Genomic DNA, 72089 nt, shown 5'->3' on the forward strand with positions numbered 1-72089 from the left:
CAAATCCTATACAGATCAACCATATCCCTCTACATAGATTGTGGTATATCCAATATCAGCCTTTATAGAACAACTAGTTACGGTGGACGTTTGACTGTATCAAAATATATGACTCACGGTGTTGGGATAATGATGATCTCAAGTCTAAGGATCATATACATAGTAATCACTATGAGTAATGTTGTGACTATTACATAATAATCTAAGAAACATACTCATAACGGGTCATTCCAATATGTTGTTCTTTAACACACATACTCATGTATTGACTTTCACATCCCATGTTAATGACAACACTTTATCATCAATAAAATACACGTTAGTCTTAATGCATTATTGTTGTCCAAGCCCACAATAATATTCAACTAAGGACCTTTTAAGAATAATCATATTATTCTCAGGACATTATTATAAAAAAATTATTTATATACACAGAAAAGAAAATGAAATAATAATGGCAATGCCTTATATTAATAAACGAGGTACAACAAGTATGTTACTATAATCATCTTATGATTGGTCATTGGGCATACTCTAACAGATACATACCTTTAGGTACCAGTACATAGCTCCTGGACAGTGCCACTGCACTGCTTTGAGTTTTTACGTTATCCAAAGCTTACACCTCCAATTACCCATGAAATTTTTCTTAATGATATTAGGATGATTATAAATCCTTCAAAGTGATTTTATCTCAATTTTATAATTTTATTAAATTGTTTCAAACTTTGAATTCCTAAATATTTTTTAGATTTGTATATGTATGTGCTCAGGTCGCATCTCTCATCTATATTAAATGTTGTGATAGGAGAGGAGTGTTACATTTAGTGCTAATAAAGCTTACATATATTCAATTCTAGGACTAAATTGGGTCTTACATTGAGCCTAGAAGCATATGCCAAATAGGGGATATGATAATGTGATGAGATTCTATCTTAAGCTAACTTCAATTTCCATTTAGATTTATGTTGTCAATAGATTCGAGACAAATGGTTTTCATAGAGGTAGAAAACAATGCTTCTACCCCCAATTCGAGTTCCTTCTTCGTAACTACTTCTCAAGCTCCCCAACCCCAAGCATCAACTCCACCATCTATTGCACCCTCTGCTCTTGTAGCTGTTCATCGGCCTCTACTCAGGAAACTCTATATGTATCGATTAAAGGAATTAAAAGGTAAAAAAAACAAAGTGATGATCCATCTTTAGGGAGTATTTGTTGGAAAATACCAAAGGGTGTTAGAGGAAACATAGTGCACACTAGAGGACAGTTTGAGGTGTTCAATCTCATTGTTAAAGGAAGAGGCATGCCAATGGTGGGCTATCATGAATAGTGTAACTCCACGGGACCATGTGAACTAGGTTCCTTTTTGAACGAGGTCCAGAAAAAGTATGTGAGTCGCCCCTATCTGAAGAAGAAAAAGTGAGAGTTTGTCCAATTGAAACAACACAACATGTCCTTAGTAAAATATGAAAAGGTGTAACACCCTAAAAATTTTGATATTGTTCTGAGATTGGATATAGTGAAGTTTCGAGAAAAATGTAAAATGAGTCAAATAGAGAATATTCATGGAAGTAAAATTTATATTGGAGATAGAAATCTACGAAAGATATTGTGGATGTGAAAATGTGTCAAAAATGATTAAAATGTAAATTTTGAAACGTTGGAAGACTAAATTACTAATTTTAACAAAAATAAATATGAATTATAATTAATTATTTGACATGATATATAAATTGAAAGATGAATTGGTGTGATGAAAACACTTCGGACCAAATTTGAAAATATTTAAAAGTACAAGGACTAAATTATAATTTTTCCCATTCTTACTAAGAAAAGGACATGAGTATAATTTTCACCACTTAAGGAATAATATTAAGATTCAAATGTGATTTTATGAGGTTTGAATTCGATAAATGCCTATTTATTGTTAAGAAATTATGTTAAGACGTAAAAGGGGTAATATGATAATTTTGTCCCATAAAGGCATTATGATCAATTCTCAAGTATTTTTTATTGGAAATATTATTTTGAAGAATTATTTGATATATGGAGTAAATGCACCATTGGATATGACCAAATTAAGGTGATTAAATGTTGGTCACGTAGTATCTTTTACTTGGACTTTTAACCAAACATTGACTTAGTCCTTTTAACTGCTTTAAAAATTGAAAAAAATAAGAAGGAAATATTTTCCCAACCCTGTTGTCGTTGGAACGACAAAAATGTGCAAGTGCGCAATTGCAACAAGTAATAAAGTGACAAGTAAATATCGAGTTATTGTACCCACAAGAACTATGAAAGAAAAATATTTATGAAATGTAAATCAAACACTTTGGTGATTAAAAATATTTTGATTTTGAGGAAGTGATTAAAAACTAAAATTTAACTAAGTAAACTAAAGTAAAATAAAAATTTTAATGCACGATTTTAAAAGATGGTTTTAATAAAGATGACATAATTGTGTTAGATCAATTACATTCCTTAACTTAGAATTACTAAACTTATGTTCATGTTGTTACGGATATTTTCACAGCAACTTGGTAATTTGCTAACTACAGCTCATACGTACTTACTAAATCAACTCACCAATGCCTATAACAACACAAACATTATTTTAATAATTCAAGTGGACAAAATGCAATCAATCTAACACGATTTAATTTAAGTCATTTTAATTAGAACAATAACAACAACAAAAAATTATTCATGTTCATAATCACAACATAAACATGAAAATTAAAGAGAATGGAACTAGAAAGCAAATCTTGTGTTTTCTTTGAAGCCAAACTAGTGCACTCCTCTTCTTCTCTACTCAAGCTGTTGAACCAAGGCCTTTACAAACAACTGAATGACATTATTCCAAGGTGGAAGAAGGATCATTTTCAAGAGGGAAATAAATAAGGGAAATGGACAAAAAAAATGAAAAAAAAACAAAGAAGAGAAAGTGAGTGAAAGAGAGAGAGATGTGTGGGAATGAAGGTGTGTAGAATGAAGTAGCAAAATGGGGGTATTTATAGGTGGCAATGGAATCTAAAAATATCAAATAATTAGCAGTCATACACTCCCCTTGGCCTGCCACACAAGGAGAAAAGTTTGAATGTTCCAAACTTTGCTAAATTTAGCTTGGGGCAAATCTTCAAAGGCATAAAAAGTGGAGAGGTTTGAATGGAGTTTAAGGAAAATTTGAGGGCTGTTTTGCAAGCATAAAAATCATAAAAAATTATCTGATTGGGTCAGCTTGTTGGACGATTTTGGGCTGCCATTTCTCTTGTTGGATCAATCTTCTTTTATTAGCACAATTAGGCCACTTTCTCCTTCAGGCTTTATATTAATTTTTAACCCAATTAACTTTAGATAAAAATTAAATATAAAGTGCATAAAATAATCATCATTTGGACCTACCTTGGCTGGAAAAAATATTCAGCCTTGCTCTTGGTTCACTTGAAGCAAAAATTTCTCCAACGGTTCAAGCATTTCGAGGTGTCTGCCGAGCTAATTTTCACATTTTGTGCAAAACTGCCGAAAATAAACCAAATTTGTGAAAATTTATTATAAAAATAATTAAAATTCAATATGTTAATAATTTAAGTGTAAATTAATTATTTTATAATTAAAGTATGAATTTCGACAAAATTTACTATTAAACTGCATGAATTAGGGCTCAAAAGGTACTGAAAAAGTCTATTTTTGTGTTTCCAGTCCTTCACCTCCCTTCACATTAGAGAAGATTCTCTTTTCTCTTCTCACCATTTTTCTCCAAATATCTTGAAAAATCTCAACACTCACCTTGAGCTTTTATCATAAGCACTCGAAAAACTTCTCCAAAACTCATTCCACCCTTAACTCTCTCCCTTTTCAGCAAGGGTTTCATGGTTCTTGAAATAGAAAGTTGAAGTTAAAGAGAGAGCTTTAATAAAGTAAGTAATCATGTTTTTCTCCTCTCTTAACTTGATATTTGATTTTGTTTGTTATGAAAACACTTAGAAAGCTTAGATACTAATTTTTTTGTTATGTTCTTATGTATGAGAAAATGATGGTAGATGGAAAATCCAAGCTAGTTGAGGATGGATTCATGTAATGGGAGGATTGATTTTGTGTATATGTACATCCAAGAGGCAAGTATCCTTGGATACCCATATTTTCTTATGCTAATATGTCTTGAATTTAGTGAAAATGATGTGTTACATATGAAATTGATTGCAAAATTTTGAATATCTGGTGTCTTAGCATGTACCTAAGTTAATAGGTAGTTGTTGAAATTTGTTAGGCTATGTTAGATATTTTTGGTGTTTTGGATAATTTATATGTAGAGCTAAATTATGTTTTGATGCGATCTTGTACTCGTAGGGCGAATCTGGCCACTTGTGTTCCAGATCGTAAAATTAAGAAGTATAGGCTTAGTTCTTGGAAGAGTTGTAAATGAACAAAGTTGACTTGAAACAAAGGGATTTTTAGTGGATAGAGATAGCAAAGATAGGTTAGGCTTAACGCTAAAGAGAGAACCAATATTATATGGTAATATTGACCCATTTCTTATAGTAGCTCTAAAGTTGAAAATGGAGTTGATAAATTAACCGTGACCCACTATCTATAAGAGATAGGAACCAATCGGTATAGGTTGAACGCCACACTTCAAAGAAGTGATAAGTTTAAGAAGAATCAGATTGACGCCACAAGATAAACTTGATAAGTCAATTTGAGTCAAGAGAGAACAAAGAGAGTTCAACACTCACAATAGTTATAAAATTCATCAAAGGTTCAAAAGTTCTTTCTACATGATTTCAGCCTAGTATTTATAGGTTGTACAAGGTCTAGCTGAATGGACATGTTTCAATCAGCATAATTGAGCTGATGGCTATTTAATTATCCAACAAGTCCCTTGGAGACTCCTACGTGTGGAAGACGCCAACAGTCTTGTCATTTGTAATTCCCAATCAGCCAAACCATGTGGGCTTTAAAGTTGAGATGAATGTGCAAGTAGCTGATCGGTTAGGGAGGTGTGAACACGGATTGATGCCTTCTTGGGAAGCTGAATGTACACCTATCACTTAATGACTGCTTGTGGCACATAGAGAGTCTTGAAGTGTGGACAGCAAGATTTTGACAGTCACTTTGGTGTGAACTTAGCATCCAGTTGATTAGTCAAGTGTGAAAACACTTGTGTCCATTGCCTTCCACAAAGAGTTGCTTGGAAGAAAGCAATCAACAGCTCCTTCATGCATGCACATCCAAATGCAAGTCTCTCCATAAATGCCGTCCATTGAATATGCTTGTTGGGCAACCAATGTGAATTACCTGCAAGACACATTTAAACTCAACTTAAATTCAATAATAATACATGATTTAAACATAATTTAATTTGTATAAACATTAGACAGAATTATGATGTCTGAACTAAGACCAAAATAAAAACATATATTAATGTTGTACAAAATAAGATGTAATTAATAGACTTAAAACATATTAAAGATGCTCAGATTATGACATATTTAAAACTTAAATTAATGATGTTCAAATTATGACACAATTTAAAGACTCAAACTATAATAACTAAAATGACTTAATGTTCTTATTCTAGCAACCAAAAATAGCAAGCTGAAAATTAAAGATTCGCTTAGAGCAAGCTGCATGGAACGCATGAGGTGCTTGTCTAAGATTGATCAATGAGTCCCGCAATAGCTTCTCCCCAAATTCGATCAATGATCCCCAAAATAGCTTCCTTGAACCTTTTGGCTCGAGCACAAGTGATCGGCCCCATTGGTAGCTCAATTGGTTGCAGCCTTGGCTGAGTCCTTGCCCATGATCACATCATCCCTTCCCCCTTCGAAGCGATTTGTCCTCAAATTGTCACCTACATTGTAAGGAGAAAGATTAGAAACATTAAAGCTAGGACTGACGCTATACTCACCTAGAAAGTCTAGTTTGTATGAGCTGTCATTGATCCTTTCCAACACTTGAAAAGGACCATTGCCCCGTGGCAGCAACTTGGACCTTCTTTGTGCGGGGAACCTCTCCTTTTGCATATGTATCCAGACCCAATCTCGGGGTTCGAAGATTACTCGTTCGCGTCCCTTGTTCGCTTTGTACGCATACTATTCAGACCTCTTCTCTATATTTTCCCTTACTTTTTGATGTAGCTACTTCACGTACTCAGCCTTCCGTTTGCCATCTACACCCACAAATTAATTAGTAGGTAAGGGAATTAAATCTAGAGGAGTTAGAGGATTGAACTAGTAAACAACTTCAAATGGGGAATGCTTAGTGGCTGAATCGACAGATCGATTGTAGGCAAATTCAATGTGCGGCAAGCATTCTTCCCATGACTTTAAATTCTTCCTAATAATCGCCCTCAATAAGGTTGAGAAGTCTCGGTTCACCACTTTGGTTTAACCATCCGTTTATGGGTGGCATGTTGTAGAAAATAATAGTTTTGTACCAAGCTTTCCCCACAAAGTTCTCCAAAAAAGGCTAAGGAACTAGCATTCTTACCCGACACAATAGTCCTTGGGTGTCCATGTAACCACACTACTTCCATGAAAAAAATTTACTATATTCAAGGCATCATCAGTTTTATGACAAGCAATAAAATGAGCCATTTTAGAAAATCGATCAACCACTACAAAGATCGAGTCCTTTCCACCCTTGGTTCTAGGAAGACCTAGGATAAAATCCATAGAAATATCAACCCAAGGTTCTTCGAGAATGGGAAAAGGTGTGTACAGTCCATGAGGCTTTATGCTTGATTTGGCCTTCTTATAGGCAACACAACAATCACAAACTCTCTCCACATCAGTTTTCATCTTTGGCCAAAAGAAATACTCTTGGAGCATGGCTAAGGTCTTGATTACTCCAAAGTGTCCCATGAGGCCTCCACTATGCACCTCATTCACAAGCACCTCCCGAACAGACCCTTGAGGTATGCACAACTTACCTTCTCAAAATAGTTAACCATCATGCCTATAAAACTTTTCAAAGAGCCCTTGCTCACATGCTTTATACAATTCACCAAAATTAACATCATTTCATAAAGTTCTCTTAGATGCGCAAACCCGAGCAATTTTGAGTTCAAATGATTAAGAAGAGCGTACCTCCTTGACAACGCATCTGCTACGACAATCTCTTCACCTTTTTTATATTTGATCACATAAGGGGATGACTCAAGAAACTCCACCCACTTGGCATGTCTTTGGTTCAGCTTATTTTTCCCCTTGAGGTGTTTCAACACCTCGTGATCAGTATGGATGAAAAGTTCCATGGGCCATAGGTAGTGTTGCCATGTTTCCAATGCTCGGATCAATGAGAACATTTCCTTGTCATACGTTGGGTATTTGAGGGTGGCACCATTTACCTTCTCACTGAAAAAGGCTATAAGGTGCTCATTTTGAGTTAGCATGGCTCCAATCCCTATTCCTGAGGCATCACACTCAATCTCAAAAGTTTTATTAAAATCGAGTAAGGAAAGTAAGGAGCATTTGTCAAACAATCTTTAATTAACATAAAGGACTTCTCTTGTTCCTCACCCCAATAAAAATTAGAATTTTTCTTAATGATTCCCGTCAAAAGAGCAGCCAAAGTACTAAAATTAGGAACAAACCTTCTATAAAAGCTTGCTAAGCCATAGAAACTTCTTACTTGGCTAATACTTGTAGGTCGTGGCCATTCTCGAATTGCCTTGACCTTCTCTTGGTTAACTTCGAGTCCTTCCTCACTAACCACAAATCCTAAGAAAATAAGTTTATTAGTACAGAAAGAACACTCTTTAATATTAGCAAACAAAGTTTCCTTACACAACACTTCCAATACCAATCTCAAATGATGAATATGGTCTTCCAGAGACTTACTATAGATCAATATATCATCAAAATAAACCACACAAAATTTACCAATGACAGCATGAAGTACATGATTCATTAAACGCATAAAAGTACTCGATGCGTTAGTTAAGCCGAAAGGCATAACCAACCACTCATACAAACCATGCTTGGTCTTGAACGTTGTTTTCCACTCAGCTCCTTCTCTCATTTAGATCTGATGATAGCCACTTTTGAGGTCTATTTTGGAGAAGAGTGGAGCTCCACTTAGCTCATTCAACATGTCGTCAAGGCGCGGAATCAGATGTCTATATTTGATGGTAATTTTGTTGATTGCTCGATAATCAACACACATGCACCAGGAACCATCCTTTTTAGGCACCAAGAGTACGGGTACGACACAAGAACTTAAACTCTCTATATGTACCCCTTTTCTATCAATTCAGTCACTTGCCTTTGTAGTTCGTTGGTTTCTTTGGGGTTACTTCGATAGGCTAGACAGTTTGGAATTGTGGCTCCGGGTATGAAATTGATTTGATGTTCGATGCCTCTAATAGGCGGTAAACCACTTGGAGCATCTTCCAGAAACACATCTTTGAATTCCTGCAATAAAGTCACAATCGAAAAAGGTATAGTGACATCTAGTTCGTTAATTCCAAATAAACCTTCCTTTTACATGAGTACAAGCAAGGGCTGTTTCAACACAATGATTTTTGCACTTCTCTTTCTTTTGCATAGACACTCAACTCTTCAGTTACACTTTCTTCTTTTCTTTCTTTTTCCCCTCAAGCTTTTAACTCGATTTCTTTTTTTTCCTCTTATTTTTACCTTAATTTTTCCTTTTTTTTATTCTCTCTTCTTTTTCCTTCACACATTTTCGCTCTTGATCTTTTGCTCTCGATTTTTCAATAGAGTTTTTCAATTTGAGCTGGTCTTTATACACTTGTTTAGAGGTAAGTAGTGCTAGGGTTACATTTTTCCCTAGATATATGAACGTGTATCTATTGGTGTAACCATCATGGATCACTCGTCGGTCGAATTGCCACGATCTCCCCAACAACAAATGGCCAGCATGCATCGGCACCACATCACACACAACTTCATCACTATACTTGCCAATGGAGAAGGCAACAATGGCTTGGTTGGTGACTTTGAGTTCTCCTGCATCTTTAAGCCATTGCAACTTGTAAGGATGTGGATGTTTGGTTGTTGCTAGGCCAAGTTTTTCCACCAACATGTTGCTAGCAACATTCGTGTAGCTACCTCCATCAATTATCATGCTACACATCTTACCTTGGACATGGCATCGAGTGTGGAAAATGTTTTCTCGTTGCTACTCATTTTCAGCACTTTGAAGACTCAAACTCCACTTGATAACGAGAATTTCCCCTTCCACGGCATATTCTAAATCTTCCTTCTCTTCAGTGAGTGCTTCAGGTTCTTATTCTTTTTCTTCTTCGGATTCAATCTCGCCATTGGCTCTAACCACCATCACACTTTGATTGGGGCATTGGCTAGCAATATGGCCCCTCCCAAGGCATTTGAAGCATTTCACATCCCGGGAGCGGTTAGGCACAACTTTATTTTTGCCTTTGCTTGATTCTCCACTTGGCTTGATAGGCTTTGTGGTTCCAACGAATTCCTTGGATTGAAAGGGGGCATCCTTTTTTATGACTCCTTGTCCCCACCTTGATTTAGAAGTGGAGTTAGGAAAGGTTCGGATGGCTCCCTTTCACTTCAATTGCTTCTCCACTTTGATTGTCATATGAACCATGTCAAAGATTACGACATAGTGTTACAATTCCACCATATTGGCAATATCTCAATTGAGACCAGCAAGGAACCTTGCAATGGTAGCCTCTCAATCCTCTTCTACGTCAGCTCGAATCATGGCTACCTCCATCTCTTTGTAGTAGTCTTCTACACTCCAGTTTCCTTGAGTGAGGTTTTGCAACTTTTGGTACAATTCACGATGATAATAAGCAGGAATAAATCTCTTTCACATGATTGCTTTCATTTCGGCCCATGTAGACACAGGTCATTCTCCATTCCTCCTCCGGCTCATGGTAAGCTGGTCCCACCAAATGAATCATAATTGGAGAATTCTATGGTGGCAAGTTTAACTTTCTTGCTCTTCGAGTAGTTGTGACACTTGAAGACAAGTTCGATTTTCTTTTCCCACTCCAAATATGCTTCGAGATCGATTTTCCCTTGGCATAGGTGAATCGCTATCTTGATATTTTTGAGGTCATCGTCCACTCATTTTTGTTCTCACGGTCCTCAGTTCCTTTGACCTCGTCACCTCTCGCTACGATCTAAGGCTTGATCACTTTCCATATCACTAGGCTCGTAGAAATCATCTCGGCTTAGCCTTGAATGACTCTCCTCCCTCCTAGGATTTTGTAAAGTCCTTTCAAGTTGGGATCGTTCTTCCAACTGTTCCAAATGCTCTTGTACGAGTTCTAGACATCGTTGGAGCATTCGATCCATCTCGCGGATGAGGGCTTGATATGTTAAGTTGGGTACACCACCACCAACAGCAATGTTTCTTACGGGGCGTACACCACCACCTTCCACAACATTTCTTTCAGGACTACAAGACATGGTGTTTCCTTATAGCAAGCCTCACTAATTCACTCAAAAGAAAAGAATACACTCTACTCGTGTTTCACTCAATTTTTGGCTTTTGTCACTCTAATGCCCTCATACTCTCTTGCCTTTTTCCACTCTTGTTCGCTTCTCTAAGTTTTTTGATGCCTACTGTAGACTTAGCAACAAATCCTTATGGAGTCGGCTTTAAAAGTAAGGTAACAGTGGGAGTTAATGTTGGGAAATAGGGTAGGCTAAACTAAAATAATTGAAGTGTGGCCGAGGGTGAAAGGGATAAAATGGAATCGGGTAGTAAATAGCACTTCTAAGCTAGCTTCTTCTTTTTTTAATTAAATTTTGAAACTCCCTCTAGTACTTTTGGACATGAATCTTGCAATGATGCTATAATTTTTTTGTTCGAATTTTTTTCTATTTACAACCCGGGAGTGATAAAACGTCAATACTTACTTAATTTTAACTAACTCTAATATCAAATGATGTGATCTCATACTCGTTGGGTAACAGCTTGTGTGAGCAGGTTCAGTTATGTCTCGAGAGAGAACATTGATATGAGATATGAGATTGTACTGGTTTCAACCACGTGTTGGCACATAATGTGCGAGATACCCGCGTATCCGATAGTATTCCAAATGGTTCAATGGGCACAGTGTTGTTATGAGGTTATACGAGTTCGATACGAACTAGTACAGGTATGTGCGCGAAATACGTGGAAATGGTATACATTTATGACATATGAATACGTGGCATGGCTAACTTAGTTAATGATTATGTGTTAGGCTTTTGGGCCAAATTGAGTTGTGATATTCCTTGTTTTACTTACTTAAATTGTGGTTAAACATGTGTGAGAATAAGGAAAGATCAAAAAATGCTTCAATTAGAATTGCTTTGAAAGCATGGGAAGGTATGAGTTATTAGATGATCGACATATGCTTAGACACATGCTTGAAAAGGTGAATGTACTTAAGTAGTGTGTACTTATGCTATGATGTTTTGATATGATTTGCTAGTTTATGTAATAATTAAAATTGAGAGGCTAATGTTGTTTAGGCTAAGGCCAAGATATGTTGGATTGAAAAAAGTAGATTATGCTTATAAATTGAAGTGGTAAGCTTTATTTTTGAATTACGAACTTACTAAGCATTACATGCTTACTTTGTGTTAATTTCTTTGCGTACTTAGATATTGGAAGCTCATTCGGGTTGGAAGTTGGCGGAGATTTCATCTCAGTATCTATCGGCTATTTTGGTATTTGTCGTTATATAATTTTGGTTATAATGGCATGTATAGGTCATTTTGGCTAATTATAGCCTACATGTTTTGTTATGTTTTTAGCCATTTGATTTGGCTTGTATTTGAGGTATATTGTGTATGTATGTATGTGTAAATGGCCTTATTATAGGTGGTGTATGGTTGCCATGTAAATGCCTTGTTTGTGAATTGGTGTTTTGAGTATCAAATGGTTGAATTTGATAAGTAACTTACATGTTAAGCTTTAGGCACAATGAGGCATATATGTATTTGACCATTTAGGTATTTTGAGATGCATAGCTTGCTTGATTATAAGTGGTCAATTGGGGTGCTTATGGGCATCATGTTGTTATGTGTGGATATTACATGTTATAAGCTTGATGTTGGTTGATTTTGCATGCTTATTTATATCATGGTTATATGCAACTTGTTGTGTTTAGGTTGGTACCTATTTGGGTGGGAAATGTGGCTTGGAAAATGGCCTACTTTTGTCCATACGGGCAGACACATGGGCGTGTGTCTCAGCCGTGTGTGACACACGACCAGATGACACAGTCGTGTGTCCCCTATAACTTCTATAGAAAACAAGTCAGTAGCTTCACACGGTCTGGCACACGGGCATGTGAGGCCATTTCAAAGGGTACACAACCTGGCACACGGGCATGTGGTCTGGCCGTGTGCCCCAAGTCAGTATGCTCACTAATTTGCATAAGGGTAAGGACACAAGCGTGTGGCCCCATTCGAATGCCCACATGGCCTGGCCACACGAGCGTGTCCCTTGGTCGTGTGTATGTGTGTCCTCTGCACTTTTGAAAATTTTTCTATGTTTTTCGAAAAATTCCTTAAGTACTCGATTTAGTCCTAAACCATTTTTAATGTCTATTTTGAACCTCGAGGGCTCGTATTAGGGACTATATGAATATTTATGAATGGTTTTTGTTTTGAATGAGAAATGAACATGAAATGTTTGATTGTTTGATCTGTAAATTCGGTAATGCCCCGTAACACTGTTTCAGCGTCGGATACGGGTTAAGGGTGTTACATTTATTATTATGAAAGCTATGGTTTAGTCAATTCTCGAACTAAACGTAGCGTATGTGAGTCTATCTATACATGTCATTATATAACCTGTGATAGTGTGATATCTTCCGACTCTGATGAGATTTATTTTACTTAGACAGAGATGCTTTCCAACCAAGCTAATTGGGATAGTGTTGAAAGTGATACTCAAGTATTTGAGTAAAAATGTGTTATGATGAGTCAAAACTCATAAAGGTATGAATTAAAGTTTATAATATTATGTTGACGATAACTGTTATGTTATATGCATGTATATATGAGAGTCAAATTTTGAGGCTTTATGACCCTCACTCCTCACCAGTATAGTGTTATACAACGAAATTCACAAGATTTAGATTGAATAGGCTCACAAGTGTGAAACTAAAGAGTTCAGTGATTGAAGGATTAATAATGCTGTCAGAGCTAAGAATTAGTTAGCAAGTAAAGATAGTCCTAAAAGAGATATCATATTTTTTTGAAGATCATTCGGATTACGCAATGTCGCTATTAAAGAAGAAGTTAACTTCGATTAATTGATTTATTCATGTTTAATATCTAAAGAATGTATTACCCAGAATTTCTTCTGAATTGATTTTCGTTAGTGGATAGAATAATGTGGAATTAATGATGTTAGAAATAGTCAGTGGAATAATCTTTGAATTGTACAGATAACTGAGTGCAGCGGTATATTCGAGTAGTTTACAACGATCTCTTCTGGGTATTCTATGTGTTCATTTATTCTCAGAGGTATATGTAGCTGTTCATTTTCAGATGTAATTATTATCATATGAGAACGCTAGCTAACCATAAATTTAGTCGGAAGCATTGATGGTCTGGCTGGTTTATGACCGCATTGCTCTATCTTTCTTTGGCATACTATTCCATTATGTTTGGTAGAAAATTTGGCGGTAAAATTCATATGATGCTAGTATTCTATTTCTACTAGTTTTTGCCCTGCATTATATATATGGAAACTATATTGCTTTGATTCCCGTGTGTATGAGCAGTGTTTTTCTTTTAGATTTTCTCTAGGATATCATCGAGATCTTTATCATCTAATATGGGTTGTGTTCTCAAAAATTCAGTATAGCTTCATATCTTGGATTTTATTATCTCGGTTTTCTTTTCATCCTTATTATTTAATTTATAAGAGCATGGTGATACTGATCTCAGGTTTTTCTAGTTTTCGTGAAAGGGTTGACATCGGCAAAAGTGTAGACAGTGGAATATCAAGCTCAAATTTGTATATTAGTTTTCATTCTTCAGGTAACCTTAATTAAGGTCAATGAGTTAAATTGGTATGTTATGTTTCATTTGAGCTAATGCAGTTTGCAAAGATCTTTGACTAGAATTTGAGGGAATTATGAAAGATTGTAGGTTTGAGTTGTCTTTACAACAAGAAGAAGGGATTACTTTGAAATGTTATTATTTGATAGTTAAGATTGACTCAGTTGTTTTAACCAGAACGGGTTATTCAGTTGAAAAGTAATTTGAGTTATATGCATTTAATTTTATCCTCAGGTTTGGAAATAAATTTTGTTCATTCACAGGTAAATAGACGGACAATATGAATGAAGAATTCATATTCTAGAAGATATGATACAGAATAATATCTATCAGATCAGTTCTAATAGAGAAACATTATTATAAATTAAAGTTGTTCCGATTGTTGAAATTATCGCACTTGTGAAGTTTGAATATTCTGATAAATGCCAGCAAAGTTTTAACCAGTTGAAAGCATTGTTAACCGAAGCACCAGTTCTGGTTCAGCCCGAATCAGGTAAAGAATTCGTGATTTTCAGTGACGCGTCATTGAACGGTTTGGGATGTGTTTTAATGTAAGAAGGCAAAGGGACAGCTTATACTTCCAGACAGTTACAGCCACATGAAAAGAATTATCCGACACGCGACTTAGAGTTGGTCGCTATTGTGTTTACATTGAAAATTTGGCAACATCATTTGTTCGGTGAGAAATGTCACCTGTTTAATGATCACAAGAGTTTAAAGTACCTGATGTCACAGAAAAATTTAAATCTGAGACAGCGTAGATGGCTCGAACTGTGAAAGATTACGAATTAGTTATTGATTATTATCCGGGAAAAGCAAATGTAGTTATGGATGGTTTGAGTAGAAAAATATTTGTTTGTTTGCGAACGATGAATACACGATTGACATTGTATGATGATGGCTCAATCTTAGCTGAGTTAAAAGCTAAACTGATGTTTCTACAGTACATCTGCGAAGCCCAGAAAAGTGATAATGAATTATAAGCTAAACGAGTACAGTGTGAGTCGACTTCTGATTCAGAATTTCAGATGGGACCTGATGATTGTTTGTCATTCAGAGGTAGGGTTTGTGTACCAAAAATCTAGAGTTTATATATAATTTTTTCACGAAGCTCATAGTGTTAGCTTATCTATTCATCTGAGGAATAATTAAAATGTACAGTAATTTTAGACAGATGTACTGGTAGCCTGGGTATGAAACGAGAAAATTCTAACATAGTATCCAGATGTGTGATATGGCAGCAGGTTAAAGCTGAACATCAAGTACCTTCAAGACTGTTACAGCTAGTGATGATACTGAAGAGGAAATGAGATAGAGTTACTATAGATTTCGTATCGAGATTACCCCTATCTCCAAAAAATAGAGATGTTATTTAGGTTGTTGTTGACAGTTTGACAAAATCTGCACATTTTATTCCGGTGCATACAAATTTTTCACTTGAAAGATTAGCCGAGTTATATGTTTCTGAGATTTTCAGATTACTCAGAGTGCCAGTCTCCATTATTTCAGATTGAGATCCGAGGTTTACATCGATATTCTGGAGAAAGTTACAGAAAGCTCTGAATACGCAGTTGCATTTTAGCACTGCATTTCACCCTCAGACTGATGATTAGCCTGAGAGAGTGATTTAGATTCTCAAACATATGCTTCATTACTGTGTTCTAGAGTTCGAAGGTAACTGAGAAAAATATTTACCGTTGGTCGAATTTGCGTATAATAATAGTTTTCAGTCGAGCATAAAGATGACACCGTATGAAGCTTTATATGGTCGTAAATGCTTAACTTCGTTATACTAGACTGAGCTCAGTGAGAAAAATATACACGGGGTTAATTTGATTCGTGATACTGAGGAAAAAGTGAAAGTGATTCGTGAAAGTCTGAAAGCAGCTTCAGATCGACAGAAATTGTATGCAGATTTGAAACATAAAGATATTAGATTTCAGATCGGCGATAGAGTATTTTTAAAAGTATCATCTAGGAAGAGGATTCTTCATTTCGGTCAAAAAGAAAAGCTTAGTCCGGGATTTATCGAGCTGTATGAGATTATCGAGAGAATAAGGCCAGTGGCATATCGACTAGATTTATCGTCAGAACTTGAAAGGAATTATAATATGTTTCATGTATCCATGTTACGACCGTACCAATCAAACCCATCACATATAATTTCTCCGAAAGATGTTGAGATTCAGTCGACATGTCGTATAATGAAGAACCGATCAAAATTATGGCATGAGAGATTAAAGAGTTGAGAAACAAAAGCATAGCTTTACTGAAGGTTCTTTGGCAACGTCATGAGATAGAGGAGACTACTTGGGAACCCAAGGAAACTATGAGAAAATAATACCCTAATCTATTTTCTGGTAAGATTTTTTGGGACGAAAATTTCTTAGGGTAGAAGAGTTGTAACAGCCCGTTTTTTAGTGAAACCGAAATAGTGGTTTCAAAGAAACAAATATGAAGTTGAAAATTTTATTTTAATATTATTTTGTGATCAACAACATGATAGTATTATCGTGTAAAAAATTTGTTAAAAAATTTTAACGTTTGCATGTTCAATTTGATAAAAATGACTAAATCGCGTAAAGTACAAAAGTTGAGTTCTAATAGCTAAAGGTATTGAATAGCTATAAAACTTTAAGGTGGAAGTCCTTATTTGGTGAATAGACCATTAATGAGATAGTGGAAGATGTTGGCTTGACAATTGTGTAATTATTAAATGTTGTAAAGTTTAATTTGGTAAACAAATAATAAATGATAAAATAAATAAAACATTAAAAGGCATCATCTTTTAATGTTTCTTCTTCAACCAATTGTAAAGTGGAAAAATAAGCTGATTAAATGCTAAAAATACATGTTTTATGTAATTTATTGGTCAATTTACGAGAATGCACCACTGATTTTCTCCATTTTATATTGAATTTTATACAGGCGTGCAATTTGGGGTCAAAAGAGAAAAAGGAGAAGCAATTGGGCTAGATTGAAGAAAGGAGCAAAGAAAGCGGGCCAAAATAGAATTTTTCCAAGTTGTAATTAGCTGAAATTTTATTTTGACTTAGTGGGAGATTATGTAGGGATTTTTTTTATATCATGAGAATATTTTATTTCCTTGATTTTCTAGGGCTAGTGGCTCTTAATTTAGCAAAGCCACTAGTATAAATAGGGGGCTACTTTGTTCATTTAATCATCAAGCCTTTCATCAAATGTTTTTCATCAAGTTTTTAAGCAAGTTTCCATCAAGTTTTTAATCAAGATTTTATCTTTTGAGTTCAATCTTTCCTTTCATTTATGCAAATTTATTTGCTGACATTGATTCCTTATATTTTTCCATTTATTAGTTTCCAGCTTTAGAAATACTGCATCCAAACCTTGCGCCACCCACATCCATCCATTTGCATTTCTTTTTCATTTATCCAACCCTCTTCAAATACGCCCAACTCCAACATGCCCCAAACCTTAGTCAACTAAACCCATTTTAGCTTTAGGTCAGTGTTAACTTCGTCAAGACCCGTGAGTTACGAACCCAAGTAATTTAACTCCTAAATTCCAGTACTTATTATTTCTCCGGATTAAGATTATGATTTTGTCAACTCACAAAATCAAATCAACACTAAGTCAAAAAAAAACGTCGTTTGAGTTAGTGTGGTTAGACGTACAGTTGGAATTCCAAAAGGATAGATTGTCTAATTGGTTTTCTGTGAACACATTGGCGTGCCAAGTGAGGATTGTTGTTTGGTTCCGTCAAGGGAAGTAACCGGATTTAAATGTCCTACGCGGTTGAGCACATTGGTTCAAGCTAGGCTCTTCTAGAATGCAAAGCTGTCGGAGTTCTAAACCATGAACGTTTCGTTGGTTGTTCGATTGGTAAGGGTTAGTTATAGGACATCCCATAACTAATTTACACAAGGAAGAGTTGGTGTCCGAGGCGTCCTTGGTGGTTATAACTAGCTTATTGGAAAAGAGGAGTTCATCTAATTTCGAGGATCGGTTCAAAGACGAGGAAAAACCCATGCCTGAAGCTGAGCTAAGTTTAATTAATTTTTCTTCAGATTTATTTAATTGTTTTTATTATTTTATTTTTAGCTTTTACTTTTCACGTATTTTTTCCCTATTTATTTTAGGTTTTCAATTTTATCCTCCCCCCAAATTTATTGGGCACGACAACTGCCCAGACACGAATCTGGTCGAGAAAGATCAATAATTTTACGTGAACCCAGTCTCTGAGGGATCGACCCTACTCCCTATACTTCTTAAATTGCAAATTAGGTGTAGGTTTATATTGGTGGACTCGACAACCATCAGAAGCCATTTTTTCTCCTTAGGGTTTGACATCTTTGAAGCTCAATTGGTGAGAGATTCTTGTCCCATTTTTGTTATTTTTATGTTTCCGGAAACGTTATAGCTTAATCTAGCTAGCCCAGGGACTAATTTTTGAAATTGTAAAAGTGTTTGAGTTTTGTCATTAATGTGCATGTTAAGGTTTTGAAGTTTAATGGTAGAAAAATAATGGTTGTTGATAGATAAACAACTTTTGTAAAGAATTTTTTGATAAATTTGTCAATTAGGGGTTTAATTGAGAAATGTGATAAATTGTGTGGTACAAGTGTGAAAATGTGAAATATATGGACTGATTTAAGCATATTTAAATTCGGCTAGGCTTAGGTAGGGATAAAATTGAATGAATTTCATTTTCCGAGTCTTGGGACTAAATTGTAAAGAAATCAAAAATATAGCGGTAAAATGGTGATTTTGCCAAAATATGATTTTTGGACTAAATTGATTAGAATGAAATTTGAATTAGTTAAATTTGATTTAGATCGGGTAAAAGAAAAAGTACAAGATTAGTTGATCATTTTTCTCCGTACAAGTTTGAAGAAAGTTCGTATATTTAATTAGCATTAAATTATAATTGATTTAAATGCTTTTGTGTCATATTATTGATATAGCAACACTACGGAAAAATCTAATGAAGTTTCGGTGACTATCGAATCCCGTGTGAACCTTAGGAATATAGAGGATACAAATGACATGTCATTAGGGGTTACTGTGTTTTGGGTGCTGGTCTCGTACATCCTACCGGTGGCTGAGTTTCTTGTGTGAGCAGCACCGTGTAGCTACGTCTTGACTGACAGTTTGTATGAGCAGACCCAGTTATGGCTCAAGAGAGAGCATTGATACAAGATATGATATTGTAGTGGTTTCAACCACGTGTTGGCACATAGTGTGCGAGATACCCGCGTATCCGATAGTATTCCAAGTGGTTCAATGGGAACAGTGTTGTTAGGAGGTTATACGAGTTCGATACGAACTAGTACAGGTATGTGTGTGAAATACGTGGAAATGGTATACATTTATGACATATGAATACGTGGCATGGCTAACTTGGTTAATGATTATGTGTTAGGCTTTTGGGACAAATTGAGTTGTGATATGCCTTGTTTTAATTACTTAGATATTGGTTAAGCGGGTATGAGAAGAAGGAAAGATTGGAAAATGATTCAATTAGAATTGCTATGAAAGCATGGAAAGGTATGAGTTATTAGATGATCGAAATATGCTTAGACACATGCTTGAAAAGGTGAATGCATTTAAGTAGTGTGTACTTATGCTATGATGTTTTGATATGATTTGCTAGTTTACGTGATAATTAAAATTGAGAGGCTAATGATGTTTAAGCTAAGGCCAAGATATGTTGGATTGACTAAAGTGGATTATGCTTATAAATTGAACTGGTAAGCTTTATTTTTGAATTACGAACTTACTAAGCAGTACATGTTTACTTTGTGTTAATTTCTTTGTGTACTTAGATATCAGAAGCTCTTTCGGGTTGGAAGTTGGCAGAGATTTCATCACAGTATCTATCGGCTATTTTGGTATTTGTGGTTTTATAATTTTGGTTATAATGGCATGTATAGGTCATTTTGGCTAATGATAGTCTTCATGTTTTGTTATGTTTTTTAGCCATTTGATTTGGCTTGTATTTGAGGTATATTGTGTATGTATTTATGTGTAAATGGTCTTATTATAGGCGGTGTATGGTTGCCATGCCTTGTTTGTGAATTGGTGTTTTGAGTATCTAATGGTTGAATTTGACAAGTGACTTACATGTTAAGCTTTAGGCACAATGAGGCATATAACCATTTAGGTATGTTTAAGATGCATAGTTTGCTTGATTATAAGTGGTCAATTAGGGTATTTATGGGCATCATGTTGTTATGTGTGGATATTACTTGTTATAAGCTTGATGTTGGTTGATTTTGCATGCCTATTTATGTCATGGTTAATGCAAATTGTTGTGTTTTAGTTGATACCTATTTGGGTGAGAAATGTGGCTTGGAAAATGACCTATTTTTGTCCACACGGGCACAGACACGGGTGTGTGTCTCATCCATGTGTGCCCTGTAACTTTTATAAAAAAACAAGTCAGTAGTTTCGCACGGCCTAGCACACAGGCATGTGGCTTGGCCGTGTGGCACAAGCCAGTATACCCTCCAGTTTTCACACAGACTAGCACACGGCCTGACACACGGGCGTGTGAGGCCATTTCGAAGGGTACACGGGCGTGTGGTCTGGCCGTGTGACCCAAGTTATTATGCTCACTAATTTAGACATGGGCAAGGACATGGGAGTGTGGCCCCATTCGAATGCCCACACGGCCTGCCATACGGGCGTGTGTCCCCTACACCTTTAAAAATTTTTCCATGTTTTTCGAAAAATTCCTTGAGTACTTGATTTAGTTCCGAACCATTTTTAATGTCTATTTTGAGCCTCGAAGGCTCGTATTAGGGACTATATGAATGTTTATGAATGGTTTTTTTTTAATGAGAAATGAACATGAAATGTTTGATTGTTTGATTTGTAAGTCTGATAATGCTCCGAAACCTTTTTTTGGCGTCAGATACGGGTTAGGGGTGTTACAGACCCACACTTTGTTTACCACTCCTAAGCGATTCCAACCCATCACTGGAATCGCTTGGTTCTTAGCAAGGCCCTGCTTGTTTTGATGGTAAGTTTTTTTTTTTCTTTCTCTCAAATAGAGAAGTCAATCAATGGCTTATAGTCATATTCATTCAATAAGTTATCCATTATCTACATGGTCCAAAAACAAGGTTGGTAAAGTTGAAACTTTCAGGTTTCATTTTCCTTTTTCAAGTTGCCATCTTAATTTATTAAACATTTGTAATTGAAAAAGGTTGAATTTTTTTTCTAGGTTCAAAATGAAGTAGCTTTTTCATTAGGTCATGGGTTTTCAATATCCAAAACTCCCTTATGTTAAATGTTCACAAAAGCTAGGTGAACAATCACTAAGCATTTCCAAAGTAGTTGAGAAGAGGGTCTCCTTTAAAAGATTGAATTCAATTTATCAAAATCTTGAATTAAAAGCCCAAAGTCACTAAATTTTTGAAGTTGCAGGAAACCAGTGAAGAAGGTTGGAAAGAACGAGCATCACTTGTAAAAGAAAAGAGATTCAGCTAGCTCTGGAAAAAGGTGCTCAATCTTATTAGAATTGTAAGTTTAATTTGCTTATTTGTTTTATATTGGGTATAGTGTGTAGTTATAGTATGGATTTAGTATTTGAAGTTTAATTTCGATTTTTAATGATGTTTGTGTTGCATTTATTTTGTGATTTCACTGTTATTGTATACCCACTGACTGAAATCTATTTTGTACTAATGTTGTTGGAGTTATTCTATTATTTACTGAGAACCCATTTTGCTGAAATTTTAGGAGCCATTTTACTTTTTCCTACATAAACTAGGGCTATTGTTCCTTCTGCAACTATGGAAGACTTTTGCTACTCATCAATAACACCATTTGCAGCTTGAACCAAACTTGCTTTATTCTACGAGTGGCTGCTTGAACCAAACTTACTTTATTCTAGGCATCACTTTTGATTGCAATCAATTTCTTTTTCTAGGCTTAATTTATATGCAATTTTAATTATAATGATTCTTAGGTTTGATTGACTGTATGATTAATTTGGTGCAGCGGATACAATATGCAAAGACAAAGTCAGATTGTATCACCAAAAATGATAGAAATTTTGTTCCCAGAGAAAAGAAGAAGTAAGAAAAAAAATGTGACAACCTTGCATTTTAGTTCTTTGAATTGCTATATGCATAATGCATGGTCCTTGTTGACTTAAAGAAAATGGTTTATGATGTATTTCATTTTGTTATTGTGTGAATGTAATTATTGCAATTAACGTGTTTATACTTGCCCTTTTGATCATAAGAAAAACAATGGGTGTAATAGAAGATAGTTTTTAACTGCATGGTGCCTTTTTGGTTAGAAGTTAGAACTTGGATGTTTTAGTTTTTTTTTTTTTAATTACACATTTCTGTATAACTACCTATTTGTTAATTTCTATGGGGATAAATGCCTTCATTGAAACATTGGGTTCTTGTTTAATGGTGCTATTCTGGGGCCAGATATTTTAACTTTTGGATTACTATTTGTAAAGAAAACAGTCTATATAAAGTTACTTTTTTCGGGGAAGGGGGCAGGGAACTTAAATTTTGCATCTTCCTCTGGTTTTCTCAAGCTAAAAGATTCATTGAATGATTATTTGGTGTGCTTCTATTGATTCAATCTATTTGTTCAAAATGCTATATAATTTAAGTTGTGGTTGTTGGCTTGGTTATGTTTAGTATTTTCTCAGGTTAAATTAGATTTCATGAAGTCGCTGATACTCAAGTGACAAAGTGGATATTAAGCAAAGGACAATGAGCTATGATGGGAACATATGAACCCTTCTACTTGCATTTGATATGGATAACAGAGTGGATGAGGCCGGATCGTTGTGGAACATGGTTTTACATACACACAATCATTCTATCTCAAAGCGGTTATTTTCTAGGAACTATAGGTCCATGCAACTATAGGACTGCTTCAGTTATCTCCTTTTTAATTTATGCTCAAACAGCTCAAGAATGCTCTCTTTTAACAGGTGAACGATTCAATTAGATCGTGGGAAACCCATATTGCATGGCTCTAGAGGTTCTTAAACGTAATTATGGCCCAGAGGTTGGTGTATAGAGTGCTAAAGTTATCGTCTATATTTTACTTTGTGGTGTGCCACCATTCTAGGCAGGTTTGCCTTTCTATTTTCAAGTACTTCCCTTTTTTTTCATCTGACATCATGAAGGTTATATCTCGAGATAAATGTAGAGACAATGTGTGCTTCCAGAGTTCGCATAAAGAAAAGAGAGATATAAAGAAAAAACTTTTAAATTATCTTTAATATTATGTATCAGGAGTTTGATGTATTCTTTTGCATACGGTTCACTATCTACTCTTTTACTTTTAGAAAAATAGATATAAACTAGATTTCTCGTGTTTGCATATAGAGACTGAGCAAGAGTTGGCACAAGCAATTATTCGCTCTGCTGTTGACTTTAAGAGGGACCCATGGCCTAAGGTTTTGGACAATGCAAAGGACCTTGTAAAGAAAATGCTTAATCTTGATCCAAAGCAGAGTCTTACAACACAAGAAGTGCTTGGGAACCTTCTGTACATATTACATGCTTTATTTATGTTGATATATATTTTCTAAGCATGAAAAATCATCCCAACTATTGTATGCAGAACATTCATGGCTACAAAATGCCAAGAAAGCACCCAATGTTCTATTAGGTGAGATTGTGAAAGTTAGGCTCAAACAATTTTCTGTAATGAACAAGGTGAAGAAGAGAGCTCTAAGGGTAATAATCCAAATAACTATTGTAGTTTATTTGCTTTTAAGTTGCATGGACCTATAGTTTCTACATTTAAGACAAGCAGAAGTTGTTTCTTAAAAGATACATGAGCAAATGGAAATACATCCACTTTAATGGTGAACGTGTTAGAGTAAAAAGATATACATCAGATAAAGATTGATGTTCAATTTAGTGAGTGCATTCTCTTGGCATCAATGGCATAATATGAGTGTGTATTTGTTGAACTGGACCTTGCCAATCAGGTATTGCATCAACAAGGCATCTTACTCACTTTCCTTGAGATAGGCTACATACACTTGAATGCTATATGAATAGTTTATCATTTCTGGGGGGTTATTCCCTGCATATAATTGTAGCTTGGATGTTGCAAACCTCTTCTTTAATTTCTAGGGATATATATGCTGTGAAAGTGTCGAAAAGGGTTTTTGTTGTTAATGTAGAACGTTGTTTTAAGATTTTGTCCTTATAAAACTCTTACGTCTCCAAATCATCATTTATTCAATTGAAATATTAAATAGTTTTTGAAGAAGTCTCCAATATGAATTATTTGTTATTTTATTTGTTACTTTCAGACTGTCATCACAATGTTTCTAGAGTGGCATAACACAAATTGATGACTATGATACGTGCTTGTAATGGAATTGTTGGATGTAAAATATAATTATTTTCACAAAAATAAAAACATAGCGCTTTTAAAAACATAATTATATTAAAATGTTATTACAAAAATAAAAACATTATTATTAAATTATATATTTTATTAAATTATATTTAATAATAATTATATTAAAATATGATTAAATTATTTATTTTTATTTTATTAAATTATATTTAATAATAATCTAATTAAAATTTAACAATCATCTACTTAAAAATTCTATTAAGGGTGCTCGGTCATTTCAACTTTTTTCATATGCTATTACAACATCTATTTCATTCAACCAATCACAATAATACCATTACAATTCTATTTTATTCCATTCAACCAAACAATTGATTACAACTCTATTTCATTACATCTCTATTATAGCTCTATTCTATTACATCTCTAGTATAGCTCTATTTCAATGAACCAAACATGGTATAAAAGAAAATAATGAGTTGTGACAATCTTTAATTTTAGTATACAAATTAGTAAATATAGACCATTAAAACCAAACCACTATAAATTAAAGTGTCCAAACTTTTAATTCCTATCCTTTTAATTTAAAAATTATAACAATTTTCAAAATCTAAATTCACCCATTTTTATATTTCTGGGTCTAAATTACTTCGACAACAATGTGTCAAAATTCTAAATAGGCATTTCATTAAAAAAACGTGATTAAACTATTGTTTCCAAATTCTAAATTATATGAATATTTTTTTAGTTTAATAAAATTTAAAGATAAAATAAGATGAAGCACTTTATTGACTGAATTTTGCAGATTCAACACTTTCATTAACACCATTAGACGTTAGTCACCTGTGCATTTTATAAATAGAATTGAACCAAAAATCCATAGTTGTCACTTCTTTTATTCCATATTGAAGCCTTATTTCTAATGTTTCCCCACATGGTCTTTCATCCCCCATGCATTTTCTTCAACCTCTTCTGATATTAGAACTGCAAACCGACATGGTTTTGGAACAGACAGTACGTGATATTTTATTACAAATAGGATGAACAACAAACCTGTAATGGAAGCAAAAAGACAACAATCTCTTTTCCCCACATTCTCTGAGAAATCAACTGCTTTGTCAATCTATATAGTCTTTTTCACATGGTTCCAGTTGAGAGATCGCCTACATAGTTGCTTTAGATGTTCATGTTCAGAAACAGGATATGTCGGCAAAAGATCATTTCAGATTCCATGAACATGCAACAAAGCTTCCATATTTGTAAAAGATAAAACAAAGTTTTGGCAGAAGTAGGAACAATTGCAATGCAAATGCACGTGCAGCAATGCATAGCCTATTCCTTTCTCAATTGGACAGTCAATCTTAATCGCCCAACATAAACCAAGATCACATCCCTGAGTTTGTTAAAGATACAACTAACTGGACCAAGCCCGGGTTCAATAGACATTATATTCGCTTTTAAAAATTAAGTAAAAGAAGTGATGCAACATCGACCAAGTAGTAGTAAGGTATAAGACATGGTAAACATATGTAGCACCCAATGTATAAAACTCATAAGAATCTTGTCACTGAGTGATTCAAAGGTAGAACAATGAGAGACACTTCACAACAAACTTTTAAGCCAACAAAAAAGTTTAAGAACAAAAAACAAACAAATCCTGCATGAAGAAAACACAAGGGGGGAAGGGTAATAGAAATCCATATCATAAACTTCCCAGACTTGATAACAAATCATACACCGTTGAAGATACTAGGGGAAACAAAACATCTCATCCTCTGGATCCTTCCTTTCTACTTATTATCTCGGATCATCTTTCTGAAACAAACACATGTCCTTGAAGCTAGTATGATTCCTCAAATAGCTTCTAATTTATCTCAAAATTAGGTATCAAAGTGAAAAGTTTTAAACACAGAATTCTTTTCCTTGTAAAGCATTGGTTATCACAAGTGTGACTAGTAAAAATTGCACAAGTGAATTGAAGTAATTCATTGAAGAAATTGTTGTAGCATGTGCGACAATAGGGAAAGCTTAAAATCCTGGACTTTTCATTATCTAGAGAAAAAAAAAAAAAAAAGATCACTGCCTTGAGAATGCACTTAGAAAATCTCCTGCCACCAAAGTTTTACAAGTATTTATTAAACAGCTGAAGAAATTGCTACAAAAGCATTACAAAGTTCACTATACACTTGTCACCAAACTTCACTCTACTAACAGAAATATTGAAGTGACAGAGCAACAAGAGAGTTTGAATGTTAAGTCCCTGTAAAACCTTTCCACTACATAAACTCTCAATGCAATGTGCAACTTTAAGGTATCATTAACCTTTCAAGATCAAGTTACCGCTAATGGGAATATACACACAGAGTAATACCTCAGATGTTATTGAACCTTTCAGGGGCTCTACTTTTTATACTTTTTGTGAGGACATCAACGATTTACAATTGTCAGCATGGATGATGCTATATTAGGGCAATCTAATACACATTAGCTTCTTTCTAGGAAGAACCCATATCTGAAACATACAGTCACAAACACTAAGTGCAAACTTGCTATCTGTATTGACTTGCAGATTAGCAAGAGGATTGTAGGTTCAAAACAAGCAAAACTAATCTATCGAACTAGTAATTTAGAGTGATTACATTGATACAAGACCAAGTATTCAAACTAAGTCATAAATAAAGCTTGACTCATTTTGGGTAATGTACTAATAACAGCAGATCTGTTTACAGACGAGCAATTTATTTCTTAAACCATTAGAAAATACATAAATTTTGTGGTTCACAAGAAAGAGAAGAGAGAAGTATAGAATGCCTGGCTCTATGTCACTTGGATTTGGACATAAGTGTGATGCAAGTATGAATTGGACAAAGGTAGGTTCAATTTCTTCAAAGCATTTCCTCATATTTGGAGGATGACTTCCATATCCACCTCTGTAAGACTTGAGGGAAATGAGAAGTCAAATAATAATAAAAAATTAATGCTCAGGTTAAAAGGCAAGCAGAAAAAAAAATAGTGAAGGAAGGTTCTTCTTAAAGTATTTCAAGTTATCAAAATCACAAAAAATTCTTTTATAACAGAATATTTGGAGTATGTACTGAGTGTTTAGAAACTGAGACAAAGAAAAAGTAAAGGTCAGTTTTCTGAAGCACCTTTAAATGAAGGTCCTCGTGGTAGACCATAGGATATGAACATGAATCTGTGCTTAGAAAGGACTCAAAAAAGTATATATCCCTTGCAAATGAAATCAAAGAATTCAAGCTAACATATGCAGATGAGAAAGAAGCCAAGTTCGTATCTGCTACATAATATTTGTATAACACCAACAACCTAAAGGAGTACTTACTTGAAGCTTTATAATTGCACCCTAAGGTCCAGGGTTCAAGTCTTGGCAATGGCATCCCCTCCCCCAATTGGTAATGTACCAAAAGTTCTTTTCTTTTTCTTTTTTTTTTTGTACAGCATACTTTCAAGTTTAACAATATTTAAAGTATAGTTCATTTCTTTTTATTAAAAATGACAAAAAGTACAACACTTTTCTACAACTTTAGAATAATCAGTCATAATCTTAGAACCAAAACATAAACTTTTTAACACTTTTTCTTCATAAACTGGAAAAAGAAAAATCAAATATCTTCCTCCTTCAGTTATTTCTTCAAACCATTATTATGTTACATACCAAAAGGAAATCCTTAGCAAATATATCAAGATATGTTATGCACTAAGATGTTCGTTCACACACAACCATAGTTATTATAGAAGTGATCTTTTTTCCTTTTTCTATTTGGGGGGGGGGGGGGGGATACTAAAATGATGCTTAGTTCCCTTTCCACAAAAATATATGTATGTATACGTGGTAATGGACAAATGAAAAAAAGCTGAAGTTGCAGCATTTGAAAGTAACAACACAATTTTGAGGTTTCAGCCTAGACTTGAAGGGAGCCATAAGAAAGGACTAATTTGTTCAGTAACATCAAATGGTATTTGATTTCATCATTCAAATATTACTTACAAGTTCTGGTGCAACTGAAGCTCAGAACTAGTTCATTCAGCCAAGGTATCTATTTGCACGTAAAGACTGCTAAAACATGCACAAAAAAAGTTGGCAACTCTGGAAAAAATTGATGCAGGAGCATTGAATTTAGATTAACTGTCTATGCTTATGTTCTTAGTTATTATGTTTGAGTCTGTATTATATCTTCTCATGTGATTGCGTGTGACTCTTACTAAGAGTTATAGTATAAATACACTATTAAAGGGTTAGTAACTAATTTCCTTATCATTAACTTAGGATAGTTTTAATAGAAGGTTTCCGGAAAAATCAGAACCTTATTCATTTGTCCAACTTCAATTACAACAGTAATTCCTTTCAATTTCTTTGCCGTTCTGACCCCTCACTTCATCAAACAAGCTATCAAGTCTTATGATTTACTCTTAAGATGTATTGCTCTTGCCAATGTACAAACCATGACTGATTGAGTAAATCCCAGTTTCTGTTCATCTGTTCTACAGCCTCTTGGCCTAAAAAAGAGTAACCTACTCCAGAATGCCCATGCCTACTTAGCTTGCCTAATAAATGAGTTCCCTACCAAAAACTTAACTAATGGCAAAAGTTTATGTCATTTTAAGTAATGTTCAATTGAAGTTGGGATTGGCTTGCCGTGATTAAGTGCCAGAAAAAGAATGATTAGTTAAAGAGTTGCAGCATTTTGGACCATTGGCTATACTATCCTTCAAACATAGAACAAAAGGAACCAAAAGTGGATAATGAAAACTCTCTGTGCTTTAATCTAGTTTAAGCAAAAACATGCCAACCTGACTCAGGTTTCCAGCATTTCAGCTAATATTTCGAAGTAACACAATTGGGTAAAATTTACTGCCAAATAAGCTAACAAATCATAAGGTAAAAAGAGAGAGAGAGATAAATTATCATCTAATTATAGCTGATACAAGTTCACAAATATTCTCAATTGTTCCCTCTGAATGCTACAGTTTTCCTTTATCATCACCTTCAAAATGATAACCACAGAATGTAAACCATACTAACCCGTTATTCAAAATCATATCTTTCAATTCAATCGAATGTCACAGCTAAAATCACTAAATCCCTCAGCTATGTTATGAAAAATGAAGTAAGACAAAGCCAAAAATATATATTTTGAGGAAAATCCATTTAAACAAACCTCATCAATCATCCAACTGTTGAAGCTCAGCCTTGAGCTGCTCAATCTTAAGTCCCATTGAACGTTGCAAAGCAGCCTTTTCGGCCTCTGGTAGCTTTCCTAAAAGCCCTTCAAACATGTCCAAAACCTCTTTAACAACAGCACGAGCACACTCTGCTTCTTCGTTGAAATAAACGGTCTCTTTAGACTCCATTGCCATCTCTATCTCTTCTCTTGCCTCTGCAAACTTGAGGTTGATCGAGTCCACCTCCTTGTTCACATCCAACTTGGATGCTGGTGACTCAGAACTGTACTTCCTCAGGATGTGGTAAATTGGGTGCTGAACTTGTGAGGTTTGGAAGACTGGGAATCGAAAAGAGGCAGGTCTCGGAGATGGGACAGAGTTGGCCGCGAGTTGAGTTTGAAACGGAGAAAGGGATTTAAAGAGAAAAGGAGACGTGGGTTTTGCAGATGATTGAAAAGGGTGCCTGAAAAGGAACTTGTAAAGGGAAACTAGAGAACGATTAGCCATTTCTTGGAACCTTTTTTCAATTCCAACTCAATAGAGGTGAAGAAGGAATAAATCGAGAAATGAGATGTGAACAACTGAGGCCTATAATAAGAATAGACCTGTTTAGATTCGACCTTAAGCCCATATGTGAGTGTTAAATGGGCCTACTTGTTTGGGCAAATTACACATAAAAGTGCTATTTTTTAAAAATTTATCGAAATGGGCCTGGTAATAATTATTTATCGGAATGGGCCCATTTTCCCAAAAGCGCGTCCACATCAGCACGATGTTAGGGTACGTGATAGGAAAATACGTCCCTGTGGGAGCGTTTTGCACGTTTTTGGGTTTTACATCCAAATTGTCATAATACTCTGTCTGACTGGTGCATCTCCACGGTCGCATAGTTGACCTATGGTACTTTCGCATGCCAAGCGTTCGGATTCTGGAGGTACTCATCCAGAATTACTGCCTGAATTGCTAGATCCTCGTATGGTGTCCATTGAAACTATATGAACATGATGGAAATATTAGTTATATACATAATACATAATAATAAATACTAAATACCAATCGACTAGCTCAACAAATAAATATCAATTTTATTTAATACTTGTGCTTTCGACTGTTGGTCTAATAGAAGCCGTATATCTTCAAGAGAGGTAGGTAATCGAGCATAACTTGCCGGATGGTTCCACCTAATTAAATAAATTTTTAGCATACAAAAATTTTTAAAATCTACGTAATAATTGTAAAATATAATATAAAATTTACCTCGTTATGAGTGGGAATGTATATGGGTGGTCCACTCGAGGACGTAAAAATGGAAAGCGAAACCGTGCCCATGACTGCAGTAGTGACAGGCAACCTCCGATTTTCGCTTTACTCGGTCGCGTCGTCCCGCACATCTCCCGATATAATGTTGCCAACACGGCAAGCCCCTAACTCAATTCACCAGTTGCTCTAAAATCAACGAGTTTTAGCATCCATCTTAGATGTACGAGGTTCCGTGACAAGTCCGGCATCAAATAACCTCCAATTATCTGAAGAATGTATGACCGAGCATACGGATTGTTTCTACTTCAGTTGGATCATCATTCGGATCCGGGAATGTGTCTCGTAACCAGCCCATCTTGATCCGACCTCCGTTAATTTTCTCTGGAATAACGCCCAAAAGCTCGTAGCATACCGCTCCCCAATCGTCAGATTGAACAGACCCGGTGACTAGGTACCCCTCCACCGGCAATCCCAATTGCAGATTGACATCTTCCAAAGTGATAGTGCACTCTCCACATGGAAGATGGAATGTGTGCGTCTCGGGTCTCCACCTCTTAATCAACGCACTGATAAGTTTCGAGTCCAACTTGCATCCCCGGCCTACCGTCGCCACGTGCCAAAAACCCACTTCCCGCAGGTAATTCTCTACCAACGGTGATGGAGGACCACGCATATTACAGATATAGCATTCCAATATCCGATCTACAGACTTTTATAACAAATAATAAGTTAATAATTATTTAAAATTGCATAAATAAAAAAATCTTAAATAGTATTTAAAAAATAAATTTAACACTTACCATTTTCATTTGTTCGACGGATATGTGCTTGTTATCAAGACGAATCAAATCTCCGGCCATTGCTAAATTCGTACAAATTTTTATGATTTAAAAAAAAATTTAAAAAATTAATTTTTTTTAAAAATAATTAAAAAATAGGGATTTAAGAGAAATTTGAGAGCAAATTGAGAGCAAATTGAGATTAAATAGGGATTTGAGAGAAATTTGGAAAGAAATTGAGAGGAAATTGAGAGAATAATAGAGAAAGGATTAATTTGTGAAAAAAATGAAGGGGTGGGGGGTTTTTATAGTTTTTTTTTAACGTTGGGGGATTCACCAACGGTCAAAAAATAGTCGTTGCACTGTTCACGCGCGGGGAAAACGCGTCCCAGGGGACGAGCGACGTGTGAGAAAAGCGCGTCCACGTCGTCGTAGCTTCATCACGTGGACAAAGCGCGCCCTTGAGGACGCGTTTTACTGTCACGTACTCTGACATCGCGCTGACGTGGACGCGCTTTTTCGGTATGAGCCCATTCCGGTAAATAATTATTTATCGAGCCCATTTTGGTAAATTTTAAAAAAAGGTGGCTTTTTTATGTAATTTACCCTACTTGTTTAAAGAATAGCTGATAATTTGATATTTAATATATTACACACTAAAAATAAGTAGGCGGTTATTTAAGATATACTCCACGTTTATGTATCAATTTTATAGAAAATTGATATAAAAATTAAATATGGTTTGGTTGAAATGATACACTTGAGATAGTAAAATTGTTATGTTTTTTTTGTCAAAAATGCTATATTTTGAGTTTAAATTTTATTATGTATATCTAATTTTATACAAAAACAAAATAACTTTAAAATAATATTTGTTACTTGTACAAATAATAGATTTTTAGTAATTTTACAACTAAATTGGAGCTCACTTGATAAATAACAAAAACTCAATTAAACTCCTAATTAATAGTATAGATATAAAAAAAACATTAAATTTCTTGTTGATATTGTAATTGTAATGCTCAAAACCCAATATAGTGAATTTTAAAGACATTCAAGACAAGTTCAATAAATGAAGTCCTAAAGGATTAACATGAGTTGTGGAAAAGAGATTTAAAGGGAATGATGGTGAATACAAGATTATGTGAAATTGATTGAAAATGAAAGTTTAGGGACTAAACCCTAAATTTTTATTTCTCTTGAGAAAGACCCTAAATGTAAATTTATGTATGAATAATTGATTGTTATGGATGATAAGTGCAAATTAGGAAAAATTTGAGGTACTAAAGTTAAATGGAATAAAGAAAGGTGATGAGACAAAAGGGACTAAAGTGAAATCTACCTCATAAGGGGGCATTTTGATCATTTTATATGAAATCTACATTAAAAATATTATATTTTGAGATATTAAATTACTAGAAATAATTTGGAGTCATGGAATTAATTTTTAACATAGAGATGAAATGTAAACAACATATTTGAATAATTTTGACTGGTTGACTTTAATCTCATTTATATGGTAAATAAAAGGAGAAAAAATTAGATATTTTCTCTCTTATTTCTTGCAACAACATAAGAGGGGAGGAGAGGTCCTCCTATGGCTTTTTTTCTTCCTTTCTCTTCCAATCAACACCCACCCACTAAGTTTTGTTCCATTAAATCTTACTACTAGAAAATAATGTTTTGCTTGATTTCCACAATTGTTTTCTTTATTTGAGGCTAAGATTTCAAGTGAGTTAATCAAATAAAGCTATGCTAGAGAGACAAAGCTCCAAAGTAAAAAAATATGTTTTCTTCATATCACCTTAATTATTTAAGGTATTTAATATCATAAATGTGATGAAGGATGTGTATTAATATTTTGTTTATATTTTGTACTAAAAAATGTTGAATGGATGTAGAAGAAGACTTTCAGTGGATGAATGGGTGGATCCACGTGTTGAGAAAGCTAAGAGAAGCTTTTTTTGAAACTTTTGCTATTAAAGAGGTAAGTATCATGTATTCTTTTAACCTCCCTTTAATAAAATGATCATGAAAATTATTAAAATGGTGAAATACAATATAATAGATATATGTATATTTAAAAAGTGATTAAAGTACTTATATGATAAAAATAATAGTTAGTGAGTTGTGGTAATTGGAAGAAATGTAGTAAAATTTATGAACTTGGCTTTATGGCACTTAAATAGACTAAAAAGTGTCAAGATAATTATAGTTATGTCATAGTGGTAAAATGTGAATTATTACTAAAATGAGTTAAAAGTTGAAATTTGATATAATGATTTTTCATTAAAAGAGAGTAAAAATAACTGAAAATGTTCAATATTGTTAGAGAACTAAGTGCTTGAATATATTAATAAATGAATGTATTAAATTAAAAAAAACATGAGATAAAGAATGGATGTTCAAAGAGCTCCTAATTATGTGATCTTGAAAAGTGTTTAATATCATAAAACATGATATACCTTTTCTTGTGTAACACCCTTCACCTATCCCATTGTCCAGCCGAAATGGGAGATATTGTCAGAATATATACAAACAAGAAATCTTGAATATATTTTTTTCCTTTTTATCGTTTCCAATTTAAAACATTTTTATAATATCAATAAATCAACTTTACGAAAATTTAGAGGCTTTAGAATCAATTTAAAATCATTTAGGAGTGGTTCGGGAACATTGAATGTGTTTGGGACTCAATACAAGTTAAATAATGAAATGGGAATAAGGTTGTGCACAATGCTGGGACAGTACATGAGGTCGTAATGTCACTTGCTATTTGGGCAAAGTCACAATGCCGTAGGTGAATGTCGTGATGCTGCAAGGACAAAGTCACGACATCACCTTTTGAGCTACAATGTCATGACATTACAAAATTCAAGGTCGTGACATCGAAGCAAAGCAACCCAAAAACACTCCAAATTCTCCTCAAATCACCTTCAAACATAGTATACACAAAACATGCTTAAAGATAATCCAAATACATGTAAAAATAATTCCCTAAATATTTTCAACCAAACAGTACACACATAAAATCATTAAAAAGGATATTTAAAACATATTAAGCCTTCATGGATTCATTCAAAACAAATTTAATCTTTTATATATCACTTCCCGCATCATTTCTACATAACTTACAACATTATAATGTCAAATTCAAACCAACCAACTTGGTACTAGATAAGAGTTCAACCTATTTATATACCAAACCTATAGGAGACAACACTTAAAGAATTTATACCTACTCTTCAAGCTTTGCTAAGGTGATGAAATCTCCTGAAGTGGGCATGGGTTCTATTGGAATGTCGATATACCTCGTGGCACAACGAAAAAATAATTTTGGTGATCACAACCCATGGTCTAAGCAAGTGACATATTAAGAATATGAGAACCACCATAAGGTAATAGTAAACCCACAATCAAGCCTTCATCCCAACAAGAACCATCAACTCTCAATAGCTCACTGAACTCCATATCTTCCAGCCCATCCAATTGAACCAAGTCAACCAAAAAATTGTTAAGAGTTCAACCTATGTATATACCAAACCTATAGGAGACAACACTTAAAGAATTTATACCTACTCTTCAAGCTTTGTTAAGGTGATGAAATCTCCTGAAGTGGGCATAGGTTCTATTAGAACGTCAGTATGCCTCGTGGCACAACGAAAAAATAATTTCGGTGATCATAACCCATGGTATAAGCAAGTGGCATATTAAGAATACGAGCACCACCATAAGGTAACAGTAAACCCACAATCAAGCCTTCATCCCAACAAGAACCATCAAACACTCAATAGCTCATAAAACTCCATATCTTCCAACCCATCCAACAGAACCAAGTCAACCAAAAAATTGTTATCATAAAAAACCCACGAATCCTTAAATAACACAACAGAACCTTGACTTGTCGTCAAATGTAGTAGTTATTTTAGGTCATTTTTGTACTTAACGAGCTTGTTTTCTCAGAATTTTATAATTAATTGTTATATTTTTAGTATTAGTAGGTTAGGAATGAAATATTAATAAAATAAGTGTTTTTACGTATTTTATACTATTTCAATGACTCCTAAGGCCAACTCAAGCCTCGTGAGTGACTAATAGGTCATTTAAGCGTGTAGAATGTCAATTTAGGTCAAAGAATACAAGGGATGATGATTGGGTCCCGAGACAAGAAAGCCCGATAGCACAATGAAGTTGCTGAGGTTAGGAAAACACTTAACGTCGTGACAAAAGTTTCCTCTCATCACGACGACACGATGAAGATAGGAATGCATTCACGGTGGTGACGTTGTGACGAGGAGCCTTCCCATGTCATGACGACGAGCCAAAATATGGTTGATTGTTTGGATGGTACTTTTAGGATATTTCCTTATTTGGACCCTAGCATTTATCAGAATATTGTATTAATTGGTATCTAAGTGTATCTACGGTATAGTGGTCACCAAGTAGCCCGTTGCCTATATAAGTAACCTTAAGGTCATCAAATTAGAGTGCAGACTTAGATAGACGATTTTTCCTATTCAATTTTCTTAGTATTTTCTTTTTATTTTCGTGTAATTGGAACCTTTTTATTCTGATGTGAAGACAATTACGAGTGGAGATTGCTACGGGATCATGTTTCAATATATATTCATGAGCTTTCTCCTATCTCTTATTCTTTCATTTATATTTTCGTTAACATTATCATTTAGCTTTTGTATAAATAATTGAATAATTTCTTGTGCTTATTTCATATCTCGCATGATTCAATTAATAAACTAATTTATCCATTAAGTAATTAGTTATCCAAAATTGGTTGTTTATTCAAGAGTACTTAGTCATATAAGGAAATGATGCCTCTGATAGAATATCGAGACAGGTGAGATCGAAAGGCTATTTGTATGCCTAGGAAGAGACCGAAATATTTAACGAAGATGAGCTCGAGATGGTATTCTTAGCTAATGGTGATAAATAACTCAATTTAGGATAATTAATTATTTAATTAGATAATTAGATATTTAATTGATCATAGGCTAGAGGCTCGCATTGTCGACACTAGGAATAGGAAACTCCATTACGTTAATTTAGGTTTAATAATTTAATTAGTTTAATAAATCTATTAATTTGGACTAACACTAATAATTCGTGACTCGATTAGATTAGTAATTATTTTTTTGTAATTAATTTAATAATAGTTTCTCCAATTTGCAATCCCTTTGGTACGATCCTCGGAATACTTACCAGTGTTTAGTTGTAAACTTTATTATATTACAATTTAACCCGTACACTTGCGGACACTTCCAGTTTAATTATATATATTTTGATGCGGAACCCCGAATCTAGACACAAGAGAAACACAAATTAGAAATAAAAACGAGAATAAATAAAATTAGTTAAATAATAATAATAAAAGGATAGATTTGCCCTATGGAACCCTTGGTTAACTTGCAACCAAAAACGCCAATAATTGAGCGGCTCCCTACGAAACCCCTAGAAGAAGAACCTCTAGAAACACCGATGAACGGGAAAGAAATTTGAATATTTGTAACTCCGAAATACCCTCAAAAGTAACAAACTCCAAACTAAATAGCAAGAGAAGAATCACTCTACTCTCAAAAATTTGCCTCACACAAATTTGGAAGAAAACAAATACTCTCTTTTTTATGTCCTCCAATGTGTAGAAAACAAGCCTATTTATAGGCAAATTACAAGAGTAATTGAATCCTAATAAAAACTCTTTAAAGAGTAATTGAATCCTAATAAAACTCTTTAAAATTATCTAAGAAAATAAATAAATAATAACCTAACCAATAAAATTACTTAACTTATAAATGATGTGTCCCAACCAATGAGAATTAAGTAAATAATAATAATAAGATACATAAAAGATTAATCCACCAATTTATGGGCTTTTCACTATTCCAATATTGGTCCAGTGAATTGCATTCCCGTATTTGTCAATGTCACGAACATGATGAATTAAATTTGTAGCAACAAAGTCTTGGACAAAAGCATTCATCTTTGATTTTAATTGTCGTGCCCTGCTTCGAGTGATTGGACCACAAGGAAAAACAACCCCTTAAGTGTCACCTCTTTGGCTCGTATCATTCTCCCCCTCTTCAAGAAGATTCGTCCTCGAATCTGAACCTACATCAAATTCAAAAGGAGAAAGATCAGAAACATTGAAAGTAGCACTAACACTATACCCATCAGGAAGATCGATGCGATAAGCATTGTCATTTATTTTCTCGAGTACTTGGAATGGTCCATCTCCTCATGCATCAAGTTTATTCTTTCTCTTAGAAGGAAATCGTTCCTTCCTCATATGCACCCATACCCAATCTCCAGGTTCAAACAAGACTTGCTTTAGCCTTTATTAGCTCGATGTGCATTGGACTCATTCTTTTCTCAATGGCTTTACGAGCCTTCTCATGGATCTCTTTCACTAAATCACTTTCCTTTCACCATCTAAATTAGCGATCTCATTCAAAGGTAAAAGAAGCAAATCTAAAACAGAAGTGGATTAAAGCCATATACAATCTCAAAAGGAGTAAAACACATGGAAGAATGAATGAGCGATTATAAGCAAACTCAACATAGGGTATCCATTTTTCCCAAGATTTAACATTCTTACCTATTATGGCTCTAAGCAAAGATCCCAAAACTCGATTTACCACCTCGGTTTGACCATCAGTTTGAGGGTGGCATGTAGTAGAGTAAAGTAGTTTAGTACCTAACTTACCCCATAACACCTTCCAAAAGTGACTAAGAAATTTTGCATCTCTATCGGAAACGATAGTCCTTGGGATTCCATGTAATCTCACAACTTCACGGAAAAATAGACCGGCAACATGGGTTGCATCATCAGTCTTATGGCATGGAATGAAATGAGCCATTTCAGAAAATCGATCCACAACCACAAAGATGCTATCTCGTCCACGCTTTGTCCTTGGTAAACCTATTACAAAATCTATTGAAATGTCAGTCCAAGGTGAACTAGGAACAGGAAGAGGAGTATATAGACTGTAGGACTCAATTTATGCCCGGGCCCAAAATTAAATGACCCATGTACAACAGGCCTAAAACGGCCCAAATTCTAAAAAACCTAGACGGCCCTTTGGAGCCCAAAAATCAAGCAAGCACCAGGGAACCCTAGGGTTCCCTCCCCTCTCGCGTCGTTCCCCCTTTTTCGGGCCACCCGAGATGCTTCGTCCCGAGGTCTTCCTCCCCTTTGCACAGAAATGGCAAGGTCACCTCCGTTGACCTTGCCTAACCCTGCAAAACAAAGCCAAAAGAGGACAGAAACACATAAATAAAAAGGAGAGAACCTTTGTAATCAGCTATAAAGCCTGAAGAAAAATGTAATCTTTACACACAACAAGAGAATACAAAAACGGAAAAATCAATCAAAGCGTCAAAGGTTGATATTTTTCTTACTTCAAGCCTCTACTTCTTTTTTAGATTTTTATATTCATTTTCACGCACCGTGTAGATAAAAAAATAACAAAATAAATATAGATAAGGGGTTTTGAAACGTACCTGAGGTTCGGCGACAAACCACCGTCGGAGATCTTCTCCGTTCGTCGGGATCACGGAAGCCTTTAGGGTTTCGCTAGGACCATGACTGAAAGGACGGTGAGGCCGAAAGGTCACCCTTCTATTTAGTGTTTATTTATTTTTTTTAAAAGGGAAGGGGAACCCTTCTCTAAAAAACTATTTTGTGCCTTCCGACGCAGCGAACTCTGGCGGTGAGTGGCGAGCCACTGCAAAGCTTCAGCGGCGGCTTAGGCCGGGCTTGAAAACCTAGAGAGAAGGGGGATAGTTTGATTTTTTTTTTAGAAATTGGGGCTGAATTGAGGGTAAAAAAAAGATTTTAGTTCAAATAATAAAAATGAAACGGCGCCGTTTTGGCCTTTAAGATCCGCGCGAGACCCGACCCGCTCCAGGGGATCCGCGCGTTTCTGTTGAATGGGTCATTTGCGCCCTCGGTCCCTTTCATTTTGGTTTTGTTTTAATTTGATTCTTCTGCTCGTTTCTTTATTATTTAATTTGGTCCCGCAAATTTGCTACATGTTACAGTTAAGTCCGCGCATAAATGCTGCGCTTCAGGGCTTGGGCCTATTGCCGGATCAGTCCCTCGCTCTTACAGCATATTTTACCTTGGTCCCTGGGAGCCATTTTCCGTTTATTTGCACTCTAGACCCCATATTTTGTTTCTAAATTCAATTTAGTCGATTTGTTTTATTATTTTACTTATTTTGTTAATAATATTAATAAATCTCATGTTATTATGGTCGTTATTATTCTACTATCGTTATATGTATTTATACTAACTAGTTTAAACATTAAAGATATTTGTCTTTATATTAATCATTATATTTATATTATATTGATGTTACGTATATCTTTCTTATTCTTCTAACTTTGTTATATATGTGTAATGAATATGTCTATATGCATAGGGTTTTTTATTATTTCATAACATATATATATATATATACATACATATATTCGTTATATATTTTATAATCTTAAACTATGTACATCTATACATTTTATAATACGTATATATACCTATATCTTATAATTCACATATTTGTTATATTTTATTATTTTAAAATACGATATAGAAACACACATTTCATTTTTTGTTCTTTTGTGTTACTCGATGTTCATTTATTTGTTTGCGTATATGTTCATTATTATTTTAAAAGAACATTTTAATTCTATTTGTTTATTTACTTGTTATTAAATGATTGATTCATCTCTTATATTTATTTATTCCATTTTTAATGATGGTTTGTATTATTTATCCTTAACTTGTTATATTCATTATTGTTTTGTCATATTAACACCAAACATCAAAAGGAATGTTTTTCTAAATAAGGCAATATTTTGCATTTGGAAAATCGAGGAAACGTACCCTAACGTGTTGGGTTTCGACTTCTCGTTCGACCAAATAGCCAAATATCCTTTTAAAATTTCAAAGTGAGGCAATATTTGCGTTTGGAAAATTGAGAAAACGTGCCCTAACGTGTTGGGTTTCGATTTCTCGTTCGACCAAATAGCCAAATATCCTTCTTAAACTTTTAAAATAAGGCAATATTTCGCATTTGGAAAATCGAGGAAACGTGCCCTAACGTGTTGGGTTTCGACTTCTCGTTCGACCAAATAGCTAAATATCCTTTTAAAAATTCTCAAATAAGGCAATGTTTCGCGTTTGGAAATTCGAGGAACGTGCCCTAATGTGCTGGGTTTCGATTTCTCGTTTAACTAAATAGCCAAATATCCTTTTGAATTTCAATCCATAACGTCCGAGTTTTTTTAAAGATCGTATTTTAAATCTCTTTAAAATTTTCAGTTTTTCGACACTAAAACATTAAGTAATCAACTAGGTACCAATTTTGGGCGTATCGAGGGTGCTAATCCTTCCTCGTGCGTAACCGACTCCCGAACCCATTTTTCTGAATTTCGTGGACCAAAACTTGTTGTTTTAATAAAATCAAATCATTTATTAAAAACAACCACTTTTCGAGGTGATCCGATCACACCTTATCAAAAAGGATCGATCGCGACTCCCATTTTAATTTTCATTTTCAAATTCCAAGTCGACCCCGTTTTCATCCAAAAAAAATGGTGTCAACAGCTTGGCGACTCCACTGGGGACAGCCAAAATAAGAGAGTCAAGCCACGATTTGATTATTTCTTGTCTTTTTGTCGAAAGTTGAAAATTTGATTTAAATATACGATCCTCTCATTGCATTTCATTTGTTTTGAGTTAAAGTTTTCATCATGTTTTGTATTTTAAATTTTTATATCTTTCTGCACATTTGCATTGCATGACCGCCTGTCACACCTTTTAAGTGGGAGTGAGAAACTACTCCTTCGTGAGGTTTTCACCTCCGTGCAGGATAGTGGATCGCTTTCGGAATACATCCGTACCTATGTCTTCGTGAGATTTTCATCTCCGTGCAGCCATAGGGAAATGTATTCCCCTGGACCGAACTCGATCTATATGAGCCTATAATGGGTGAAGATCGAGGAATCCGCTGGTTTGGGTACCCTTACTTTAGAACCAAACCACATGTAGTGAACCCTAGGAACCCAGCCTAGATAGAACTACTTCAAACCCATAGTAGATATCCAAATAGGTGCTCTATTATTTCTTGCTTGTATCGGATTTTAATTTTGATACTAACTTATTTTGTTTTGATTGCATGGCATTTTGTCTGCATGGCATTTCATTATAAAAGGCGTTGATTCACATTCGGTTACTAGATAGAAAAGCCAATCATGGAAAGTGAATTTCTTAGCAAGGTGGAAGATAATGCGGTTATCCGAATATGGTCAGAAAAGTCGCAACTCGAGAAAGGTGATAGCCTGACAATGGGGTATGCATCAGAGTTATGGGATTACACCAGCATCAATGTGACTCAGAACAATCTTCAGGAGTTGAAAGAAATTTGGGCTCAATGGGATGATGAAGTCAAACAATTGTTTTACTATAATTATGGTGATTTACCCCACTTGCTTGACATCAATGTAGATGAACATTTATTTCGAGCTCTGGCCCAATTTTGGAATTCCGCTTATAGCTGCTTCAAATTTGGGGAGGTAGACATGGTGCCTACTGTAGAGGAGTATGCAACTTTACTTTGTTGTTCAAGAATCCAAGTGGATAAAGTTTATTCTAGAGCTGCTAATGTTTTGACTTTTACAAAGAAATTAATAAGAATTACCGGAATGAGTGAGCAATGGGTCACCACATGAATCAAACGAAAGGGAGAAAATAGATGTATCCCTTGGAGAAGTTTGCGAGATCAGATTTTGGCACACCCGGAAACGAAGAAAAAGGTTGATGTTTTTGCTTTGAGTATATATGGGCTGGTTATTTTTCCTAAAGCATTGGGGCATATAGACGAAGCTGTTACAGATTTGTTTGATTAACTTGATATGAGGGTCACACCCGTTCCAGTAATTTTGGCCGAAACGTTTAGGTCCTTAAATGCATGTCGAAGAACGGGGGAGGGAAGATTCGTTGGTTGTGCACAACTCCTGTTGGTTTCGTTTCACAGCCACTTCTGGAAGGTGGATAAGATCTCTTATCAAGTTTTCTCAGAAAATTACTCGCCTTTAAAGGAATTAGCAGCGACACCAAGACGTAATGACATCACGGAGGAAAAGTGGATGACGATCCTTCATAATCTACGAGATGAAGATGTTGAATGGAGAGCTTCTTGGATGGTGCCCGACGAGATTTTGTACCGATGTGGGGACTTTGACTGGGTCCCTTTGCTTGGAATTTGGGGAGCTGTCGGATATGCCCCTTTGCTCGTGTTAAGACAATATAGGTCAAGGCAGTTCGTACCGGCAACGCAAGGGCTAGCCGAGTGTAAGTTTTCTTATAAAGGTAATAACTACAGGGGAAAGATTCGAAAGATGTCTAACGCTTGGAAACGAATTCACTGGATGAAAAGAATTGCCGTAGGAGCAACGACAACTCCCGAATATCACGGGTGGCGGAGTAAGAGGATCGATGATAACATCCCAAAGCCAAGAGAAGAATGTGGTCGTCCTATAAAATAGCATTTACGAGTAGTCCCTTCAGAACTAGAGATCATCAAGCAAGACTTCGAAAAAAGAAGTTCAGAGTTTGGAAAGAGAATAGAACAGCTAGAAGAGGAAAAGATGTGTTTGGGACTAGATGCTGATATCCACAAGTTGGAAGCTGAAAAGTTAAGAAAAGGGAAGAATAAGGCTGAAGAGGATTTAGATAGTTTAAAAACGGATTATAAGAGGCTGCGATTGTCAATGCGAACTGCGGGTTTGGGGAAAACATCGGAACAATGGAAACAGGAGATCGAGGAAGAAAAGACCAAAGCTGATCAGTGGGAGAATAAATTTCAAGGTGCCCGAGCTCGAGAGAGCACCTTGGAGAAAAGTTTATTAGAATGCCAAAATGAAGAAGCAAGATTGAAAGATCGGGTAGCGGAGTTAGAAAGGTCGCTTCACTTGTACCGTAGTCGCAACTCTGTGATCGAGCTAAAAGCAAGTTTGAATAAGATTGAAGAATTGAAGAAAAAAATAGGAGAACTTGAAGACGCACTGCAAACCTCTAAATTGCGAGAGGAACTTCTTGAAAGGCGTAACGAACAATGCCAAGAGCAACTCATCCATTCTCAAAATCAGATTAGAGATAGGGATTACGTGATGGGTGAAGCTATAACTCAAATTCGGGAAGCAGCTGATCATTTGCAAGCTTTAGCAGTTCAGGTCGATGTATTGAGTTTGAAATATGAATCGGAATCAAGTCGGGGTCGAGAGTTAGCTTGGCTCCTTAGGAGAGTTAAGGCTTTGAGCATAAAGGGAAAGCCGTATATGTAATCCACTTTATGTAAAAGAAATTTGTTTTCTAGTTGAGTTTTTTCTAATGAAATTGAATTAGAATCAATGCCTCTTTCTGCATCCATTCATCCTCATTACATTTTATTATGCATTGAAGTTTCAAAAAAGAGCCCTAATTAATTAAAATTATGACAGTTATCCTGGAAACCAACAAAAACTTGCCGACTGAACATGGTTACGATACCCGTGCTAAGTCAAAAATTATGGATCAAAGGTTGGAAAAGCTAGAACGACTTCAAAAGGAAATGCAAGACCAGTTGCAGACGCAAATGAAAGAACAAATGGAAAAAATTCAGCATGACATGGCACAAAAGATGCAGGAGTCTCAAAATGATCTGATAACTAAGATGACGCAATTATTAAAGGGAGTAGATAAGGGGAAAGGTCCCGTGATTATTAATGAAGAAGAAAACAATGGTGAACCACTTTATCCTCCAGGTTTCACGCCTCCACATGCGCAAGTTCAAACTGAGTCGCATCCGCGAAGACCCTCTGTGTTGGTTAGGCCTCAGCAGTTCCAAGGTGATACCTCAATACCGATGAATTTTCAACTCGGAGCGGGCTCTAATCCCGGTGATAGCTCGAATAATATTGCTATCCCAGATCTTGATGAGATGGCTGAAAAGGACAAGGCGAAAGAGGAACTTCCAAAGCAATTTGAAGAGAAATGGAAATGTATAGAAGAGAAGTTTAGGGCAATAGAAAGCATCGAAAGCTATCATGGAATAGATGCAAAAGATCTGAGCTTGGTTCCGGACTTGGTGCTACCTTACAAATTTAGAATGCCGGAATTCGAGAAATATAACGGGACCAGTTGCCCAGAAGCCCACATTACTATATTTTGCAGAAGAATGACGGGGTATATTAATAATGATCAATTATTAATACATTGCTTTCAAGAAAGTCTTACAGGAGCGGCGTCAAACTGGTACAATCAGCTGAGCCGAACCAAAATTGCTACTTGGAGGGATTTAGCACAGGCTTTCATGAGACAGTACAATCATGACTCGAAAATGATGCCTGACAGGATAACTCTGCAGAATTTAGAGAAGAAATCGAACGAAAACTTCAGACAGTATGCGCAAAGGTGGAGAGAGGTGGTAGTTTAGGTGCAACCACCGCTTTTGGAAAAAGAGATGACGACGCTTTTTATTAATACATTGAAAGCCCCGTTCATCACTCACATGTTGGGAAGTTCTTCAAAGAATTTCTCGAATTTAATCATGAATGGTGAAATGGTCGATCATGCCATCAAAAGTGGAAGAATAGATGGAGGAGAGAATAATAGGAGGGCAGCCCTGAGGAAAATAGAAAATGAAGTGAATAATGTGAATGCCTACGGTAGGTCAATTACCGTGAATCAACCAAAGAAAGTGGTTGCTAATCAACCAGGATCATCAAGACAAGAGTCGGGAGCTAGGCAAACTACTGAAAAGCCCCAATTCACGCCAATCCCAATGTCATACAAGGAGTTGTATAAGACTTTATTCAATGCAATGTTGTTGCCCCTCGTTACTTGAGTCCTTTACAACCCCCATATCCAAAATGGTATGACCCGAACGCACAATGTGATTATCATACGGGAATTTTAGGGCACTCAATAGAAAATTGTACTGTTTTCAAGAAGGTAGTGGAAGGACTTATCAAATTAGGTGTCGTCAAACTTGACGACTCACCTAACGTAGAAAATCTGTTGCCTAATCACGCTGATAAGGGGGTGAATATGGTGAACGAAGGTACGGGAGAAGAAGTCAAGACTGACATTGCTGAAGTAAAAACTCCATTGAAACGGGTCTGGAAAGAAATGGCAAAAAGAGGGTTGGTTATTTCAGATTCTGAGGAAGGGTATAAGATGGGAAATTATTGTGAATTCCACCGTAAAATAGGGCACGAAATCCAAGAATGTGAAGGATTCAGGGCTTTGGTTCAAAGCATGATAGATAACAAGGAGATGAGGTTTTATGAAGAGGCGGAAGAAAGGAGGAGCATATGAGCGACAGAGTCAGGAACAGGAACTCTGAAAATAAATCATCCTGTGGTTATTATCTCACGCCCTAAGGGTAATGAGGCTAGGGCTAAGGTAACACCGAAAGTTGTAATTCAAAAACCATCAAATTTCTTATATAAGGATAGCAAAATGGTGCCGTGGAATTATGGGTACAATGTGACCATCTTGGGAAAAGAAGTGGAAGAAAGCCAGGAAATAGGTTCTTACATGCGCAATGGGAAACAATATGACACTCAAGCAGAGTCGTCCAGGGAAGAGAATTGGAAGAAAGAACAGAGGAAAGGGAAAGCAACAGAAGTTGAGCCATTGGTTAATGAACCAATAAAAGAAGAGGAGGCAAAAGAGTTTTTGAAGTTTCTGAAACACAGTGTATACAGTGTTGTGGAGCAACTGCACAAACAGCTAGCCCGTATTTCTCTATTAGCTTTACTCCTAAGCTCAGATATAAATCGGAATGCGCTTCTGAAGGTACTAAACGAAACATATGTGGCCGACGATATTTCGGTAAACAAGCTAAATCAGTTGATCAACAATATAGGCGCTGACAATTTTATCTTCTTCAATGATGACGAAATACCATCCGGAGGAAGGGGTTCTACTAAAGCCCTACACGTTACTATCCGATGCAAAGGGTACACACTCCCGGGGGCCCTGGTTGATAATGGATCTGCACTGAATGTATTGCCTCTATCCACTCTTGGTCGATTACCGGTGGATAGTTTGCACATGAAAGCATGCCAGAGTATAGTAAGGGCATTTGATGGGACAGAAAAGAAGGTTATGGGGAGAATTGAGGTACCATTAAGGATTGACCCAATCACTTATGAGGTGGACTTCTTGGTAATGGATATTAAGCCTTCCTACAACTGTCTATTGGGAAGACCGTGGATACACTCAGCGGGGGCAGTACCTTCATCATTACATCAGAAGGTGAAGTTGGTATCGGAGGGTCGGTTGGTAACAATAGATGCAGAGGAGGATATTATTGCAATGATGACTAGTGATGCACCTTATGTGGACATCAACGATGAGGCACTGGAATGTTCTTTTCGGTCGTTAGAATTTGTGAACGCGATGTTTATTGCAGAGGGAAGCAAAATTCCAATACCGAAAATATCCAGAACCACCGAAATGGGGTTGCGATTGATGGTAGGAAGAGGAGGTTCACCAGGGAAAGGACTGGGAAAATATCTTCAGGGAAGGATTGAAGCTCCAATGCTGAAGGAAAAGTCCGATAGTTTTGGCTTAGGATACAAGCCAAACATGAAGCAGAAAAAGAAAGAAATAGAGAAGAGACAAGAGAAAAGAAGGGCACGTTTGAGCGGATATGAAGCTAAGTGGGAGCCTTTAACCTTTCCCTACATATCTACATCATTCGTGTCAGGAGGATTTATTCATTCTGAGTGTGGAGTGTCCGGTAATAAAGGCATTGAAGGAATGCTGGAAAATGTTTATATCAACGCTATAGAAGCAGCGAAAAAAAGGGCATTGTTGGAGATCTGCCCTTATGAGCCGGGGAGCGAGCTAAACAATTGGACTGCTGAAGAAATCCCTGTAGTCTTTAGGGCTTATTCAGAGTAATGCTCAAAACATTCCTGTTGTTTTTGGCCTAGGAACGATATGATATCTTTTGTGAAATAGGCTTTGGGCCTAAATATCATCATTTTAATGAAATACATATCTACATTCATCTCGATCAGTCACTCTTTTTTTTCCCTTTACATGCAAATAAATATTTTCCATTTGATTAATTGTCTTACAAATAATTCTTTCATTTGTAACTCTTTTGCACAAATATTTATTCATAAATTTATATATTCTTGGTATATTCTTTGATATGCCTTCACAGGTCTTCAGATATCAACAACATGAGTGACGCTGCTTCAACCACGGAGCCTATTTTTGAGCAAGAAATATGTTTGGAGGGATCTCACGACTTTGAAAATGACGAAGATTATGATGTGTCTCCGGACTTGTTAAGAATGGTGGAACAAGAGGATAAACAGATCCTACCTCATAGGAAATTATTAGAAATCGTGAGCCTAGAGGATGGAAAAGAGGTGAAAATTGCTACTGAAATCACTGCAAAGACAAAACAAGACCTCATTAATTTGCTCCGAAAGTTCAAAGATGTTTTCGCGTGGTCGTACCAAGACATGCCCGCGCTAAGTACTAACATTGTGGTGCATCGTCTGCCCATAAAAGAGGATTGTAAACCCGTTCAGCAGAAGCTCAGGAGAATGAGACCTGATATTGTGTTGAAAATAAAAGAAGAAGTCAAAAGGCAATTCGACGCCGGATTCTTACAAGAGGTCAAGTATTCGGATTGGGTAGCAAACATCGTCCCTGTTCCCAAAAAAGATGGAAAGGTACGAATGTGTGTGGATTATAGGGATTTGAACAAGGCCAGTCCAAAAGACAATTTTCCGCTACCTCACATTGATACCTTGGTAGATAACACGACGAGCTATTCATTGTTTTCTTTCATGGATGGCTTCTCTGGATACAATCAAATAAAGATGCATCCTGAAGACATGAGGAAAACCACATTCATTACCTTATGGGGAACATTTTGTTACAAGGTAATGCCCTTCGAATTGAAAAATACGGGAGCAACATATCCAAGAGCTATGGTGACTTTGTTTCACGACATGATGCACAAGGAGATCGAAGTCTATGTGGATGATATGATTGCGAAGTCTAGAACGGAAGAAGAGCATGTTCAAGTCTTGAAAAAGTTATTTTTGAGATTGAGGAAATTTCAGCTCAAACTTAACCCGGCAAAATGCACATTTTGAGCCAGATCAGGGAAGTTATTAGGCTTCATAGTTAGCAAAAAAGGGATTGAGGTTGACCCAGAGAAAGTAAAAGCAATACGAGATTTACCTCCCCCGCGCACTCAGAAGGAAGTTCGAGGTTTCCTAGGGAGATTGAATTACATTGCTCGATTCATCTCACAACTGACGGAGAAATGTGATCCAGTATTCCGTCTCTTAAAGAAGCATAATCCGGGTGAATGAGATGAAGAATGCCAGAGAGCTTTCGATAAGATAAAGCAGTACTTGGTTAATACTCTAGTCTTATCGCCGCCAAGTCCAGATAGGCCATTGATATTATATCTAACAGTGTTGGAGAATTCCATGGGATGCGTATTGGGCCAACATGATGAGACGGGAAAGAAAGAAAAGGCAATATACTATCTCAGCAAGAAATTTACTGATTGCGAAATGAGATACTCATCAATTGAGAAGTTGTGTTGCGCTTTAATCTGGGCAACCCGAAGACAAAGGCAGTATATGTTGTATCATACGAATTGGCTGATTTCAAAGTTGGATCCTTTAAAGTATATGATGGAGTCTACTGCTTTAAACGGGAGAATGGCTAGATGGCAGATCCTGCTCTCGGAATTTGACATAGTATATGTAAGTCAGAAGGCCATAAAGGGAAGTGCGATAGCTGACTTCTTAGCTAGTAGAGCTTTGGAAGACTATAAGTCTTTAAACTTCGATTTTCCAAATGAGGACCTGAAGTATGTGGCGAACACTGAAGAGAATCCTCAAATGGATAGCGTATGGAGGTTAAATTTTGATGGAGCTTCGAATGCTACGGGTAATGGAATTGGGGCAATCTTGGTATTCCCAAATGGAGATCATTATCCTATTGCTAGCAAGTTGGACTTCGATTGTACTAATAATATGGCAGAATATGAAGCATGCATTATGGGTATTCGTGCAGCCATTGAACGAAACATCAAAGTGCTAAGAGTATATGGGGATTCTGCATTGGTGATATACCAACTCAAAGGGGAATGGGAAACTAGGGACCCTAAGCTAATCGATTATAGAAAACTAGTCCTCGAATTGGCTAGTGAGTTTGATGATATCACCTTCTGTTATCTCCCATGAGAGGAAAACCAGATGGCTGACGCATTAGCTACTCTAGCTTCGATGATTCAGGTGAATAGACTCAAGGCAATGAGGCCTATTCAGATGAGTATCTATGAGACCCCAGCTCATTGCTGCAATATTGAAGAGGAGGGAAAAGATGATTGTCCTTGGTATCAGAATATCCTACAGTACGTGAAGAATCGAGAGTACCCTAATCAAGCGACAGAGAATGACAAAAGAACTCTGAAAAGAACAGCCATCGAATATGTCCTAGATGGGGAAGTGTTATACAAAAGAAGGAAGGATCAGGTACTGTTAAGATGTGTGGATGTCGTGGAAGCCAAGAAAATTTTGGAGGAAGTACATGAGGGTATTTGTGGGACGCACGCCAATGGTTTTACGATGGCCAGATAGATCATGAGATTTGGGTACTATTGGCCCACCATGGAAGGAGATTGCATTGATTATGCCAAGAAATGCCACAAATGCCAAATTTACGGAGACAAAATACATGCGCCTCCTTCACCTCTTCACGTCATGACCTCTCCTTGGCCATTTTCCATGTGCGGTATGGATGTTATTGGGCCAATATCACCAAAGGCTTCTAATGGGCATCGTTTCATCTTCGTGGTCATTGATTACTTTACCAAGTGGGTGGAAGCTGCTTCATATGCAAATGTCACGAAGTTAGTAGTCAGCAAATTCTTGAAGAAAGAAATTATTTGTCGATATGGAATGCCTGAGAAAATCATATCCGAAAATGTGTTAAATTTGAATAATAGCACAATAGCCGAGGTTTGCAGCCAATTTAAAATCAGACATCATAATTCGTCGCCGTATCGTCCAAAAATGAATGGTGCAGTGGAGGCGGCCAATAAGAATATTAAAAGGATTGTGGGGAAAATGACTGAAACTTACAAGGAGTGGCATGAGAAGTTATCATTTGCTCTCCTTGCCTATCTAACATCTGTTAGAACTTCTACCGGCGCAACACCTTTTTCTCTGGTATATGGAATAGAGGCGGTATTACCCATTGAAGTTGAAATCCCTTCTCTACGGGTGCTATATGAACTACAGTTGGACGAAGCCGATTGGGTCCAATCTCGGTACGATTAGTTGAACCTAATAGAAGAAAAGAGGCCAAGAGCTATTCGCCATGGGTAAATGTACCAAAAACGAATGATGCGAGCCTATAATAAAAAGGTCCACCCCAGAGAGTTTCGTGAAGGAGACTTGGTGCTAAAAAAGATTCTCCCCATGCAAAAAGATTCAAGAGGAAAATGGATGCCAAATTGGGAAGGTCCTTATGTTGTAAAGAAGGCCTTTTCCGGTGGGGCTTTAATCCTATGTGAGATGGATGGCAAAAGTTTGCCAAATCCTGTAAACGCCGACTCCGTCAAGAAATACTTCACTTGAGAAAAAAGGGAACCAAAGTGAAAACCCACAAAGGGCGCTTTGCTTCCTAAAAAAAAACTTTGGAGAGGCCAGGGTGAAAACCCGCAAAGGGCACCTTGAGACCAAAGAGGGCTTAAGTCGAAAACCCGAAAAGGGTGGCTCAAGTATTGATCGAATTGGGGCATAAGGTGATTTGAGCAGATCAAATTTTGATCAGGGGCATGTGAAGATCTTGCTTTACCCGAACCAACAAGAAAGGATATGCGACGTCTTTGAGCATTGACAGAGTATTGCAGATCTCCTAAACACATGTCAAACTCCGAATGGTCTTCAGAAAGTTTGTACAGATAAATTCAAGCTGCGATACACATTCTCAATCCACTTCTTTGTTATCTTTCTTTCACTATCTTCGATGTTTTATTTCTTTTGAGTTATGATCAAAACCAGCTTTATTCTTATCCATTGTTATGACCTTTTTGCAAATATGTTGTATGGACTAGTAAAACTTTCACAAAGGAAGTTTTGCATATTACTCTGAAAAGTTTCTAAATAATAAAGGAGCCTGAAGCAGGACTATTGCTTAGAACACACCAAATTTAAAGGTTGGAAATTTGGGAAGGAATAGTCTAAATTTAGACTTTCTCTTTGGATTTTTGTTGTCAAAACGCCATGTTGCTGACAAAGCTTACACAAACAAGCAAGCAATGACCATCAGGCAATAGGAAGAGGTTACCTTAGAGAAGAGAGCCTTCATTTGCACATGAGTCCGACACCTTGAGAATGGTGTAAGAAACCAGAACGATTTAGGCCCTGTATCCTTGATTTGTGATAAGATAGGATTGAGATAAAAGCCACATATTTTTATCATTGGATTGCAGTGAGAGAATGATGGCACAAATTGGGCGACCTAATAGATTAAACTTTGAGCTTTACAGTGGGGGCAACTTGGCTAAATGTTTCTTCAGAAAAGCCAGTCAGGCGAGAACGTGTTGTAGCACGTCAGTCGCAAAGCTTTAATAAACTTCGAGTAATGAAAACCTAAGCGGGATCATTCTAAAAAAAATTATGCATTCATGCAAACACCATTCACACATGTCTAGCTAGGAGCATTTGATTCATTTTGATCATGCCATCCTAATCATTAGGCATAATTAGGTTCATTATACAAGTCGTGTTCCCCAGGGAATAGACCGAAGAATTTCAGATCTTATCTCCCTGAGATTACAGCGGAGCAGATTGAAGCTAGTAATCCTATCTCCTTGAGATTACAGTGGAGCGGATTAAAAAAAAGGATCTTATCTCTCTGAAGTTACAGCAGAGTAGATCGCATCAGGTCTTATCTCCCTGAGATTACAGTGGAGTAGACCGAAGAATTTCAGATCTTATCTCCTTGAGGTTACAGTGGAGCAGATTAAAGCCAGAGATCTTATCTCCCTGAGATTACAGCGGAGCAGATCGAAGACACTATCCTATCTCCCTAAAGTTACAGTGGAGCGGATTAAAATAAAGGATCTTATCTCTCTAAAGTTACAGTAGAGTAGATCGCATCAGGTCTTATCTCTCTGAGGTTACAGTGGAGCAGACCAAAGAATTTCAGATCTTATCTCCCTAAGGTTACAGTGGAACAGATTGAAGCCAGAGATCTTATCTCCTTGAGATTACAGCGGAGCAGATCGAAGACACTATCCTATCTCCCTGAAGTTACAGTGGAGCGGATTAAAATAAAGGATCTTATCTCTCAAAAGTTACAGTAGAGTAGATCACATCAGGTCTTATCTCTCTGAGGTTATAGTGGAGCAGACCAAAGAATTTCAGATCTTATCTCCCTGAGGTTACAGTGGAACAGATTGAAGCCAGAGATTTTATCTCCCTGAGATTACAGCAGAGCAGATCGAAGACACTATCCTATCTCCCTGAAGTTACAATGGAGAGGATTAAAATAAAGGATCTTATCTCTCTGAAGTTACAGTAGAGTAGATCGCATCAGGTCTTATCTCTCTGAGGTTACAGTGGAGTAGACCGAAAAATTTCAGATCTTATCTCCCTGAGGTTACAGTAGAGCAGATTGAAGCCAGAGATCTTATCTCCCTGAGATTATAGTAGAACAGATCGCATCAAGTCTTATCTCCCTAAGTAGTAGTGGAGCAGACAGAAGAAATCAAGTCCTATCTTCCCAAGCAGTAGTGGAGTAGGTTGAACCTTGCAGATTTTATCTCCCTAAGCAGTAACGGAGCAGATCGCATCAAGTCTTATCTCCCTAAGTAGTAGTGGAGCAGACAGAACCAATCCTATCTCCTTGAAGTTGCAAAAGAGTGGATTAAAATCACAAACTTCATCCCCTGAAGTTCTTGCGAAGAAGATCGAAGCAACAAGGCACAGTGGACTGGAATAAAGTTATTCGAAGAAGAGAAGCACCAGAAGAAGTTAAGACTCGGCGTGACCAGGCAAAATAGGTCCTTTTGAAGTCTTTGCTCTGTTCTCGTTACACGACAACGAACAAAGAGGGGCAGCTGTAGGACTCAATTTATGCCCGGCCCAAAATTAAATGACCCATGTACAACAGGCCTAAAACGGCCCAAATTCTAAAAAACCTAGACGGCCCATTGGAGCCCAAAAATCAAGCAAGCACAAGGGAACCCTAGGGTTCCCTCCCCTCTCGCGCCGTTCCCCCTTTTTCGGGCCACCCGAGATGCTTCGTCCCGAGGTCTGCCTCCCCTTTGCACCGAACTGGCAAGGTCACCTCCGTTGACCTTGCCTAACCCTGCAAAACAAAGCCAAAAGAGGACAGAAACACAGAAAGAAAAAGGAGAGAACCTTTGTAATCGGCTATAAAGCCTGAAGAAAAATGTAATCTTTACACACAACAAGAGAATACAAAAACGGAAAAATCAATCAAAGCGTCAAAGGTTGATATTTTTCTTACTTCAAGCCTCTGCTTCTTTTTTAGATTTTATTTTCATTTTCGCACATCGTGTAGATAAAAAAATAACAAAATAAATATAGATAAGGGGTTTTGAAACCTACCTGAGGTTCGACCACAAACCACCATCGGAGATCTTCTCCGTTCGTCGGGATCACGGAAGCCTTTAGGGTTTCGCTAGGACCATGACTGAAAGGACAGTGAGGCCGAAAGGTCACCCTTCTATTTAGTGTTTATTTATTTTTTTAAAAGGGAAGGGGAACCCTTCTCTAAAAAACTATTTTGTACCTTCCGGCACGGCGGAGCTACGGCAGTGAGTGGCGGAGCCACCGTGCAAGCTCGCCGGCGGCTTAGGCCGGGTTTGAAAACCTAGAGAGAAGGGGGATAGTTTGATTTTTTTTTAGAAATTGGGGCTCAAATGAGGGTAAAAAAAATTTTAGTTTAAATAATAAAAATGAAACGGCGCCGTTTTGGCCTTTAAGATCCGCGCGCGACCCGACCCGCTCCAGGGGATCCGCACGTTTCTGTTGAATGGGTCATTTGCGCCCTCGGTCCCTTTCATTTTGGTTTTGTTTTAATTTGATTCTTCTGCTTGTTTCTTTATTATTTAATTTGGTCCCGCAAATTTGCTGCATGTTACAGTTAAGTCCGAGCATAAATGCTGCGCTTCAGGGCTTGGGCCTATTGCCGGATCAGTCCCTCGCTCTTACAGCATATTTTACCTTGGTCCCTGGGAGCCATTTTCCGTTTATTTGCACTCTAGACCCCATATTTTGTTTCTAAATTCAATTTAGTCGATTTGTTTTATTATTTTACTTATTTTGTTAATAATATTAATAAATTTGATGTTATTATGGTCGTTATTATTCTACTATCGTTATATGTATTTATACTAACTAGTTTAAACATTAAAGATATTTGTCTTTATATTAATCATTATATTTATATTATATTGATGTTACGTATATCTTTCATATTCTTCTAACTTTGTTATATATGTGTAATGAATATGTCTATATGCATAGGTTTTTTTATTATTTCATAACATATATATATATATATACATACATATATTCGTTATATATTTTATAATCTTAAACTATGTACATCTATACATTTTATAATACGTATATATACCTATATCTTATAATTCACATATTTGTTATATTTTATTATTTTAAAATACGTATATAGAAACACACATTTCATTTTTTTGTTCTTTTGTGTTACTCGATGTTCATTTATTTGTTTATGTATATGTTCATTATTATTTTAAAAGAACATTTTAATTCTATTTGTTTATTTACTTGTTATTAAGTGATTGATTCATCTCTTATATTTATTTATTCCATTTTTAATGATGGTTTGTATTATTTATCCTTAACTTGTTATATTCATTATTGTTTTGTCATATTAACACCAAACATCAAAAGGAATGTTTTTCTAAATAAGGCAATATTTCGCATTTGGAAAATCGAGGAAACGTACCCTAACGTGTTGGGTTTCGACTTCTCGTTCGACCAAATAGCCAAATATCCTTTTAAAATTTCAAAGCGAGGCAATATTTGCGTTTGGAAAATTGAGAAAACGTGCCTTAACGTGTTGGGTTTCGATTTCTCGTTCGACCAAATAGCCAAATATCCTTTTTAAACTTTTAAAATATGGCAATATTTCGCATTTGGAAAATCGAGGAAACGTGCCCTAACGTGTTGGGTTTTGACTTCTCGTTCGACCAAATAGCTAAATATCCTTTTAAAAATTCTCAAATAAGGCAATGTTTCGCGTTTGGAAATTCGAGGAACGTGCCCTAATGTGCTGGGTTTCGATTTCTCGTTTAACTAAATAGCCAAATATCCTTTTGAATTTCAATCCATATCGTCCGAGTTTTTTTAAAGATCGTATTTTAAATCTCTTTAAAATTTTCTGTTTTTCGACACTAAGACATTAAGTAATCAACTAGGTACCAATTTTGGGCGTATCGAGGGTGCTAATCCTTCCTCGTGCGTAACCGACTCCCAAACCCATTTTTCTGAATTTCGTGGACCAAAACTTGTTGTTTTAATAAAATCAAATCATTTATTAAAAACAACCACTTTTCGAGGTGATCCGATCACACCTTATCAAAAAGGATCGGTGGCGAGTCCCATTTTAATTTTCATTTTCAAAATCCAAGTCGACCCCGTTTTCATCCAAAAAAATGGTGTCAACATAGACCATGAGGCATCACAGTGGATTTAGCTTGTTTACAAGTAATGCGACTAGAGCAAATTTTCTCAACAAGTTTTCGCATGTTAGGCCAATAAAAATGCTCATGTAAAACATTATAAGTCTTAGTGACTCCAAAATGACCCATAAGACCACCACTATGAGCCTCTCGAACCAACAATTCTCGCATTGAACACTTTGGTAAGCATAGTCTATTATTTCGAAAAAGATAGCCATCATGCTTATAAAATTTGTGAAATACACCATGTTCACATGCGTCATAAATGCTTGCAAAATCAGAATCAGTGGCATATAAATCTTTGAGATACTCAAAACCTAATAACTTAGTATGCAAAGTACTAAGTAAAGTGTACCTCCTTGATAGAGTATCAGCCACAATATTATATTTACCTTTCTTATACCTTATAACATAAGAAAAAGATTCAATGAATTCAACCCACCTCGCATGTCGCTTGTTCAACTTACCTTGTCCTTTTAAGTGCTTAAGTGATTCATGGTCAGTGTGAATCACAAACTCCTTTGGTAAAAGGTAATGTTGCCAAACTTCTAGTGCCCTTACCAAGGCATACAACTCTTTATCATAGGTCGAATTGTTCAAATGTGCTCCACCAAGTTTCTCACTAAAGTAGGCTAGTGGTTTACTATCTTGCATGAGGACGGCACCTATACCTACACCAGAAGCATCACATTCAATCTCAAAGGTCTTTTTAAAATTAGGTAAAACAAGAATAGGAGCATTACACAATTTATCTTTAAGTTCATTAAATGCTAATTCTTGCTTATCATCCAATGAAAAGATACATCCTTTTAATAAGTGCGTCAAAGGCGAAGCAATTGTGGAAAAGTTACGAACAAACTGCGGTAGAAACCGCTAACCCAAGGAAAGACCTTACCTCGAAAATGCTTTTAGGGATAGGCCATTCTTTAATTGCCTTTACCTTCTCCTCATCCACATGGATTCCTGTAGAACTTATCACAAAACCCAAAAAAAACAAGCTTATCCATACAAAAGGTGCATTTTTAAAGATTAGCAAAGAGTCGTTCATGCCTTAACACATCCAATACTAATTTAACATGCCCAACATGATCATTCAAAGTTTTGCTATAAATCAGTATGTCATCAAAATACACAACGACAAATTTTCCTAAAAAAGGTCTAAGTATGTGGTTCATTAATCTCATGAATGTGCTAGGAGCATTAGTTAAGCCAAATGGCATGACTAACCACTCATACAAGCCATACTTAGTCTTAAAAGCAGTTTTCCATTCATCACCTTGTTTCATTCTTATTTGATGGTAACCACTTTTCAAGTCAATTTTAGAGAAAATGCATGCACCATTAAGCTCATCCAACATATCATCTAATCGAGGAATTGGATATTGATACTTTACCGTAATCTTGTTGACAGCACGATAATCAACACACATTCTCCAAGAACCATCTTTTTTTGGGACGAGAAGTCAGGGACCGCACAAGGGCTTAGACTCTCACGAATCAACCCTTTCTCTAAGAGATCTTCAACTTGCCTTTGCAACTCCTTAGTTTCTTCAGGATTACTTCGATAGACTGGTCTATTCGGAATACTTGAACCAGGCACAAAGTCAATTTGATGTTCAATCCCTCGTAAAGGAGGTAATCCCTTAGGCATTTCAGAAGGAAATACATCCTCAAAATCCTGCAAAAGATCAACAAAACAACTAGGCAAATGTGTATTAGGGTTAGTCAAAACAAAGTTTTCTCTAAACCTAATAATTACAAATGTTTGTTTTGTACAAAGAGCAAATTTGATATCTCGAAACCTAGCGAATAAACTCACTCTCTCATCTCGTAACTTGTGTGTGCAATCACTTACCAATGTTGGGCCTTTAAGTTGGCTTTTAACACTAAGGGTCTCTTTACTCTCAGCCTTTTTTAATGATTTGACCTCACTTCCCTTACCCATCTCACTAGCAAGTTTGAGTTGATCATTGTAGACTTCTTGAGGAGGAAGTGGAGCCAAAGTAAACTTCTTTCCAAGGAACACAAAGTTATATTGGTTAAGGAAACCATTATGATTTACTCGTCGATCAAACTGCCATGGCCGTCCAAGTAATATGTGCCCAGCTTGCATTGGAACAACATCGCACAAAACTTTATCAGAGTATCTACCAATGGAAAATGAAACTAAGAATTGTTTAGATACTTTTACCTCCCCACTATCATTCAGCCATTGCAAGCGGTATGGCCTTGGATGCTTCACACAAGGTAGGCCAAGTTTCTCAACAAGGGAAGAACTTACCACATTGGTGCAACTTCCACTATCGATGATCAATGAACTAGGTTGTCCACCAATCAAACATCTCATGTGGGAAATGTTATCTCTTTGTTCGCGCCCTTCCTCTTTAAACTGGACATTTAAAGCCCTTCGAGCAACAAGTGCTTTCTCACCATACTCCAAGTATTCTTCATACTCATCATGAGTATGCACATCATCAGCATCTTCCAAAGGAGGCATCTCATCTTCTTTATCGGACTCAAAATCAACCTCGCCATCTTCTCGAATCACCAATGACTTTTTATTAAGGCATTCTCGAGCATAGTGACCCCTTCCTTGGCATTTAAAGCAGGTAATATCTTTTGGCTGCTTAATGGCACTAGGAGAAGTAGAAGAAGAAGGGTGGAGCTCAATTAGTACAAGTAGAACCTTTAAATGAATTAGGCATACCTCTATCTTTGGAGTAAGTTCTAGGCTCATTTGGCTTGAACCGTGCATCTCTCCCATTCCACAATCTATCATCTTGTTTTTGCCAATTTCCTCTCCAAGCAGGATTAGAAACTGAACTAGCACCCCTCGTGTCCCTTTCTTTCGTAATTACTTTTCAATGGTGAGTGCGGTTTGAAGCATCTCTTCAACATCCATGTAGTGTTGTAACTCAACTCGATTTGCAATCTCAGGCTTTAGGCCGGCAAGGAATCTAACCATAGTCACCTCAGCCTCTTCAACAAGATTAGCTCTAATCTGAATAGTCTCCATCTCTTTGTAGTAGTCATCCATAGATCTATCTCCTTGAACAAGATGTTGGAGTCTTTGATGGAGTTCTCGATAATAGTATGGTGGAACAAACCGTTTTCACAAGATGCGCTTCATTTCAACCCAAGTAGTAACAGGTTGCTCTCTATAAAGAATCCTGCTTTTACATAATTGATTCCACCATGTTAGTGCATAATTAATGAACTCAGTGACAGCGTATGTTACCTTTTTCTCATCAGAGTAATTGTAACAAGCAAAGACTGCTTCCATCTTTTCCTCCCAATCAAGGTAAGCATCAGGATCATTCTTCCCTGAAAAAAAAGAAATTTTGGTTTGGGGGTGTCATTGTTTCGCTCCAATCTTTCTCTAGGTACATACTCATACTCAAAGTCATCATCAAAAACATGGTCCTCCCTTCGTTTAAAAGTTCGATCTCGCGAATTTGATCGGCTTATAAAGGCTTCGTTCAACTTCTTGTAATTATCGGCAATGTATCTCTCTTGAGTTGTAAGTTTTGTATCAAGATACTCCCTTTGCTCTTGTAACATCTGGGTCATGCGATGTTCGAATTGAGTTTGCAACTTTTTCATCTCTTTTTGTAACAACTCGACCAAAGGATCGTTCTCTCTTTTTTGCTCATCCTCTTCATTTTTACTAGTTTGGGATCTAGTGATCAGCATGGTACCTGTGAAAAAAATCACACAAACAGGAACAAGAAAGAAAAAATAATAATAACCTCACTCATTATCTCTCAAAAGAATAACTCTCTGAATGATTCAAAACTTGTAAATATGTTTGGAGAGGGTTACTTATCAAGATCAAATAACGGAGGTGCAAACTTCAAAGAAACAATGAAGATCTTAATTGCTTTAAGAGGCCAATAAACTTGACGAGGCAATTTGTAATGGAGGCTACACGGATGAAGGAATTGTGCGTGCCTTTAATATCTGCTAACACAAGAAGAAACAAAGTGTTAGAAAGCGTAAGAGAAAAAAAAACGTAGACCTGCAACGATCCCTAACTCTAGAGTCAAAGAAAAGCTTTAATAAGAAGAAAACTTAAGAAAACTCTACCCAATTTTAAAAAAAAAAAAACAAAAATCAGAAACGTTCGGTGTCTTAATATTTTCAAAAAAAAATTGAAGCTTTAATTATACTTGAGTCAAGAAAAGATGAAGGAAAAGAAATTCAATTTTGGGAAAAATAAAAAATAATAACAATAATAGGAAAAGAAGAAACCAACGTATGAAAGGTAGGCAACTCTTTTTTTTGCGCTTTTTGCTTTTTTCTGTTTTTTTTTAAAGAATAAGAGGAGAATAAACACAAACTTCCAAAAAAAAAGAATCGACGAAACCGATGCAAAGTGTTTTTGGTATTTTGACTCGTTTCGGATTTGATTTTAGCTTCAAAAATAACAATCGAATGGCTGGCGATACCAACTGATGCGGAACCCCGGATCTAGACACAAGAGAAACACAAATTAGAAATAAAAACGAGAATAAATAAAATTAGTTAAATATAATAATAATAATAAAAGGATAGATTTGCCCTATGGAACCCTTGGTTAACTTGCAACCAAAAACGCCAATGATTGAGCGGCTCCCTACGAAACCCCTAGAAGAAGAACCTCTAGAAACACCGATGAACGGGAAAGAAATTTGAATATTTGTAACTCTGAAATACCCTCAAAAGTAACAAACTCCAAACTAAATAGCAAGAGAAGAATCACTCTACTCTCAAAAATTTGCCTCACACAAATTTGGAAGAAAACAAATACTCTCTTTTTTATGTCATCCAATGTGTAGAAAACAAGCCTATTTATAGGTAAATTACAAGAGTAATTGAATCCTAATAAAAACTCTTTAAAGAGTAATTGAATCCTAATAAAACTCTTTAAAATTATCTAAGAAAATAAATAAATAATAACCTAACCAATAAAATTACTTAACTTATAAATGAAGTGTCCCAACCAATGAGAATTAAGTAAATAATAATAATAATAAGATACATAAAAGATTAATCCACCAATTTATGGGCTTTCACTATTCCAAGATTGGTCCAGTGAATTGCATTCCCGTATTTGTCAATGTCACGAACATGATGAATTAAATTTGTAGCAACAAAGTCTTGGACAAAAGCATTCATCTTTTATTTTAATTGTCGTGCCTTGCTTCGAGTGATTGGACCACAAGGAAAAACAACCCCTTGAGTGTCACCTCTTTGGCTCATATCATATTTGGTATGATATTTATACTATAAACGATAACACGTTGATAACCGATCAAACCTCCATCACCAGTTCACATGTTAACACCTTTAGTCAAAATTTATTTAGCTACAACAACGCTCTTCAAAATAAAAGAAGGGTTTCTACCTTCATCTACTTTAAGAAAACCACACTTAGGGAAATATTTAGCTTTGAAAATCTAAGACGGAAGAGACTTAGATTCGAAGAAATCTCCAACCTTGTTTAGCCAACATTGAAACATTAAAATAAACAAGGTTCTGAAAGCCTATACCTTCGAACTTCTTCAAAACATGCAAGTTCTCTCAAAAAGCCCAATGAATTTTCTTATGCTTGTCGACCCCTGAACCCTTCCAGAAAAATTTCATCATTTTTTAAGGGCATCACATTTACTAAACAAAAGTGAAAATATGCTCATACAATAGGTAGGAAGAGCTTGAGAAATTATTTTCAACACCACCTTTTTACCTAGCTTTGACAGAAGTTTATTTTTCCAACTAAAAATACACGCTTACACAGACGATCTCGAATAAATGAAAAATTTTGCTTTTTATTTCTCCCTACCAGAGTAGGCAAACCTAAATAACGACTGTGATCCAATGAGGATTGAACCCCCAAAATCGAGCAGATCGCTTGCCTATTAGTCAACTTAGTATTCAAAGGAAAAAAATACTCATCTTATGAAATTTAATAGCTTGACCTGAAGATTTTTCATAGGCCACCAAAATGTTCTTAATGTACTGACCTTTAGTTGACAGCTTGTGCGCGCGCGTAGAAAACAAAAAACATATAAAACAATTTAAAAGCAGTTTTTAGCTGCAAGCATACAATGTCGAGTTGTAATATAGAAATTTATAACGAAATGTGGAAGTATTTCAAGGACCAATCCCAATGGATTGTGAAATTTGGTGAATGTCATTGTTAAATCAATTATTACAAAACAATTTTTAGTCTAATAAATTTATGAATTATTAATGCAACCAAATGTACAATTAATATAAACTACTACTAAGATAACAACTAATAAGCATAAAATAATTCTCTACTTCTTACTAGAACATGGCACACAATTAAACAAAGGTAAATTAATATACTAAATGCTAATTAAGCTAGTATAAGTATTCTAATCGAGTTGCTTATTACTCCTAATGAGGATTGTCCATTATCCCCCTCCTAATTAAGAGTTACCACCTAAGCTCTCCTCTCAGTCTCACTTAGGCATACAGTTCTCCTCTTAGTCTCACCACTCAGCACAATCCTACCAAATCATTGCATGACAAATTCTCCTCTTAGTCTCATTTGCCTAAATATTCTACTAGAGTCATCAATTATAGTGTATTGTACAATATGGTATAATCAAATAAAGCAATCTTTAGTGCAAAACCCAACAAAAAGTAGAAAGGATTGACCAAGTCGAAATTAAAATAAAAGGAGCAGAAAAATAAACCCTAATCTAATAAAAATAAGAAGAAAGAAAAAGAAAATTCTAAAGTTTAATTATCTAACCTACTTTTCTACTTAGCCTAGCCACCCTCACATAATTATATAAGGTGGTATTTATAAGGAAAAATCATAATAAATCCTCAATTGTAAAATATCCTTGTTTATAAACTTAAGTATGAAAAGTTTGACCACTGTTGCCTTCAAATTGCCCTTTAAAATTTAGCCTCGTCAGATGTCGATGTTACAATACCCATAAGCTAGTGTTGTGACATCCTCAACAATTTAGGCATTTGGAGCTTTTGGTCACTCGATGTCGCAACAATGGTAGCTTGTGTCACGACATTGTGCTCAAACTAGCTCGACTTCTTCAACTTCATAGACTGTGGTCAGTATTGCAACATCACCAACTCAATGTCGTGATCCTGAAAGTTAGTATCACCAAATCAACCCCTTGGTGTCGCAACCTTGGTGGCAATCCACTTGAGGGTGCAATTTCTTGAGAGCTCGCTCTTTAGTTACTGGAAAGTGTGTTGGTGTCACGACATTGACTCTTCGATGTCGCAACTTTAGTTCCAGTTTAAGTTTATCTTTTCACTTTTGAATCAATTAAGTCTCTGAAATGGTCTCCTCCACAAGTTAAGTCTATAATGGCATGAAATTGCCATTTTATTCTAAAAAAATAAAATTAACTAAAAATTTCCATAAAATATGAAATTTAACCTAAGTACATAAAAGCATTAAAATTCTCTACTAATCACCCAGAAACAAGCTCCTTAAGTGTTTAAAGAGCATAATTTGTCATATCAAAAAATGGCACCTATAGCCCAAAAGAAAAAAAAAGCTATCATCAACAAAAAATAGATGAGACACTCGTGAGCTACCTCTACAAACAGAAACACCATGAATCCCTACAACTTAACTTCTCTAGGCAAAAAAAAAAAAACTAAACCCTTTTAGTACAGATAATGAACAGGTAAGGTGACAATGGGTCCCCATATCTAAGTCTCATACCTGGGGCAATCGGAACAATTTCAATCTCATTAAAAGAAACTTTATACTAAACTATAGAGACTCAAAGCATTAACCAATTCACCCACATCTCCTGCAAACCCAATTTACAAAGCACAAAGCGTAAAAACTCCAATCGACCTGATCATAAGCCTTACTAATGTCTCTTTGTTTTTTTCTATAATTTTGCCTCACCAACCTTACTTCTCCCCTTATTTTTTATATGATGCACCACCTCAAAAGCCACCAACATATTATTGGTAATAAGTCGACTCAACACAAACACAAACTGTTGGAGTATGCCCAAAGACAAATCATTAGATAATCGTAATCGTATACTTGTTAGTTTATTAATAAAAGGCATTGTCATTGTTATTTCAATTTTTATTTATGTGTGTTAAATAAACTATTTAATTACAAAGTCATAAGAATAATATGATTATTCGTAAATATCCTTAGTCAAATATCATTGTGGGCTTAGACAATAATAATGCATTGAGACTAATATGTAACTGATTGATGAAAAAATATTGTCAATGACATAAGGATGTTAAATTCAATGCATAAGTACATGTTAAAGAACAACATATTGGACTGACCTCCTATGAGAATGTGTAATGACCTGATTTTAGGTGATTTCGGAACCCCATTTTTGTAAACCAAGTTCGTTAAGATAAAATAGGAATAATTATATAGTTAATGTGTTAATATATTAAAGATCAATTTAGTAATTTAACCATGAAAATTGTTAATTAAAGCTCAGGGACTAAATTATAAAATTTCAATCACTATTGAGTTTTAATTTAGAAAATACTTGGGGACCTAGCTAGCAATTATTCAAAGGGCCTAAAATGGTTATTTAACCATTATAGTGAATTAATTTAGTGGATGTTGATGGTATTCCACTTACTTATGGTTAGTAATGTTAATTAGTTAACTAAATAAGATTAAAGGTTAAAATTAGAATTAAATTAGTTAATTAAGATTGATTAATCAATTAATCTTAGCATAAATATTATATAATCGAGAGAGAAATATGAAAACTTTATCTTTTCATACTCGTTGTCGTCCAAGCTAAAAGAAATAAATAAGGAAACATCAAGCTAGTAATTAAAAATTCAACCATTCAATTTTCTAAGGTAATCAAGCTAAATCTTTTAATTTTTTATGGAATTTGAATCATGGGAGCTTGATCTAGCTAGCCCATGTGTTAATTTGTTCAATTAGTTGATGTTTAGCAAGTTGTCATTAGAATGGAATTGATGAATCGGGCTTGAAATTGCAGAGATTATTAAATAGTGAACTTAAATTTTGTTAAGGACTAAGTTAGAAATTAAGCTTGTTAGATAACTTTGTGACATTAGGGACTAAATTTAATAAATTGAAAATTGACATGAACTAATGTTATAGATAGAAAGTGTAAGGTCCCTAATAAGAGGATATGAAATTGGATTTTAATCTGATGTTAGATATGAAAAAATATAAGTATCCCGGTTATAGGGACTAAAAAAATCAAATGCAAAATATGTTTGACTATGTATTTTGATGTTATTTGGATGTGAACTAATATTGTTTTTATAACCGAAACTTCAAATATAGCTAAAGACGATGTTGGGCCGTCTTGAGAGAAGGGAAAAATGAGAGTCGTAGATGAGTAATGAAAACTTAGTTTGTACTTTTATTATTCAAGTTCAATATATATATACATATATGATTGTTGCATACTAGCTATCGAGGTAAGATTATTACTTGTCTCATGAATTGATTTGTATTTGAAGGTTTTGAATATAGAGAATTGAATTAATTTGAGCATAGTAAAAATGAGCATGACATGAACTTGCTATATGATTTTTGATATGAAATGATTATGAAAATGATATGGAACTATGATATGTGAACATGTAAATGATGTGTAATTGGAACATTAGTTACTCTATTAATTGTCTTAGGCATATAGATATAGTTGGCATGTCATAAGATTAGATTGTGTACAGGTTATACTTTAATTATATATCGATGAGTGTTGGGCGCATATTACTTCAGACGTTTCGTTGAGTGCTAAGCACACATTTTACTTCAAATATACTAATGAGCGTTGGGTGCAAATTATACTTCGGACGTTCCAATAAGGCATTGCGTGCCAAATTGGTGTGATGTTCGGATGATCCGTGTACCTTTCCTCAGTCCATGTTTAGTTAATAAGGGTTATAAAACACGAACTTTCTTAACGATGGTTGATATGAAATGTCATTTGAAAATGAAATGTTTTGCATGCATATGAAATGTGATAATTGAGAACATGTAAAAGATTATGTGAACTGGTTAAAAATGAGCCCTGAAGGCTAATTTGAATATAAATGAGCCAATAGTGTAACACCCTACACCTGACCCGATTGCTGGGTCCAAGCTATAGGATCTCATATTCGTTGTTGGAGCAACTACGAAAACAATTCCAATTCATTCATTAATTAAAAGAAGTTTTAATAATTAATACATTAATATAACATGATATATAACATTAATACATTAATATAACATTAATACATTAATATAAAGTTTTAATAATTAATACATTAATACATTAATATAACATTAATACAAGCTTACAATAGCTCTTATGATAACCTGAGACAATTTGAGGACCTAACTACAAAGTTTTCAAAGTAGATCATCTTGGTGTCGTAACCGTAAAGGTCTCAAGTCGCAACATCAACAACAGAAGCTTAACGTTGCGACCTTGATGGAGTGTCGTGACTTACAAAATAGTAGGTTGATGTTGTGACTTCAAACAAAGGAAGTCGTGACGTTGAAAACTAGTGTCGCGACTTCCATGGGGTGATATTTCGACTTTGAAAGCATAATCCTTCAACTCATACATCCTTGATTTCAACTTGTCAAATTTCAAAATACTATTGAACTTGAGTCCTCAAAAGACAATCAATTCAATGTATATATGCTCAAGTACACATTCAAGCTATAAAGACTTTAACCATTATGAACCGTTTCATTAACAACATCAAATGCTCAAAAAACTAAGTTGACCATTACAACTAAAAAATGATTCAATCCTAGGTACATGCCATTTATCGAAATGTAAGGAACTATACAAACATTGTTGAGTCAGGAGTTGCAGATTGGATGGTGAAATCACTTCTTGGGACTTCGAGATCCACCTATACCTACGCATGGAATAAACAAACCATATGCTAAGCGATAAAGCCCAGTGGTACTTTCATGATTCAAGTCAATATAATAATAGCATTAATAAAATGAACACAATTAATTCAAGCTCAACATTTAGCCAATTCACATTCCATTCATGCCAAGAGTTTCCATTAACATATGGTATATGCATATAACAGTTTTGTATATAAATTCATTTGACCTTTTCATTAAAACTTATTATATCATACCATTCAACAATAAGATACATATATCTTCATTTCATAACATACCAATTTCTCATTTCTTTAACTCATCTCATTCTCAAATCTATCGATTCGTTCAATTTCCATATCGGCCTTCTAGGCTCATATAAACTAGTTCGCATGGTCTTTCGCATGCTATCGTGAATTACATTTCACATATATGTACCTGTGGTACCATTTCATAATATCATTTCAATTCAATATCATTTATCGGGTTCATACTTTATAACCCCTATTAATTAAACTCAGACTCGGGATGGATACACAGATCATCCAACCAACACATTAATTTGGCACTTAGTGCCTCATCAGAACGTCCAAAGCATAAGTTTGCGGCCATCGCTCCTCAGTACAACCGAAGTATAACGTGTGCCCAGCACTCATTGGAACATCCAAAGTAAAATATGCCCACAACTCATCAGCATATAATTGAAGTCCAATTCACATATATTCGAAGTTTCCCAAACAATTAATAGGGTACCAATGATCCAATTACATGATATAACCCATTCACATATCATATATCATTTCATTCCATCAATTCACATAATCTGTCATTATTAATTTCATATTATGTGCATTTATGTTATGAAAATCTCATATCAATTCTCAATAAATTATCATTCTACACAAATCAATCCATAGGAAAAACATAAGCTTACCTCGATAAATAATCATAAAATTAACATATATATGAATATAAATTTAATGATCTTGAATCATAAAAATACAAATCGAAATTGTCATTACTCGTCAACAACTCTCACCTTTCCTTTCCCTCCCGACGGGCCGACGTCATCTTTAGCTACATTTGATAATTCAATAATAAAAATAATATCAGTTTATGCTCAATTCGCATCTGAATACATAGCCACTCGTATTTTTTTATTTTACTCAATTTAGTCTCCATACTCAGGATATGTCTATTTTTCAATATCTAGCATCGAATTATACTTCCTATTCATAGAATAATCTCATTATTGTTTTCAATTTATTCAATTTAGTCTCTAATGTTTCAAAGTTATCTAACAAGCTTAATTAGCATTACAATTTAGTCCTTATCATGATCTAAGCTTATTAACTACCAAATTCAAGTCTAATTCATTAATTTCTCTATAATGAAAACTTGCTAAAAACTTAACAATTGATCAAATTAATACATGGGTTAGCTAAATCAAGCTCCTGTGATTTTCAAATTCTATAAAAATCAAAGAAAAAGAGTTTAAGGACTTGCTTGAAATAGTGGACAAATGTTTAACTAGGTTGAAGGTTTTCTTTCTTTTTTTCCTCTAATGGTGGATGATGGTGGCTTGGAGAAGATGATGATTTGGTTTCATCTTTCCACTATCGAGTTATATTTATAGTTAGATTAAGAAAGGATTGAGATAATCATGTTTATATTTTAATTAACCTTATTTATTTAATATAATTATATTAACTTAATGACTATCATCATCACCATCCACTATCTACTATTTAAAATTGGTTAATTAACCATTTTGTCTTTGGATAATTGCTATCTAAGTCACCCAAGCATTTTCTTAGTTAAAACTCAATAGCGATTAGACTTTTACAATTTAGTCCTTAAGTTTTAATTAACTAATTTCTCAAGTAAATTACTTAATAGATCTTCAAAATATTTTCATACTATCTTTATTAATACCTATATTTCATCCTTACGAACTCTATTTATAAAATGGAGTTCGAAACTGTGTTTTTACACCATTGAAAATCGAGTCATTATAAGTATACTTTAGAAAGAATGAAATAGTAAAATGAATAATTAATTTGATATTAAATGAAAGTGAATTAGAAGAGTTAATTGAAATCATGGTTTTATATGTTCTCATGGATTACCAAATGAGATTGAGCACTAAATTGGTATATATACATGAAAGAAATGAATTGGTTGAAAATAGATCAGGTATTGATTGTATTCATGTGTTAATGTTATTGGTTTATTGTCTTGAATCATAGAAAGTACCACTGAGCTTTATCGATCAGCATACAACTTGAATATTTCGTGCGTAGGTATCAGTAGATCTCGAAGACTCGAGGAATGATTCAACATCCAGTCTACAACTCTCGACTCAGTAATGTTTGTATAGTTCCTTTATGTTTCAATATATGGCATGTACCTTAGGTTGAATCAGTTTTGTATCGGAAATGGTCAATTTGGGATTTTGGTTAGTAAATGATAGTTTGATTAATGATATATATAATCATTTTAAAGAAGTGCATGTAAGTTTTTAATGTCAAAATGAAATTAGATATGCATATTGTAACACCCCATACCTGACCCGATTATCGAGTCCAAGCTACAAATGTCACATCCATTGTCGGAGCAACTACAGTCAATTATACATTATTCAATCATTTACACATGCAAATTAGAATATTATGCAATCATACTATGCTACAAAATCATTTTTGGGTCTCATACGAGCTTACGAAAGCTCTTTTACTAACCAAGGGTCAAATTAGGACCAAGTTGTAAATTTTTCAAAATTTTGGGCTGATGTCACGACATCATGGTTTCCACATTACAACATCGTCAATCAGTGAGTTGCGTCGTGACTTCAAACACCTCAACATCACAACTTCACTCATTGCTGATCTATGTCACGACGTCGAGGACTCGAGGTCACGATGTTGCCCTTATTTTGGCAAAAAGCACATTTGGTACAAGTTTCATGCTTCTAACCATTTACCTACATTTCACTTATGCATTTGTCAACATTTATAGTTCCAAATCATGCCATTTCATACCAATTCATGTCATAAGCACCTTTGCAAATAATCATTCCAATGGCATAAAGAATCATGATCAAAGCATAACCATTTTCAACCACTCATCAACTTATCTTTACCTATCTATCTACTCCCTTTTTTGCAACATTTATCATGCCAATCTCGTGTAACTTAAAGTAATCACACTTAATAGAATCAAATATGACACAAAATAATGCAAAAAATAGTTTATATGTTAAGCTTAACATACAAGTTCAACCAAGGCCACAATTACCACATAACTATCTACTCAAAATGACCATATGCACACAAGATGCCTTTATATACATGCCACAATATTTGGGCTCAAAATGAATATAATTATACAGTCTCAAGGATAGTGTGTGCTTCGCGTTGATCTGGTTTGGTAAGTTTTGCAAGGTGATGATCTAAAAGTAGGAAAAACAACTAAAGTAAGCATATAAATGCTTAGTAAGTTCAAATAGAAAGTAATATGCTTACCTTGTTCATATACAAACATGTTAACTACCTTAGTTTGGCATAATTTTAGGTAGGACATGACATTTTAAAATATCAATAAGGTGAGCAACAGGCATTCATGCACCTTAAACATCATAAACAAAATTCAAAACATAACCAATTTAAATCACTTTCATATAGCTTATCTCAATGTCATATTCTAACATTAACCCATAAGATTATACCAATTACAATTAAATCATTTCAATGACATATCCCATTATCAATTTATAAGGTTATACTATTTACACATAATTCATTTCAATTACATATCAAGTTATCAATCGATAAGGTTATACCAATTACACATAATTCATTTCAATGCATATCAAATTATTTTACCAAATCCATTTCATTACATTTTTAAGTTTCCAATTTCAATTATAATATTTTGCCTGATGGAACCCTAGTAAAACAAACTCGGATACATGGGTGAACTACACCACACTAGGTAGCTCATAAGAGCTTAAACTACATCACACTAGGGCATCGAAGTACAAAAAGCCCGTAGGCATCAAGTGCATATCCATATACAAATGCATCCCTCCACCACACCAAGGTCTCCGTAGAGACATAATACTCTATGATCTGCAATAGTGTTGGAAAAAATCCAATTTGAAAATGGCTTTCTTACACAACGAAAAATAAAAATTTTGAAAATCGAGCTGGTTTATGATATTTATAGAAATAAACCTTTTACCAAATTTGCACCTGTGTTTTCAGCTAGACGGATACTTGTCGTTCTTGGCTTTCAACCGAACGACCTTCTCCGCTATTCTCGTACCACGAACTACTTCAAGTGTGGGCTCAAATGATTCGAATCAAACAAAAAACCAAAAATATTTTTTTTTACTTTCAGTGTGAAAGCAAAATTCTCTTTCAATAGAAACTGGTAGAATTGTTATTCTGGAAAATAGAATTTTGTACTTAGAGAATAAAACTCTCACTATTTTTGGGCAGAATAACAATATCTCAAAATTTCTATATTTAGCCCTACCGGTGTCATTTATTTATAGGAAATAGTCTATTTCAAATAAGAAAAAATGAAATCCTAGTCTAACTAGAAGTATAGGAGGTGGCAACCCTAGTTAAATACACGCCTCCTACTATCATCTTCTTCATATCAACCTTATGATAGAACTGGATAAGATAAAGACCAACCTCACCAAAAGGTTAAATAAATGCCCCACACATTGGTCTTTACAATTGTTTTCTGCCTTCACTTCCTCAAGCTCGAGGACAAGCTCCTCTTCCTCTTTCTCTTGAACGAACAACCTTTGGAACTCAGTTTC

The 72089-nt window shown here is 35.4% G+C and overlaps 4 protein-coding genes and 1 long non-coding RNA gene across 8 annotated transcripts; 4 read left to right on the forward strand and 1 right to left on the reverse strand.

Moving 5' to 3' along the window:
* Positions 1-21213: 21213 nt before the first annotated feature.
* Positions 21214-24140, forward strand: LOC105774472 (uncharacterized). The gene is made up of 5 exons (XR_008197097.1): positions 21214-21521; positions 22002-22078; positions 22664-22881; positions 22963-23039; positions 23363-24140. It is a non-coding gene; the product is annotated as an uncharacterized LOC105774472 (long non-coding RNA).
* Positions 24141-25217: 1077 nt separating this feature from the next.
* Positions 25218-30115, reverse strand: LOC105774055 (embryogenesis-like protein). 4 transcript variants are annotated; one of them, XM_012596371.1, is made up of 2 exons: positions 29534-30115; positions 25218-25516 (listed from the first exon to the last, which is right to left on the reverse strand). In XM_012596371.1, exon 1 carries the CDS (start codon positions 30042-30044, stop codon positions 29538-29540), a length of 507 nt encoding a protein of 168 aa, XP_012451825.1. In that variant the 5' UTR covers positions 30045-30115; the 3' UTR covers positions 25218-25516; positions 29534-29537. The 4 variants fall into 4 exon arrangements, with proteins under 4 accessions (XP_012451825.1, XP_012451828.1, XP_012451826.1 ...); XM_012596374.1 differs by having other exon boundaries at positions 25218-25527; XM_012596372.2 differs by lacking the exon at positions 25218-25516 and adding an exon at positions 26818-27283.
* Positions 30116-44085: 13970 nt separating this feature from the next.
* Positions 44086-45066, forward strand: LOC128041714 (uncharacterized). The gene has a single exon (XM_052632013.1). The coding sequence runs from the start codon at positions 44086-44088 to the stop codon at positions 45064-45066; it is 981 nt and encodes a 326-aa protein (XP_052487973.1).
* Positions 45067-49315: 4249 nt separating this feature from the next.
* Positions 49316-49870, forward strand: LOC128041715 (uncharacterized). Its single transcript, XM_052632014.1, has 2 exons — positions 49316-49574; positions 49668-49870. Exons 1-2 carry the CDS (start codon positions 49316-49318, stop codon positions 49868-49870), a joined length of 462 nt encoding a protein of 153 aa, XP_052487974.1.
* A 12-nt stretch (positions 49871-49882) lies between these two features.
* Positions 49883-50266, forward strand: LOC128041716 (uncharacterized). The gene has a single exon (XM_052632015.1). It carries the CDS (start codon positions 49883-49885, stop codon positions 50264-50266), a length of 384 nt encoding a protein of 127 aa, XP_052487975.1.
* The last annotated feature ends 21823 nt before the right edge of the window (positions 50267-72089 follow it).

This window comes from Gossypium raimondii, chromosome 6, assembly GCF_025698545.1.
Source record: "Gossypium raimondii isolate GPD5lz chromosome 6, ASM2569854v1, whole genome shotgun sequence".
In the NCBI taxonomy this organism is placed as follows: domain Eukaryota; kingdom Viridiplantae; phylum Streptophyta; class Magnoliopsida; order Malvales; family Malvaceae; genus Gossypium; species Gossypium raimondii.

What these genes read in the sequence shown, in the direction of transcription:
- LOC128041715 (XM_052632014.1), top strand. Translation starts at nt 49,316, where the DNA reads ATGGAGTCTACTGCTTTAAACGGGAGAATGGCTAGATGGCAGATCCTG. An exon ending in TGGAGCTTCGAATGCTACGG is followed by an intron (nt 49,575 to 49,667) that starts GTAATGGAATTG and finishes ATAATATGGCAG; the next exon opens with AATATGAAGCATGCATTATG.
- LOC128041716 (XM_052632015.1), top strand. Translation starts at nt 49,883, where the DNA reads ATGGCTGACGCATTAGCTACTCTAGCTTCGATGATTCAGGTGAATAGA.
- LOC105774055 (XM_012596371.1), bottom strand. Translation starts at nt 30,044, where the DNA reads ATGGCTAATCGTTCTCTAGTTTCCCTTTACAAGTTCCTTTTCAGGCAC.
- LOC128041714 (XM_052632013.1), top strand. Translation starts at nt 44,086, where the DNA reads ATGACAGTTATCCTGGAAACCAACAAAAACTTGCCGACTGAACATGGT.